Here is a 72,089-nt window from a genome sequence, read left to right as displayed (position 1 = left end):
TTAATTTTCTGCTTTGTTGCTTGTCTCAAATGAAACGTCCTCTATACATTTTAATTATTGGATCCACTATTTTTTCGCAAGAATAGTCATGAACCATCCTGCCATTGTTAGATTTTTTGGCTTTACACCATTGTCCCATGTCCCAACTGATAGTTAAGATTTATTTCGGTGCTTCATAGCCATCAAAGGTTTGTTTGATTTTTCTTTGGGCAATGCTACGCATCCGCCGGGTGATAAATCGATACGATCAGCCGCCTCGGCAACCGCCGGATGCCGCCCGAAACAACCGTACGATTTACCGTCCCAACCAACTGGGCGCCTCCGCAACATCTAGCTTGTTGCGCTCAACAAGTACCTTGTTGCAACGCTTCACTGAGACAACACCACTGCCCCGCCATGGCCTGGGTGCCTCGACCATGGAGCATCGGCGGCTGTCGGATTCGTCGCGCCTCCTCTGAACGAGCACCCCAAGTAGATGCCTCTACTTCAGCACGACAACGATGAACTCTCACGCCGGGCACTCCTCTGGCGATTTCTGCAACCAAAGCCATGTTTGTGAAACATGTGTCGTGTTGCAATGTTTGCCCTTGTACACTCTTAACGCGGGACGCTCATTCTGCACTTTCTTCAACCGGGACTATGTTTTTAAAACAATACCCTTGTTGTAGAAGAGAAAATATTCATCGCCGAACTATTTTTCTTCTTTCTGAAACAAAACCTCGGTTGTAGAACTTTTTGAAACTAGACCCTGTTGCCGAAAGAAAAACTTCACCACCAAACACTTTTTTTTCTTTCTGAAACAAGATCTCTGTTGCAGAAAGCTTTTGAAACAAGATCTCTGTTATAGAAAGCTTTTGAAACAAGACGCTTGTTGCAAAAAAAAAAACTAGCCGCACGGGACTTGTCGCCAGTGCAAGCGCCCGATCAAAATCAATCTGACGGCTACGTAGGCGGTGGATGTTGTGTGTGCATCAGCCGGATGAAGGTTAGCGTTTTCCTTTTTCTTTTGATTGGAGGGCTAGGGAAAATAAATAAATCTTTCACAAAAGAAGGAAGACATATAGATCAACCATTGCAGAATTTGTCTCAAGAATACAACCATTACAGTTTACTGATTGTTTCTGTATGAACTAAACCTAGGTGTGCATAGAAAATAAGTCTCCCTCACTACGCGAAATCGTTCCAGCACATAACAAAACATATCGACGGCTTATATTACTTTTCACAGCAGCAAATGCCACTCGCGCAATGGCTTTTATCCTCATCATAACCTTGGCGTCCGCAGTCAACCTTGCACACATAGTCGCCCTGAAGTCCTGCTGGGGTCTGGCAGGCTTTCTCGGGTACGCAGAACTTCGTCCACCCACCTAGAGAGCAATTAAGCAGGTTAGCACACAACTGTCGACCAGCAAGGTACTTTAAGGGATAAAGGATACGCTAGAGAGAAACTAATAGGAGGAATATATACCTGCTGCATCACAGGACAAGAAGGTGGTAGACATGACCAGGAGAGCCACCAGACACAAGACCCGAGCGTTGCTACTGGTAGGAGCCATGAGAAGCGGTTAGCTATATTCCTTTCCTTCCTGTGTCGATGGTAGTTGGTAGATGTTCCATGGATGTGCTGTTGTTTATATAGGGGAAAACAAAATCACAGAATTATTCTTATATTGACGAGAAAAATTTGGAGAGAATTATAAAGATCCTGTATTGATTTTCGTAGATACGGACATGACACAATCGCCCACAGCCTGAGTGATAGTTGATTTTCGTAGATCCTGTATTGATTTTCGTATATCCTATATTGATTTTTGTAGATCCTCTATTGATGTTTGGACCAGCTGCAATTCACACACCGGAAAATTGCAATGTAGGACGAGCTACATGGTGTTCATTATCTCAACCGTTCCTATTTTACGAGATGTTTGCGGCTAGCAGTGCTGGAGCAGAGGTTAGCAGTGCTATTACCAGAGTGTTTGACCCCACCCCAGCGAGTGTGATAGTTGATGCTTGAAGACAAAAACATGTCTTAAAATTTATAGGATGCGTTTGATCGCCTGCAACATTTTCATGTTTGTGGTGAGCTTGGCTGAGTTGGGCCTGGTTCTGAGAGCAACTCTAGCAGACCCCGCTTCCTTCCGGCCCGCAAAACGTGTTTGCAGTTCGCAGAAAAACGTCTTTGCGGGCTGGCACGGACGGCTGTAGTTGCAGACCTCACATAATGGATCCGTAAAAAGGATATTCTTAGAATATGCTTTTTACGGGTCGGTTTTGCGGTGTTTGATCTGGCGCAGCTTCTCCCGGCCCGTAAAAAATTAAATTTGCACCTTAATTTGGTCTAGCATATTGCATTTCTTTGCTTTTTCAACAACATTGGATACAAAAGACATCATCAAATCTTTGCTAGAATAGCAAGACCAAAGAAAACAAGAATCACAAGTATGCATTTTGGAAGATTCCCAACTTCCATAACTGCTCCCATTAGTTGGACAAATATCTTCTCCATGCATTCGTTGTTGATCTGTGGATTCTTGATTTTGCATTCTTCTTTCTTCATCTTTGGTTCGAAAGAAGTAGACGTTGCTTCCCCTCTAGTTGCACATGCAGCCGCATCATTGCCTTCGATTTTACTAAAGAGTGCACCAACATCTATTAAGTTTTTGTCTATCAATAAATCAATGTATTGGCCTTTCCAAAACCAAAATGAGCATCCATCGTCCTACACAAACGAATTACCATGTTCGAAATGAGGATCCGCAATTGAACTAATTGAAGAATGAGCTATCAAATGAGCTACCGCAAGTCCATGTACCCCGTCGTTTTCGCATTTGAAGAACACCCATTCAGGGTGCTTCGGTGTGCCCGAAGTTAGCCGCAGCACTGTCTGCGTGCAGTCGTCGCACTGGATGAGCATCATTGGCAAGCCGAGATGCTGTGCGAGCGCCGAGCCCGGTGGACGGCCAGACGAATCCATACCCGCAAACCGTCGACGGCGGTGGGCGGACGAATCCGAGCCTGCATGCGACGATGCGCCCTTGCCGGGGCTGCGGGAGAGGCTCCCCGACCACTCCATCGCTTGGCGCACCAAATAGGCGGCCGGGAAAGCCAAATCCGGCGGCCCGCGATGAAGTGCCGCAGATCCGCAAATCCGGCCGCCCACGGATGCAGGGGGAGGGAGAGGAGGTCTCGTGCGCGTGGCGGCCTTTCGATGTGCTCCTGCCGACGGTTTTCGCCAGAATCTTGGGCGGCGGCGCGAGGGGGGAGGAGAGGTGGTTGGTGGGGAAAGCGCGGGCTGAAATGTCCCCCACCAACCGCTTCCGCTTATATGCAGGGCACCGCAGCCGCGGGGGGGGGGGGGGGCGTATTCCCCGATTGGGGTCAGGATTTTGCCGCGCCCCCTAAATTTTTTTGCGGGCCGGGGCGGGATGCGGGGTCTAATCGGGCTGGTTTTTCCACCCAACACGCATTTTGGCGGTTATTTTATGGGTCAAGGCGGAATGCGGGGTCTGCTAGAGTTGCTCTGATACCACAAACCCCCTCCCCTATGGAAGCGTGTAGAACATTCATTATGAGTTATTTGGACTCTTTGGTTGGTATCAAAACTGAGCTATCTTCTGATCCGTCCAAAGGGAAAGTGGTAATTTCATATGGCAAACCGGTGCATCAATCACATGCGATAATGATGCAAGAGGTACAACCCAAGTGGTGTCCCCCTGTTAGTGGTTGGGTTAAATTAAATACTGATGGTTCATTTGCTGTGGATGGTACTGCCAGTGCGGGTATGGTTCTAAGAGATGTCAAGGGCAAGATTATTTTCTCATCCTGTAGGGTGCTATTTTCATGTCGTGAGGCGCTCGAAGCTACGTGCATGGAAGGTCTCTCTTTCGCCCTACAAAGAAGTGACTTACCTATCATAATTGAGATGGATTCTATAGTTGCTGTCAAGTTGATCCAAGACCGGGAAGAGGATAGATCAATCTACGCTTCTCTCATTAAGGAAATTAGGCACCTCTTGTCTCTTCGTGATTCTTGTATTACTCATGTTAATCGTACTCAGAATAATGTTAATGATAGTTTAGCTAAGTTTGCTAGAGGTGAGGGTAGAACTATGACTTGGTTAGGGTCTGGCCGAGAAGTTGCTTTGTCTTTAGCTTTTGATGATTGTAAGGATTTTGTGATTGAATAATACAAGTTTTCACCCGCAAAAAAAAAGTAGTTTGGTAGCATGCATCCTCCTCTACTGGGCTGAGAAGAAACACACACGATTATTTCTCTACGAGCATTTTCCTCTCAAATACAACATGTTGCTCTTTTGCTTCCGTACGCTCAGATCATTAATTTCACCTTTATCTATGTGAGGAACTTACCTCACGCGGAAACGGGGTGTTGAAGCAAGAAGAGAAGGACCGGATGAAGGTAGAAAAAGGTGTGGTATAGCCCTCGAATCCTCATCCAACGGTCACAAGACCTATTGGGCATGAATCGTTTTTCAGTTGACTAATGCCCATTTGTGACACGTTTGTACACTTAGTAGGGCGATGTAGATCTACCCGTCTCCAATAGTCGAAACGAAAAAATTGTACCACTAGAAAGTTGTGTGAAATGGCAAAATGAAGCTAGTGGTTAAAAAAAAATCGATCAAACGACTGGGTGTGAAGATTCTGCCAAAATTCTCTCGGTTTTCATAACATGCACACATGAAAATGTTTCTGTGGTATAATAAGAGATGTAGATCTACTCGTCTACGATGTTCAAAACAGAAAATGTGCAACAGAGAAGTCATGTGAAATGGTGCGATGAAGCTGGTGGTAAATTTTTTTTTCAAACGGCCGACTGGGTGCGGAGATTTTATTGAAATTCATCTAAAAGCCCTCCAAAAATTAGCACAAAATTTAAGATATAGAGTCCATGAAATTAGAAACTGATCGACTGAATGGAATCTCATAGTCAATGCACATCTTTTATGTGTAGAGCTTTTTTCGAATCGAAGCACTGTTGTGTAAATTACAATGGATCATGTGAACGTGATTAGGAAGGTGAGTGGAGCATGACACGTGCCACCACGAGAGCCACCACATAAGCTTGAGCTGCATCGCTTGGTCCCAAAGGTGCTTTAAGCACCGTACAGGCTCAATAATATTTACACACAACCAAACATTCCAAAACCAAAAAACTGCATCCAACAGGCCTGGTTGGAATTTAAGAAAAGAAAGAGGGAAAAAGACATTAAAAAAAGAAAGAGGAAAAAAGACAATGGGCCAGCCTGTTACTCGACCTATTGTACGGACGAGACTTGCCTGCTCCCCCGGCGTGTGCTCATCCGTGCTCCCGTGTACGTGGCTTGATTTGATTGGACAAATAAGGCCCGGCCCCACCCCCTTAAAATCAGGGGGGAGATGATTAGATTAGAAAGAAAGAGGAAAAAAGACAACCGTAGGATGAAGTGGGAGCACGGATGGGAGCATGGAGAAGGAGCAGGCAAGCCGGATCCCTATTGTACATGGGCGTGTGCGCTCTATACTATTCGAGAAAATTTCTTATTTGACACTGTCTTAAAATCTGGTTCCTTATTTGACACTGAAAAAGTTTTTCTTTCCTATTTGACACTAGTCCTAAATTTTATTCCCTATACAACACTTCCGTCCATTCTGAGCCTAAATGACACCTGAAAAGATGATTTTGCCCCTCATGCGGTATGTGTGTGCGCGTGTGTGTTGTTGCGTGTGTGGGTGCACGCGCACATGTGTGCTGCTGGTGCATGTGTGTGTGCATGTGTGCCGCTGCGTGTATGTTTGCTACTGCGTGTGTACGTGCGTGTGTGTGTGTTGTTGCGTGTGTATGTGCGCGTGTGTGTGCTGTTGCGTGCCTATGTGCTGCTGCTGCGTGTGTGTGTATGTGTGTGTGTGTGCTGCGTGTGTGCGCGCGTGCATGTGTGTTGCTGCGTGTGTGTGCACGTGCGCGTGCGTGTTGTTGTTGTTGTGTGTGTTGGTGCATGTGTATATGTTGCTGCGTGTGTGCTCCTGCCCTTGCACTGGTGATGCGTGTGTGCGCTATTGTCCCCCACACACATACCACATGGGTGGCAAAAAAGTTTTTTCAGGTGTCATTTAGGCTCAAAATGAACAGAAATATCATATAAGAAATAAAATTTAAAACTTGTGTTAAATAGGGAATTTTTTTCCAATATCAAATAAAAAAGCAAATTTTAAAATAGTGTCAAATAAGAAATTTTCTCATACTATTCGACCTGTAACGGGCACCATGATCGCTGTTTAGGAAATGCCGAATAGCAGTGAATCACCGAAATGTGCAATGATACATTTCAAAAAAAAAAGTGCAATGATAAGTGGCAAAACCAGCCCAATGGGCCCTTATATGTTGTGATATAAAGGCTATTGGGAAATCACAGGGTGGCCTAGACCCATCCTACCAACCATTTAGATTTGCCACCGGGTGTGCTGTGCCGGCCCCATATGCGTGTGCACGGGTTTTTTTGGTAGTGTGCTGTTATTTCCTTTTTTCAGTCCATTCTAAGTTATGTGCATCTTTTTTCCGTGCTATGAATCCAAGATTAGAAAAAGCTATGTACTACAAACGTTAAAATGAAATATATTTAAAAAATGACCATCTTATTTTTGAAAAAATTCATGTTTTACACAAAATGTTAATAAATGTACTAAAAGTTCATATATCCAGAGAGATATGTTGTGTATTTAGAGGAAAAACACGAGCTTAAAAAGTTCATGTGTTCAAAAAGTTTATGTTTTTAGGAAAAAAATCTTCATATGTTATTTTTTAACAAAATAAAACAAAGGAGTAAAAAAGGATAATGGAAACGAAGGGAAGAAAAGACATAAATAGAAAAAAATGAAGAAACCGACGTAACATAGAAAAATTGGCAGACCCCCCCCCCCCCCCCCCTAATGAATTCATTGAATCCCAAAGCTTGATAGATCATGTATTGGATCCCAGTTAGGCCAGTGTGGTCTTGTAAAGTGTCAGTTGTGAGCTGTGTGGCACTGGAGTCACTTGCATAAAAGGGGCTCCCTTCTCTCATGAGAAGAGAGATCTATTAGAGAACTTTTCTTCCTCTTCCTAAAACTTTGACTATCGATTAAATATGAGTAGTGTTGCCTTGCTAATCGGCAAAAAACAAGGCTAAAACACTATTACAACAATCCATAATTTAGACAAGCTAGTCGATCTCTAGTTTGGTCACTCAGCCTCCGCCACTGCATACTCATTCGAGGATCACATCACGGGGATGGCGAACGAGAAGTTAGGTTTGAGGAGGGCAACCATGAGGAAACATTGTCCACTCCCCCTTGTCTCCAGTCGTCAAGCTCCGAGTTCAGGGGGCTTTGGATCTTCCTAGGCGTATTCATAAGTTCAATTTGCATAATTATTATAGTTTTATAATAAAGGTCCTGGTGGACTGATGATGTTGTTGAGAGTAACAGTATTCTAGTGCTCCTGCTATGGAGGTGTCTTATCGGCACCATATGGAGCCAGTAAGTTTGTGTCTTTATAGGTTTGGTATGTTTGACCTGTTGGAAATATGCCCTAGAGGCAATAATAAAATGGTTATTATTATATTTCTTTGTTCATGATAATTGTCTATTGTTCATGCTATAATTGTGTTATCCGGAAATCGTAATACATGTGTGAATACATAGACCACAACACGTCCCTAGTGAGCCTCTAGTTGACTAGCTCGTTGATCAAAAGATAGTCATGGTTTCCTGACTATGGACATTGGATGTCATTGATAACGGGATCACATCATTAGGAGAATGACGTGATGGACAAGACCCAATCCTAAGCTTAGCTCAAAGATCGTGTAGTTCATTTGCTGTAGCTTTTCTTAATGTCAAGTATCATTTCCTTAGACCATGAGATTGTGCAACTCCCGGATACCGTAGGAGTGCCTTGGGTGTGCCAAACGTCACAACGAACTGGGTGACTATAAAGGTACATTACAGGTATCTCCGAAAGTGTCTGTTGGGTTGGCACGAATTGAGACTGGGATTTGTCACTCCGTATGACGGAGAGGTATCTCTGGGCCCACTCGGTAATGCATCATCATAATGAGCTCAATGTGATCAAGTGGTTGATCATGGGATCATGCATTATGGTATGAGTAAATTGACTTGCCGGTAACGAGACTGAACAAGGTATTGGGATACCGACGATCGAGTCTCGGGCAAGTAACGTACCGATTGACAAAGGGAATTGTATACGGATTGATTGAATCCTCGGCATCGTGGTTCATCCGATGAGATCATCGTGGAGCATGCGGGAGCAAACATGGGTATCCAGATCCCGCTGTTGGTTATTGACCGGAGAGTCATCTCGGTCATGTCTGCATGTCTCCCGAACCCGTAGGGTCTACACACTTAAGGTTCGGTGACGCTAGGGTTGTTAGGAAGACTTGTATGTGATTACCGAATGTTGTTCGGAGTCCCGGATGAGATCCCGGACGTCACGAGGAGTTCCGGAATGGTCCGGAGGTAAAGATTTATATATGGGAAGTTGTCATACGGTCGCCGGAAAGGTTTGGGGGCATATCGGTATTGTACCGGGGCCACCGGAGGGGTTCCGGGGGTCCACCGGGAGGGGCCACCTCTTCCGGAGGGCCTTATGGGCTGTATGGAGAAGCGAACCAGCCCAAGTGGGCTGGGGCGCCACACCCCCCTAGGGCCCATGCGCCTAGGGTTGGGAGAAACCCTAAGGGGGGCGCCCCCTTGCTTGGGGGGCAAGCCCCCCTCCCCTTGGCTGCCGCCCCCCTCTAGATCTCATCTAGAGGGGGCCGGCCCCCTTCCCCCTTCCCCTATAAATAGAGGGGTGAGGGGAGGGCTGCACACAACATCCAAGGCGCAGCCCCTCCCCTCCCCAACACCTCTCCTCCTCCATAAGAGCTTGGCGAAGCCCTGCCGGAGTACTGCAGCTTCATCACCACCACGCCGTCGTGCTGCTGTTGGAGCCCTCTTCCTCAACCTCTCCCTCCTCCTTGCTGGATCAAGGTGCGGGAGACGTCCTCGCTCCGTACGTGTGTTGAATGCGGAGGTGTCGTCCGTTACTATGCATAGTTGTGGGCGTCAAAAGTGGCATCATGAGCTAGGTCTATGCGTAGTTACTATGCACGAGTAGAACACAAAGTAGTTGTGGGCGTCGATATTGTCAATTATCTTGCCGTTACTAGTCTTATCTTGATTCGGCGGTATTGTGGGATGAAGCGGCCCGGGCCAACCTTATACGTACGCTTACGTGAGACCGGTTCCACCGACTGACATGCACAAGTTGCATAAGGTGGCTGGCGGGTGTCTCTCTCTCTCCCACTTTAGTCGGATCGGATTCGATGAACATGGTCGTTATGAAGGGTAAATAGAAATTGGCAATTCACGTTGTGGTTTTGGCGTAGGTAAGAAACGTTCTTGCTAGAAACCTATAGCAGCCACGTAAAAACTTGCAACAACAATTAGAGGACGTCTAACTTGTTTTTGCAGCAAGTGTTTTGTGATGTGATATGGCCAGAGGATGTGATGAATGATATATGTGATGTATGAGATGATCATGTTCTTGTAATAGGAATCACGACTTGCATGTCGATGAGTATGACAACCGGTAGGAGCCATAGGAGTTGTCTTTATTTATTTATGACCTGCGTGTCAACATAAACGTCATTACTTTACTTTATTGCTAAAGCGTTAGCCATAGTAGTAGAAGTAATAGATGACGAGACAACTTCAAGAAGACACGATGATGGAGATCATGGTGTCATGCCGGTGACAACGATGATAATGGAGCCCCGAAGATGGAGATCAAAAGGAGCAAATGATATTGGCCATACCATGTCACTGTTTGATTGCATGTGATGTTTATCATGTTTTACATGTTATTTGCTTAGAACGACGGTAGCTTAAATAAGATGATCCCTCGTAATAATTTCAAGAAAGTGTTCCCCCTAACTGTGCACCATTGCGAAGGTTCATTGTTTCGAAGCACCACGTGATGATCGGGTGTGATAGATTCTAACGTTCGAATACAACGGGTGTAAGCCAGATTTACACACGCAATACACTTAGGTTGACTTGATGAGCCTAGCATGTACAGACATGGCCTCGGAACACAGAAGACCGAAAGGTCGAGCATGAGTCGTATAGAAGATACGATCAACATGAAGATGTTCACCGATGTTGACTAGTCCGTCTCACGTGATGATCGGACATGGCCTAGTTAACTCGGATCATGTTATACTTAGATGACTGGAGGGATGTCTATCTGAGTGGGAGTTCATTGAATAATTTGATTAGATGAACTTAATTATCATGAACTTAGTCTAAAATCTTTACAATATGTCTTGTAGATCAAATGGCCAACGTTGTCCTCAACTTCAACGCGTTCCTAGAGAAAACCAAGCTGAAAGACGATGGCAACAACTATACGGTCTGGGTCCGGAACCTGAGGATCATCCTCATAGCTGCCAAGAAAGATTATGTCCTAGAAGCACCGCTAGGTGACGCACCCATCCCACAGAACCAAGACGTTATGAATGCTTGGCAGACATATGCTGATGATTACTCCCTCGTTCAGTGCGGCATGCTTTACAGCTTAGAACCGGGGCTCCAAAAGCGTTTTGAGAGACACGGAGCATATGAGATGTTCGAAGAGCTGAAAATGGTTTTTCAAGCTCATGCCCAGGTTGAGAGATATGAAGTCTCCGACAAGTTCTTTAGCTGTAAGATGGAGGAAAATAGTTCTGTCAGTGAGCACATACTCGAAATGTCTGGGTTGCATAACCGCTTGACTCAACTGGGAGTTAATCTCCCCGATGACGCGGTCATTGACATAATCCTTCAGTCGCTTCCACCGAGCTACAAGAGCTTTGTGATGAACTTCAATATGCAGGGGATGGAAAAGACCATTCCTGAGGTATATTCAATGCTGAAATCAGCAGAGGTAGAAGTCAAAAAGGAACATCAAGTGTTGATGGTGAATAAAACCACTAAGTTCAAGAAAGGCAAGGGTAAGAAGAACTTCAAGAAGGACGGCAAGGGAGTTGCCGCGCCCGGTAAGCAAGCTGCCGGGAAGAAGCCAAAGAATGGACGCAAGCCCGAGACTGGGTGATTTTATTGAAAGGAAAGTGGTCACTGGAAGCGGAACTGCCCCAAATACTTAGCGGACAAGAAGGCCGGCAACACTAAAGGTATATGTGATATACATGTAATTGATGTGTACCTTACCAGTACTCGTAGTAGCTCCTGGGTATTTGATACCGGTGCGGTTGCTCACATTTGTAACTCAAAGCAGGAGCTGCGGAATAAGCGGAGACTGGCAAAGGACGAGGTGACGATGCGCGTCGGGAATGGTTCCAAGGTCGATGTGATCGCCGTCGGCACGCTGCCTCTACATTTACCTACGGGATTAGTTTTAAACCTCAATAATTGTTATTTAGTGCCAGCTTTGAGCATGAACATTGTATCAGGATCTCGTTTAATTCGAGATGGCTACTCATTTAAATCCGAGAATAATGGTTGTTCTATTTATATGAGAGATATGTTTTATGGTCATGCTCCGATGGTGAATGGTTTATTCTTAATGAATCTCGAGCGTAATGCTACACATATTCATAGTGTGAATACCAAAAGATGTAAGGTTGATAATGATAGTCCCACATACTTGTGGCACTGCCGCCTTGGTCACATAGGTGTCAAACGCATGAAGAAGCTCCATGCAGATGGACTTTTAGAGTCTCTTGATTACGAATAATTTGACACGTGTGAACCATGCCTCATGGGTAAGATGACCAAGACTCTGTTCTCAGAAACAATGGAGCGAGCAACCAACTTATTGGAAATCATACATACTGATGTGTGCGGTCCAATGAGTGTTGAGGCTTGCGGTGGCTATCATTATGTTCTCACCCTCACTGGTGACTTGAGTAGATATGGGTATGTCTACTTAATGAAACACAAGTCTGAGACCTTTGAAAAGTTCAAGGAATTTCAGAGTGAGGTTGAGAATCAACGTGACCGGAAAATCAAGTTCTTGCGATCAGATCGTGGGGGAGAATACTTGAGTCATGAATTTGGCACACACTTAAGAAAATATGGAATAGTTTCACAACTCACGCCGCCTGGAACACCTCAGCGTAATGGTGTGTCCGAACGTCGTAATCACACTCTATTGGATATGGTGCGATCTATGATGTCTCTTACCGATTTACCGCTGTCATTTTGGGGCTATGCTTTAGAGACTGCCGCATTCACTTTAAATAGGGCCCCGTCGAAATCCGTTGAGACGACACCGTATGAATTATGGTTTGGGAAGAAACCTATAAGCTGTCATTTCTAAAAGTTTGGGGATGCGATGCTTATGTCAAGAAACTTCAACCTGAAAAGCTCGAACCCAAGTCGGAAAAATGCGTCTTCATAGGATACCCTAAAGAAACTGTTGGGTATACCTTCTACCTCAGATCCGAGGGCAAGATATTTGTTGCCAAGAATGGGTCCTTTCTAGAGAAAGAGTTTCTCTCGAAAGAAATAAGTGGGAGGAAAGTAGAACTTGATGAAGTATTACCTCTTGAACCAGTAAGTGGCGCAACTCAAGAAAATGTTCCTGAGGTGCCTACACCGACTAGAGAGGAAGTTGATGATGATGATCATGAAACTTCATATCAAGTTGCTACTGAACTTCGTAGGTCCACAAGGACACGTTTCGCACCAGAGTGGTACGACAACCCTGTCTTGGAAATCATGTTGTTAGACAACGGTGAACCTTTGAACTATGAAGAAGCGATGGCGGGCCCGGATTCCGACAAATGGCTGGAAGCCATGAAATCCGAGATAGGAGCCATGTACGAAAACGAAGTATGGACTTTGACTGACTTGCCCGATGATCGGCGAGCCATAGAAAATAAATGGATCTTTAAGAAGAAGACAGACACGGATGGTAATGTGACCATCTATAAAGCTCGGCTTGTCGCTAAGGGTTATCGACAAGTTCAAGGGGTTGACTACGATGAGACTTTCTCACCTGTAGCGAAGCTGAAGTCCGTTCGAATCATGTTAGCAATTGCCGCATTCTATGATTATGAGATATGGCAAATGGACGTCAAAACGACATTCCTTAATGGTTTCCTTAAGGAAGAATTGTATATGATGCAGCCGGAAGGTTTTGTCGATCCTAAGAATGCTGACAAGGTGTGCAAGCTCCAACGCTTGATTTATGGGCTGGTGCAAGCATCTCGGAGTTGGAACATTCGTTTTGATGAGATGATCAAAGCGTTTGGGTTTATGCAGACTTATGGAGAAGCCTGCATTTACAAGAAAGTGAGTGGGAGCTCTGTAGCATTTCTCATATTGTATGTGGATGACATACCGTTGATGGGAAATGATATAGAATTCTTGGAAAGCATAAAGGCCTACTTGAACAAGTGTTTTTCAATGAAGGACCTTGGAGAAGCTGCTTATATATTAGGCATCAAGATCTATAGAGATAGATGGAGATGCCTCATTGGTCTTTCACAGAGTACGTACCTTGACAAGATATTGAAGAAGTTCAAAATGGATCAGTCAAAGAAGGGGTTCTTGCCTGTATTGCAAGGTACGAGATTGAGCACGGCTCAATGCCCGACCACGGCAGAAGATAGAGAAAAGATGAGTGTCGTCCCCTATGCCTCGGCCATAGGGTCTATCATGTATGCTATGCTGTGTACCAGACCTGATGTAAACCTTGCCGTAAGTTTGGTAGGAAGGTACCAAAGTAATCCCGGCATGGAACACTGGACAGCGGTCAAGAATATCCTGAAGTACCTGAAAAGGACCAAGGAAATGTTTCTCGTTTATGGAGCTGACGAAGAGCTCGTCGTAAAGGGTTACATCGATGCTAGCTTCGACACAGATATGGATGACTCTAAGTCACAAACCGGATACGTGTATATTTTGAATGGTGGGGCAGTAAGCTGGTGCAGTTGCAAGCAAAGCGTTGTGGCGGGATCTACATGTGAAGCGGAGTACATGGCAACCTCGGAGGCAGCACAAGAAGCAGTCTGGGTGAAGGAGTTCATTACCGACCTAGGAGTCATACCCAATGCGTCGGGCCCGATGACTCTCTTCTGTGACAACACTGGAGCTATTGCCCTTGCCAAGGAGCCCAGGTTTCACAGGAAGACTAGGCATATCAAGCGTCGCTTCAACTCCATTCGTGAAAGTGTTCAAAATGGAGACATAGAGATTTGTAAAGTACATACGGACCTGAATGTAGCAGATCCGTTGACTAAACCTCTCCCTAGAGCAAAACATGATCAACACCAGAACTGCATGGGTGTTCGATTCATCACAATGTAACTAGAATATTGACTCTAGTGCAAGTGGGAGACTGTTGGAAATATGCCCTAGAGGTAATAATAAAATGGTTATTATTATATTTCTTTGTTCATGATAATTGTCTATTGTTCATGCTATAATTGTGTTATCCGGAAATCGTAATACATGTGTGAATACATAGACCACAACACGTCCCTAGTGAGCCTCTAGTTGTCTAGCTCGTTGATCAAAAGATAGTCATGGTTTCCTGACTATGGACATTGGATGTCATTGATAACGGGATCACATCATTAGGAGAATGATGTGATGGACAAGACCCAATCCTAAGCTTAGCTCAAAGATCGTGTAGTTCGTTTGCTGTAGCTTTTCTGAATGTCAAGTATCATTTCCTTAGACCATGAGATTGTGCAACTCCCGGATACCGTAGGAGTGCCTTGGGTGTGCCAAATGTCACAACGTAACTGGGTGACTATAAAGGTACATTACAGGTATCTCCGAAAGTGTCTGTTGGGTTGGCACGAATTGAGACTGGGATTTGTCACTCCGTATGACGGAGAGGTATCTCTGGGCCCACTCGGTAATGCATCATCATAATGAGCTCAATGTGATCAAGTGGTTGATCATGGGATCATGCATTATGGTATGAGTAAATTGACTTGCCGGTAACGAGACTGAACAAGGTATTGGGATACCGACGATCGAGTCTCGGGCAAGTAACGTACCGATTGACAAAGGGAATTGTATACGGATTGATTGAATCCTCGGCATCGTGGTTCATCCGATGAGGTCATCGTGGAGCATGCGGGAGCAAACATGGGTATCCAGATCCCGATGTTGGTTATTGACCGGAGAGTCATCTCGGTCATGTCTGCATGTCTCCCGAACCCGTAGGGTCTACACACTTAAGGTTCGGTGACGCTAGGGTTGTTAGGAAGACTTGTATGTGATTACCGAATGTTGTTCGGAGTCCCGGATGAGATCTCGGACGTCACGAGGAGTTCCGGAATGGTCCGGAGGTAAAGATTTATATATGGGAAGTTGTCATACGGTCGCCGGAAAGGTTTGGGGGCATATCGGTATTGTACCGGGGCCACCGGAGGGGTTCCGGGGGTCCACTGGGAGGGGCCACCTCTTCCGGAGGGCCTTATGGGCTGTATGGAGAAGCGAACCAGCCCAAGTGGGCTGGGGCGCCACACCCCCCTAGGGCCCATGCGCCTAGGGTTGGGAGAAACCCTAAGGGGGGCGCCCCCTTGCTTGGGGGGCAAGCCCCCCTCCCCTTGGCTGCCGCCCCCCTCTAGATCTCATCTAGAGGGGGCCGGCCCCCTTCCCCCTTCCCCTATAAATAGAGGGGTGAGGGGAGGGCTGCACACAACATCCAAGGCGCAGCCCCTCCCCTCCCCAACACCTCTCCTCCTCCATAAGAGCTTGGCGAAGCCCTGCCGGAGTACTGCAGCTTCATCACCACCACGCCGTCGTGCTGCTGTTGGAGCCCTCTTCCTCAACCTCTCCCTCCTCCTTGCTGGATCAAGGTGCGGGAGACGTCCTCGCTCCGTACGTGTGTTGAATGCGGAGGTGTCGTCCGTTACTATGCATAGTTGTGGGCGTCAAAAGTGGCATCATGAGCTAGGTCTATGCGTAGTTACTATGCACGAGTAGAACACAAAGTAGTTGTGGGCGTCGATATTGTCAATTATCTTGCCGTTACTAGTCTTATCTTGATTCGGCGGTATTGTGGGATGAAGCGGCCCGGGCCAACCTTATACGTACGCTTACGTGAGACCGGTTCCACCGACTGACATGCACAAGTTGCATAAGGTGGCTGGCGGGTGTCTCTCTCTCTCCCACTTTAGTCGGATCGGATTCGATGAACATGGTCGTTATGAAGGGTAAATAGAAATTGGCAATTCACGTTGTGGTTTTGGCGTAGGTAAGAAACGTTCTTGCTAGAAACCTATAGCAGCCACGTAAAAACTTGCAACAACAATTAGAGGACGTCTAACTTGTTTTTGCAGCAAGTGTTTTGTGATGTGATATGGCCAGAGGATGTGATGAATGATATATGTGATGTATGAGATGATCATGTTCTTGTAATAGGAATCACGACTTGCATGTCGATGAGTATGACAACCGGTAGGAGCCATAGGAGTTGTCTTTATTTATTTATGACCTGCGTGTCAACATAAACGTCATTACTTTACTTTATTGCTAAAGCGTTAGCCATAGTAGTAGAAGTAATAGATGACGAGACAACTTCAAGAAGACACGATGATGGAGATCATGGTGTCATGCCGGTGACAACGATGATAATGGAGCCCCGAAGATGGAGATCAAAAGGAGCAAATGATATTGGCCATACCATGTCACTGTTTGATTGCATGTGATGTTTATCATGTTTTACATGTTATTTGCTTAGAACGACGGTAGCTTAAATAAGATGATCCCTCGTAATAATTTCAAGAAAGTGTTCCCCCTAACTGTGCACCATTGCGAAGGTTCATTGTTTCGAAGCACCACGTGATGATCGGGTGTGATAGATTCTAACGTTCGAATACAACGGGTGTAAGCCAGATTTACACACGCAATACACTTAGGTTGACTTGATGAGCCTAGCATGTACAGACATGGCCTCGGAACACAGAAGACCGAAAGGTCGAGCATGAGTCGTATAGAAGATACGATCAACATGAAGATGTTCACCGATGTTGACTAGTCCGTCTCACGTGATGATCGGACATGGCCTAGTTAACTCGGATCATGTTATACTTAGATGACTGGAGGGATGTCTATCTGAGTGGGAGTTCATTGAATAATTTGATTAGATGAACTTAATTATCATGAACTTAGTCTAAAATCTTTACAATATGTCTTGTAGATCAAATGGCCAACGTTGTCCTCAACTTCAACGCGTTCCTAGAGAAAACCAAGCTGAAAGACGATGGCAACAACTATACGGTCTGGGTCCGGAACCTGAGGATCATCCTCATAGCTGCCAAGAAAGATTATGTCCTAGAAGCACCGCTAGGTGACGCACCCATCCCACAGAACCAAGACGTTATGAATGCTTGGCAGACATATGCTGATGATTACTCCCTCGTTCAGTGCGGCATGCTTTACAGCTTAGAACCGGGGCTCCAAAAGCGTTTTGAGAGACACGGAGCATATGAGATGTTCGAAGAGCTGAAAATGGTTTTTCAAGCTCATGCCCAGGTTGAGAGATATGAAGTCTCCGACAAGTTCTTTAGCTGTAAGATGGAGGAAAATAGTTCTGTCAGTGAGCACATACTCGAAATGTCTGGGTTGCATAACCGCTTGACTCAACTGGGAGTTAATCTCCCCGATGACGCGGTCATTGACATAATCCTTCAGTCGCTTCCACCGAGCTACAAGAGCTTTGTGATGAACTTCAATATGCAGGGGATGGAAAAGACCATTCCTGAGGTATATTCAATGCTGAAATCAGCAGAGGTAGAAGTCAAAAAGGAACATCAAGTGTTGATGGTGAATAAAACCACTAAGTTCAAGAAAGGCAAGGGTAAGAAGAACTTCAAGAAGGACGGCAAGGGAGTTGCCGCGCCCGGTAAGCAAGCTGCCGGGAAGAAGCCAAAGAATGGACGCAAGCCCAAGACTGGGTGATTTTATTGAAAGGAAAGTGGTCACTGGAAGCGGAACTGCCCCAAATACTTAGCGGACAAGAAGGCCGGCAACACTAAAGGTATATGTGATATACATGTAATTGATGTGTACCTTACCAGTACTCGTAGTAGCTCCTGGGTATTTGATACCGGTGCGGTTGCTCACATTTGTAACTCAAAGCAGGAGCTGCGGAATAAGCGGAGACTGGCAAAGGACGAGGTGACGATGCGCGTCGGGAATGGTTCCAAGGTCGATGTGATCGCCGTCGGCACGCTGCCTCTACATTTACCTACGGGATTAGTTTTAAACCTCAATAATTGTTATTTAGTGCCAGCTTTGAGCATGAACATTGTATCAGGATCTCGTTTAATTCGAGATGGCTACTCATTTAAATCCGAGAATAATGGTTGTTCTATTTATATGAGAGATATGTTTTATGGTCATGCTCCGATGGTGAATGGTTTATTCTTAATGAATCTCGAGCGTAATGCTACACATATTCATAGTGTGAATACCAAAAGATGTAAGGTTGATAATGATAGTCCCACATACTTATGGCACTGCCGCCTTGGTCACATAGGTGTCAAACGCATGAAGAAGCTCCATGCAGATGGACTTTTAGAGTCTCTTGATTACGAATAATTTGACACGTGCGAACCATGCCTCATGGGTAAGATGACCAAGACTCTGTTCTCAGAAACAATGGAGCGAGCAACCAACTTATTGGAAATCATACATACTGATGTGTGCGGTCCAATGAGTGTTGAGGCTCGCGGTGGCTATCATTATGTTCTCACCCTCACTGGTGACTTGAGTAGATATGGGTATGTCTACTTAATGAAACACAAGTCTGAGACCTTTGAAAAGTTCAAGGAATTTCAGAGTGAGGTTGAGAATCAACGTGACCGGAAAATCAAGTTCTTGCGATCAGATCGTGGGGGAGAATACTTGAGTCATGAATTTGGCACACACTTAAGAAAATATGGAATAGTTTCACAACTCACGCCGCCTGGAACACCTCAGCGTAATGGTGTGTCCGAACGTCGTAATCATACTCTATTGGATATGGTGCGATCTATGATGTCTCTTACCGATTTACCGCTGTCATTTTGGGGCTATGCTTTAGAGACTGCCGCATTCACTTTAAATAGGGCCCCGTCGAAATCCGTTGAGACGACACCGTATGAATTATGGTTTGGGAAGAAACCTATAAGCTGTCATTTCTAAAAGTTTGGGGATGCGATGCTTATGTCAAGAAACTTCAACCTGAAAAGCTCGAACCCAAGTCGGAAAAATGCGTCTTCATAGGATACCCTAAAGAAACTGTTGGGTATACCTTCTACCTCAGATCCGAGGGCAAGATATTTGTTGCCAAGAATGGGTCCTTTCTAGAGAAAGAGTTTCTCTCGAAAGAAATAAGTGGGAGGAAAGTAGAACTTGATGAAGTATTACCTCTTGAACCAGTAAGTGGCGCAACTCAAGAAAATGTTCCTGAGGTGCCTACACCGACTAGAGAGGAAGTTGATGATGATGATCATGAAACTTCATATCAAGTTGCTACTGAACTTCGTAGGTCCACAAGGACACGTTTCGCACCAGAGTGGTACGACAACCCTGTCTTGGAAATCATGTTGTTAGACAACGGTGAACCTTTGAACTATGAAGAAGCGATGGCGGGCCCGGATTCCGACAAATGGCTGGAAGCCATGAAATCCGAGATAGGAGCCATGTACGAAAACGAAGTATGGACTTTGACTGACTTGCCCGATGATCGGCGAGCCATAGAAAATAAATGGATCTTTAAGAAGAAGACAGACACGGATGGTAATGTGACCATCTATAAAGCTCGGCTTGTCGCTAAGGGTTATCGACAAGTTCAAGGGGTTGACTACGATGAGACTTTCTCACCCGTAGCGAAGCTGAAGTCCGTTCGAATCATGTTAGCAATTGCCGCATTCTATGATTATGAGATATGGCAAATGGACGTCAAAACGACATTCCTTAATGGTTTCCTTAAGGAAGAATTGTATATGATGCAGCCGGAAGGTTTTGTCGATCCTAAGAATGCTGACAAGGTGTGCAAGCTCCAACGCTTGATTTATGGGCTGGTGCAAGCATCTCGGAGTTGGAACATTCGTTTTGATGAGATGATCAAAGCGTTTGGGTTTATGCAGACTTATGGAGAAGCCTGCATTTACAAGAAAGTGAGTGGGAGCTCTGTAGCATTTCTCATATTGTATGTGGATGACATACCGTTGATGGGAAATGATATAGAATTCTTGGAAAGCATAAAGGCCTACTTGAACAAGTGTTTTTCAATGAAGGACCTTGGAGAAGCTGCTTATATATTAGGCATCAAGATCTATAGAGATAGATGGAGATGCCTCATTGGTCTTTCACAGAGTACGTACCTTGACAAGATATTGAAGAAGTTCAAAATGGATCAGTCAAAGAAGGGGTTCTTGCCTGTATTGCAAGGTACGAGATTGAGCACGGCTCAATGCCCGACCACGGCAGAAGATAGAGAAAAGATGAGTGTCGTCCCCTATGCCTCGGCCATAGGGTCTATCATGTATGCTATGCTGTGTACCAGACCTGATGTAAACCTTGCCGTAAGTTTGGTAGGAAGGTACCAAAGTAATCCCGGCATGGAACACTGGACAGCGGTCAAGAATATCCTGAAGTACCTGAAAAGGACCAAGGAAATGTTTCTCGTTTATGGAGCTGACGAAGAGCTCGTCGTAAAGGGTTACATCGATGCTAGCTTCGACACAGATATGGATGACTCTAAGTCACAAACCGGATACGTGTATATTTTGAATGGTGGGGCAGTAAGCTGGTGCAGTTGCAAGCAAAGCGTTGTGGCGGGATCTACATGTGAAGCGGAGTACATGGCAACCTCGGAGGCAGCACAAGAAGCAGTCTGGGTGAAGGAGTTCATTACCGACCTAGGAGTCATACCCAATGCGTCGGGCCCGATGACTCTCTTCTGTGACAACACTGGAGCTATTGCCCTTGCCAAGGAGCCCAGGTTTCACAGGAAGACTAGGCATATCAAGCGTCGCTTCAACTCCATTCGTGAAAGTGTTCAAAATGGAGACATAGAGATTTGTAAAGTACATACGGACCTGAATGTAGCAGATCCGTTGACTAAACCTCTCCCTAGAGCAAAACATGATCAACACCAGAACTGCATGGGTGTTCGATTCATCACAATGTAACTAGAATATTGACTCTAGTGCAAGTGGGAGACTGTTGGAAATATGCCCTAGAGGTAATAATAAAATGGTTATTATTATATTTCTTTGTTCATGATAATTGTCTATTGTTCATGCTATAATTGTGTTATCCGGAAATCGTAATACATGTGTGAATACATAGACCACAACACGTCCCTAGTGAGCCTCTAGTTGTCTAGCTCGTTGATCAAAAGATAGTCATGGTTTCCTGACTATGGACATTGGATGTCATTGATAACGGGATCACATCATTAGGAGAATGATGTGATGGACAAGACCCAATCCTAAGCTTAGCTCAAAGATCGTGTAGTTCGTTTGCTGTAGCTTTTCTGAATGTCAAGTATCATTTCCTTAGACCATGAGATTGTGCAACTCCCGGATACCGTAGGAGTGCCTTGGGTGTGCCAAATGTCACAACGTAACTGGGTGACTATAAAGGTACATTACAGGTATCTCCGAAAGTGTCTGTTGGGTTGGCACGAATTGAGACTGGGATTTGTCACTCCGTATGACGGAGAGGTATCTCTGGGCCCACTCGGTAATGCATCATCATAATGAGCTCAATGTGATCAAGTGGTTGATCATGGGATCATGCATTATGGTATGAGTAAATTGACTTGCCGGTAACGAGACTGAACAAGGTATTGGGATACCGACGATCGAGTCTCGGGCAAGTAACGTACCGATTGACAAAGGGAATTGTATACAGATTGATTGAATCCTCGGCATCGTGGTTCATCCGATGAGATCATCGTGGAGCATGTGGGAGCAAACATGGGTATCCAGATCCCGCTGTTGGTTATTGACCGGAGAGTCATCTCGGTCATGTCTGCATGTCTCCCGAACCCGTAGGGTCTACACACTTAAGGTTCGGTGACGCTAGGGTTGTTAGGAAGACTTGTATGTGATTACCGAATGTTGTTCGGAGTCCCGGATGAGATCCCGGACGTCACGAGGAGTTCCGGAATGGTCCGGAGGTAAAGATTTATATATGGGAAGTTGTCATACGGTCGCCGGAAAGGTTCGGGGGCATATCGGTATTGTACCGGGGCCACCGGAGGGGTTCCGGGGGTCCACCGGGAGGGGCCACCTCTTCCGGAGGGCCTTATGGGCTGTATGGAGAAGCGAACCAGCCCAAGTGGGCTGGGGCGCCACACCCCCCTAGGGCCCATGCGCCTAGGGTTGGGAGAAACCCTAAGGGGGGGCGCCCCCTTGCTTGGGGGGCAAGCCCCCCTCCCCTTGGCTGCCGCCCCCCTCTAGATCTCATCTAGAGGGGGCCGGCCCCCTTCCCCCTTCCCCTATAAATAGAGGGGTGAGGGGAGGGCTGCACACAACATCCAAGGCGCAGCCCCTCCCCTCCCCAACACCTCTCCTCCTCCATAAGAGCTTGGCGAAGCCCTGCTGGAGTACTGCAGCTTCATCACCACCACGCCGTCGTGCTGCTGTTGGAGCCCTCTTCCTCAACCTCTCCCTCCTCCTTGCTGGATCAAGGTGCGACCCAAGTAAGTTCAACTCTCATGACTTCCCATCCTTTTGTATGGGTGACTCAAGAGGGTTTATGAAAGCTATGAAGGTAGTCGTGTTCATGCAATTGTTCGAGTGGAGGTATTGCTACTCTGATATGATTGCGGTCTCTTTACGGAAGTCTTGGCAGAATCTCCCATTGCAAAGATTGATATCGCAGAGAATATGTTTATAAGAAAATTCATTCTATATTTTAGTTGCATGGGTTACTTTGTAGTTTCACTGATATGTGGCCTAAACCATTTTATCTGCAATGTTTGTCAAGTTTGAATAAAATTATAGATCATTCTCTAAAAAGTCTACCAAAGCTAGATCCAAGACACCATGAACCGATACAAGCATGAGAAAAACAACTTGATGCATCAATGGAGGGGATGTGAAGAGACCACTACATGTTTCTCTAGGTATTCACTCTTGGTAGCAAAGTTGCCCGCCCCCCAAGTGAAAGGGTTTGAAGCAAGTGGTAAGTTTCCCCCGGTTAAGAAACCACGGTTCTTAATCCCTAGAATCAACATTATCAGGTTAAATGACCAACCCTACAAAAAAATTTATAGCTTCCTCTGCTCCTAACAATTACAACGAGTTTGTCAATCTCACTAGTTTTCTAGTTGCAACAAGATATGAGCATATTATATGGTTGGAAGTGCCTTTGTATGTTTAGAATAATTAATTGCAGAAAATAAAAGTGCATGTAAAATTAAAATGGCGATTGTTTTTATGACGAAAATTGGATTGGGATCATAGGTTCACTAGTAGCATCTGTCAAAGTTGTAAGATCATACAAATATAAGTGTAGCTATGTGTAATGAATGAGAAATAAAAATATGAAACATCATATGATATGGTGCGATGATATTGCATAGGCAACACGTCCATGAATCTTAGACCGGTTAAATAACCAACTCATCTATAACTAATACTCCACCCAAAGACCGTACCAAAACATACATCGTGAGGTATTAAGTAATAAGATGGAGTATTGCATTAATTCAGATGCCATATAGTTGATAAATATATTTCTTTCACCTCCAACACATCACACAGACAACTATCCTTTTATCCTTCGTGCGCAAATACAATTATTTTACTTTCTCTTACTGTCACCAAAATACTTAAGTTATACATATTTACCCCATCTTGTGCACACCACTATCACAATTGACCTTTCTCTAAACTGGCCAATGATTGAACTACTACATTGGAAAAAAGATATGCATCTGTAAGCCATGCATGCAAAAACACTATATATAATCTGGTCATAAAAAGTGTCCGCACATTAAAAAATCATGTACTTCAAAAAAATCGCACATTTTTTAGAAAATATTCAAGTAGTTTAAAAAGTGTTCGTACATTCAAAATAAATCCACAATATTTAAAAAGTGTTCATGTACTTCAAAAAATATGTTCATGATTTTTTTAAAGAAACATATGTTTTTAAAAGGAATTTTTTCATCTTAAAAGTGTTCAAATAATATTAAAAACGGGTCATATATTTAAAATATGTAACTTTCAAAAAATTTCCATCCTTTCGCTTAAATCATTATAAAAATTTCACGCATTATAACTAGAAGTGAGTGTTGTGTATGTGTCGCAATAGGTAAGATATGCCGTGATGTTACTTTATTGACCCGTGAGCCACTTATAAGTACTCGGCTTATATATAAGAGATGATAACTAGAGGTGAGAGTTTGGTCCATGGCTCTCGGTTTATACCTTACAAGTCGGTCCTTAGTCAGCCGGAAGTTTTACTCAGCTTATATATAAACCGAGTTTTTTTCAGCATAAGTCGAGTGTATTGGGTACTCGCCTTTTTTCCCCGTAGTGTGGCTAGCTTGTTGCGCTTGAAAAGAACGACCGTTAGTTTTTCTATCAGATTGAAGTGCAATTTCCTTTTGTTTAATTAAGATATATTTCTTACTTTTGTTAGAAAACACCTAGTATAGTATAAATGCGCACACACATACACACCATCATGCCATGCGTATCCTCATATGTAGTCTATTAAAGATCGATGCTAACGAGCATCAAGATTGATGAGGCGCCTCGTCATCTATGGGAGCACCCGTCTCTCACTAAAGAATAATCTATCTTATAACAAGATAAAGAAATGCGCTAAACTTGGGGTTGTTTCTTTGGTAGGCTGGCATAATTCACCCTCCTATCCACCCAACAATTGGTTGGTTCTCCCTTGTTATTGGAGCGGGCAATGGCGTTGCACCTAGGTCATATGGTGTGAAACCTTCACTCTCCCCATTTTTGCATATGCACACATGCATTAGAAAAGTCTAAGCATGGCATTAGCAAAGACTTTCAATGTTTGAATTTTTAAAATGTTTATCTCTCATACTGGTAATCCAATTGATGATCTGTTTTCACCATTGGCATTGTTGAGATGAGATATTTGAAATAAGATCCCATGTTGTTATGTTTGGGCAACTTTTTCATCTATTTTACCATACTACTCCAGTAAATGTGTAGGTGCAACGCACGTTAATATTAGAAAGAGAAATAAATGCACATTTATATTAGGTAGGATATTAATTGTGTGTTAATTGCATATTTATATCAGGAATGAATTCATGTTTATATTAGGTATGACATCAATTACACGTAATTATGTGATTAGCACATGGATTGATATTTGCTATGATATTAATTTCATGTTAAACATATTTTGCGCTCACCATTGAAGCAATCGTTGGATTGGCATGGTTTAATGGTCAAGATTAATTGGATCCACCCCTTGTATCTTTTTATATTGGTATAGATATAGATTATTGTATTTACTTGTCAAGTTATTAACTATTACTCTCTTCGTTCCTAAATATAAGACCTTTTACAGATTTTAATATGGACTACGTACAGAGCAAAATGAGTGAATCTACACTCTAAAATATGTCTATATACATCCATATGTAGTCCATATTAAAATGTCTAAAGGGCTTATATTTAGAAACAGAGGGAGTGCTAGTCAAAAAGGTTATTAAGTACTTATTTGCTACATTATATTAACTTTGTTGCCAGGTTAGTGAACATCAATGTACACAAATGTAAGACTAACGTTATGATACATGTACGTGTTGATACCAGTTCTTGTTTTTAACACTTGAATACCACCTCTCTAGTTTTGTATACTCGTAACTATCACAACTACAATGACATCACCTAAAAGCTAGTGGCAACATTTTTTTTCTCATCAAATATATGAATTTCATGCCCACGCCAAGATGAACTCATGACCAAAAAAAACCTCTTATCAAATTAACGACTTGTGAGATAAGTCACCAAAAAAATATTAGATTTGACAATTAAGGTGATGATGTTAATTTGATAAGACGTTCATTTTGAGATGAAGTCATGACGAATTTCATGGGATGGAAGATTTTGTATCATGGAAAAGGGGCCATCTTACTCGCAAGCGATGGCAGGAACGGGTGAAAATGGATGAAAGTTTGGGGAACATAAACTTACAAAAAAAATTGAACATTTACTATTTTTTTAACTTTTGAGATTTTGCTTTTTAAAATTTAAATTTCAAAGCTTTAACTGGAATAGGGGAGAGTTGGGAGAGAGAAAATAACTCCCATCCCAATCGTCAGCAACACATGATGTCAGCAACCCTGCAGGCATCGACACTGAAGACACACCAGAGAGCACTGTAGCAGATCAAGGTGTTGCCGACAACAGGAAGCAAGATGCAGAGCCCGCTCTACGGCCCAAGTCTTCACGGCCCAAGAATCTTCCCTAGTGGCTTGCAGGCCCGAACTGGGCCCGTTGATCGGGTGTAACGTTAAATAGACGTCTCTCTCCCTCGAGAGGGGTTGGCTAAGATTTGGATGGCTGAGGCTGGTGGCTTGTATCGGATAGAGGTGCGGGAGGTTGGGTGGTTTCCTCTACCGAAATTCAAATTACTAGTTCGATTCATACAAATCCATGGCAAGCGTGAGCAATTCCGGCGAGTAGCTCACATCTGGTATCAGAGCCTCCGTCCCGGAGCTACCAATCCACCCCCACCGCACGCGCTACAGCGACCGACGGCGACGCCAGGCGATGGAGGAACTCAGCCCCGAGAGCCGCTCCGTCTACGAGCTGCTTCTTCACGAGTTCGCCGACGACCTGGATCGGAAGCTGAAGACTCAAGGTGAGACGCTCCTCCAGTCCATGAGAAAAATTATTGACGTGAACAACACCACCCTCGACAAGCTCATGACCGTGCGGGCGGACCGCATCCGGGACGAGATCGCCCTCGACCTGGAGCAATTGAGGACGGATCTGTACAAGCACGAGGAGATTGAGCCGGATCCGAAGGCCGACTCCAGCCAAGACTCGCGTGGTGGTGGGCGGGATCATGGATGCATGACCAACGCCCTTGGCTTCGACAACGAACACCGGGGGAAGGCACATAATGTTTATGTACCTCCTCCGGTCAGAGGTGCGCGTGATTCACTACAGTCCCCCCGAATTTTTTCGCCCCGTGAATTTCAGTCTGTGGATGCTTCTGATCATTCATCCTTTTCTTCTCAACTGGAAATGCCCAAATTCGATGGCTCCAATCCCCGTCTCTGGAAAAATCAGTGTGAGGACCAGTTTCGCCTATGTAACACACCACAACACCGATGGATTTCCCTGGCAACAGCTCAGTTTGAAGGCACGACAGCCAGATGGTTGGAGTCTGTTCAGCGACGCATGCCAAATTCATCCTGGACTGAATTTTGTAGTGCTTTGCAGAGCAGGTTTGGTCGCAACCAGCATCAGACGCTTCTTAGAAAACTGTTTCGCATCGCTCAGGACAGCACTGTGGAGGATTATGTTGAACGTTTTGCAGAGCTTTATGATCAGTTAACAGCATATGAGGACGCTCCAAACTCCCTCCATTACACTACCAGGTTCCTGGATGGGTTGAAACCCGGAGTTCGGATAGCTGTTGCATTACAGAAACCCAAAGACCTTGATGCAGCCTATGAACTGGCATTACTGCATGAGGAATTGGGGGAAAATCTCAGTAATTCATCAGGATCAGTGTCTAGGAGAAGTACTACTGTTCCTTCTTATGGCAACAGTAAGGGCAGGCCACCAGAGGAGAGGAAGGACGCTGCTAAAAGTACTCCAACTGAGGATAAATGGTTAGCTCTAAGAAACTATAGGAAATCTAAGGGTTTGTGTTTCGTGTGTGGAGAGAAGTGGGCAAAGGATCATGTCTGTAAGTCTACAGTTCAGTTGCATTTTGTGCAAGAAATGATTGAACAAATGCAGTCCAGTTACAGTGAAGAGTCTGAATCTAATAATGATCAACAGTCAGTTTCCTCAGTCCACACTATCAAGCTGTCTGCAGCAGCTTTGGGCGGGGAACCAGAGGCACCAGTGCTGCAACTGGAAGTTGTACTACAAGGCCAAGTACTGCAATTCCTAGTAGATTCTGGAAGTACACATTCCTTCTTGGATGCCAAGTATTCTTCTATTCAGGGTGTTTCTCCTATCAAACCTATCACAGTTACTGTTGCAGGTGGAACAACAATCCAGTGTCTACATCAGATAAATGACTGTAACTGGCAATGCAATGGCCATGGTTTTTCCTCTGATTTCAGATTATTGCATTATAGACCTATGATGGAATACTGGGATTGGATTGGCTTGCACAACATAGTCCAATGTATGTTGATTGGGTAGAAAGGTGGATGTCATTTACTAAGGAGGGCCAAACTGTCACTCTGCAAGGAATTTCTTCTGAAGAATCTAGTTGTACCTGTGTAGCTCTTTCTGCTCTTCAGATGGGAGAATCAGATCCAATACCTCCAGAGATGCAATTGCTTGTAGAGGAATTTGCTGATGTTTTTGCTACACCAACTGAGCTTCCTCCCAGAAGGCATTGTGATCATAAAATTCCTCTTATTCCAGGGGCAAGGCCCATATCCATGAGACCTTATAGAATTTTGCCACAACTCAAGGATGAGCTGGAGAAACAAATTAAAGAAATGCTCAAAGCTGGAATAATCAGGCCTAGCAACAGTCCATTTTCCTCTCCAATACTACTAGTTAAGAAAAAAGGTGGAGAGTGGAGGCTGGTGATTGATTACAGAATGTTAAATGCCATCACTCTTAAGGGCAAGTTTCCCCTGCCAGTTATTGATGAGTTGCTAGATGAGTTGTCAGGAGCTGCTTGGTTTACTAAACTGGATTTAAGAGCAGGTTATCATCAAATCCGACTAGCCCCAGGAGAAGAATATAAAACTGCTTTCCAAACCCATGATGGTCATTATGAATTCACTGTATTGGCCATGGGGCTTGCTGGAGGACCTGGCACTTTCTAGGGGGCTATGAATACTACACTCACTCCTACTAACAGGAAAATTACTCTCTGTTTCTTTGATGATATAATGGTTTTCAGCAAAACATATGCAGAGCACTTGAAACATGTCAAAGAGGTGCTCTGTCTTTTGAGAGCTGATCAATGGAAGGTTAAACTCACTAAATGTGCTTTTGCCCAACAAAAGGTCAATTATCTGGGTCACACCATTAGTGCTGAGGGAGTTTCAACAGATCCTACCAAGGTAGAGACAGTTTAGAACTGGCCTACTCCTAGCAATGTCAAGGAAGTCAGAGGATTCTTAGGGCTCAGTGGATATTATAGGAAGTTTATTAAACAATATGGTATTATTAGCAGGCCCCTGACAGATCTGTTAAAGAAGAGGGTTCCTTTTTTGTGGACTTCAATTACTGATGTAGCCTTCAATACACTCAAGCAGGCCCTAGTGGAAGCACCAGTACTGGCATTGCCACAATTTGATAAGCCCTTTGTGATTGAAACAGATGCATGTGACACTAGAATAGGAACTGTTTTAATGCAAGAAGGACATCCACTAGCTTATGTAAGCAAAGCTCTTGGCCCTAAAAATAGAGCACTGTCAGTGTATGAGAAGGAGTATATGGCTATTCTATTAGCTGTAGAACAATGGAGGTCTTATCTTCAAATGCAGCAGTTTACTATTAAAACTGATCAAAGAAGTTTGATACACTTGCAAAATCGGAAGTTGCACACTGTCTGGCAACAGAAAGCTCTCACAAAATTAATGGGAATGAACTATCAAATTGTTTACAAGAAAGGGATTGACAACACTGCAGCTGATGCACTTTCTAGGAAACCACACCCTCAAGTTTTTCACATATCCAGAGCTCAACCAGTGTGGCTAGAGGAAATTGTTAACAGTATGCTCATGATGACAAGATTACTAAAATTTTGCAGCAACTGTCCATGGACCCAGCTGCTAAACCTAACTATCAGCTTGTGCATGGTCTCTTGAGGTATAAAGGTTGTATTTGGATTGTTAAAAACCTGGAACTGCAGCATAAGATCTTTTCTGCATTCCATGACAGTCCTGTAGGAGGACATTCAGGGTTTCCAGTTACTTACAGCAGGATCCATTCCCTGTTTCGTTGGGCTGGCATGAAAGCTTTTATCAGGAACAAGGTGCAATCTTGCAGGTTTGTCAACAAGCTAAAGCTGAACGAGTACATTATCCAGGTCTTCTTTCTCCATTGCCTGTTCCTAAACGAGCTTGGGAAACTGTTACTATGGATTTCATTACTGGGTTGCTAGTTTCCTGCCAGTTTGATTGCATTCTGTTGGTTATTGACAAATTCACCAAATATGGTCATTTCATGGCTCTGCGACACCCGTTTACTTCTCAAAAGGTTGCAGAGATTTTCCTGGATAATGTTTACAAACTACATGGTATGCCTGAACTCATTGTCTCTAACAGGGATCCTGTTTTTACCAGTAAATTCTGGCAGACTCTTATTAACAGAACTGGAACTCACTTGAATATGAGCTCGGCTTATCATCCAACTACCGATGGACAGACTGAGTGAGTTAATCAGCAGGTGGTGTGCTATTTGCGGAGTTTCATCAGTTCTCACCCTACTAAATGGAGTAAATGGTTGTCGCTCTGTGAGTTTTGGTACAACACCAATTGGCATTCTGCTGTGGGGAAATCACCATTTGAAGTTTTGTATGGACAACCTCCCAGGTATTTTGGCATTTCTCCATCAGACACAATTCCTCCTTTGGACATTCAACAGTGGTTGCAAGATCGACATGTTGTAGTTGAGTCTGTCAGGCAACACTTGCTGCGAACTCAACAGAGAATGAAACAGTTAGCAGATAAACACATGACTGAGAGAGTTTTTGATGTGGGCGAGCTGGTTTTCCTTAAGTTGCAGCCTTATGTCCAGTCTTCAGTGGTGCATCGAGCAAATCATAAGTTGGCTTACAAATACTATGGTCCTTACAAGATAGTGGGCAGAATTGGGGAGGTGGCTTACAAGTTAGAACTTCCGGAGGGCAGCAGGATACACCCAGTCTTCCATGTCTCACAGCTGAAGAAAGTGGTTGCACCGACCTGTCCTATATCAAGCAGGTTACCCTCTGTTAACTCTCATTTGCAGATTCTTGTCCGGGTGCTTCAGAAGCGTGTGCGGCAGAAGGGCAAGCGCACCGTCGCACAAGGGTTGATCCTGTGGAGCGATTCTACTCCTGAAGCTGCGACATGGGAGGACCTGGAATCACTCAAGCAACAATTCCCCCGGGCTCCGGCTTGGGGTCAAGCCGTTCCTCAACGGAGGGGGGATGTCAGCAACCCTGCAGGCATCGACACTGAAGACACACCAGAGAGCACTGTAGCAGATCAAGGCGTTGCCGACAAACAGGAAGCAAGATGCAGAGCCCGCGCTACGACCCAAGTCTTCACGGCCCAAGAATCTTCCCCAGTGGCTTGCAGGCCCGAACTGGGCCCGTTGATCGGGTGTAACGTTAAATAGACATCTCTCTCCCTCGAGAGGGGTTGGCTAAGATTTGGACGGCTGAGGCCGGTGGCTTGTATCGGATAGAGGTGCGGGAGGTTGGGTGGTTTACTCTACCAAAATTCAAATTACTAGTTCGATTCATACAAATCCATGACGAGCGTGAGCAATTCCGGCGAGTAGATCACACATGCGGTTTGCATACAAAGCGACTGCATAGGCTCCTCTTCATATGGAAGAAGCCAACCGAGCGAAGTCTCTTTTACACCTTGAATTTATAGAGTTTATTTATATTTTTTATTTTCGCTTGCTATTTAACGACCATGTGCATTTGAGTTATTTTATTCTGCTAACTTTTTCAACTGTCTTGAATCATCCTACCACCACTCTTTATTTTTTTCCTCCTGATTTGCATCATTGTTCCAACTTAATGATTTATTCCGGAGCTTCATGGTGATCATATAAATCTACCATTACAATCTTTTTATTATAGGATATAACCATTATAGTTTACTGATTGTTTCTTCACGAAGTAGCCTCCCCCTCACTGCCCAATATTGCTCTAGCACATGACCGATTAAAAAAGGTAATCTCCATCTTCAAGAATGGATCCTTCCGATCGATCCACGGCGTAGAAAACCTGCAGGGTTACGTTACTTATCACAGCAGCAAAAGCCACTACCGTCTGGCGCGTAGTGGCTCTTATCCTCGTCAAAACTTCGGACTCGGCAGTAAACCTTGCAGACATAGTTGCCCCAGGGTTCTATGGACCACTTCGGCTTGCAGGCTTTCTGGGCTACACACAACTGCTGCGAACCATCTGCTATACCTATGAACAATGAAGCGTGTCAGCATGCAGCACATCCAAAATTGTGTGCATCAAAGGGAGAGTGGATCGGAGAGAAACTGAGAAGCATACCCGCTTGTCACGCCTGACATACCGACCCCACTAGCCGTGGTGGGCTCTGATGTAGTTGGGCCAGCTGGCCTCATGGAGTGATGGAGTGTGTGTGTGTAGTTGGGCCAAGCGTAGCCTGCATGCTCGCAATGGGTTAAGTAGGTGGCTGAGCCACGGATTCGGTATCGACTATTGGGACAACTGGCAAACGAGAGAGAGGCTGATCCTCCTCCAATTATTCCCCTTCCTCTCCTTCCTCTCCAGATCCCGATTTACTCCTCCTTCCTCCTAGATCTGATTGTAGTAGATAGCTGAGGTAGATCAGGCCTGTTACATCTGGTATCAGAGGTCAGACGATCTGGAGACGGCCTATCCCCGACCGCGCTACGCCACCAAGCAGGCGCTGAAGACGGCGGCGATGGAAAAGCAGCTCGCCGCACTCGTCAAGTCCGTCCACAAGAGCCGCGCGGCCAACGATGCCCGGCTGGATGCGATCCAGACCTCCCTCGAGCTCTGGCGTCCAGCGGTGATGAGCCTGCAGAACCAGCTCGATGAGCTCCGCACGCAAGTGGGGCCCATCGCCCTCCACCCCGCGCTGGCGGAATCAACGGGTCCCACGGTGGATCTCGCCGGAGCCGCGGCGGATGTGGGCCGTCGGAAGCCGATCTGGTGGGGCTCAAGACGGGCACGCCGAATACCAGCAACCTCGAGCACCACGGGCCAAGTGGCCATGGCGACGTCGAGAATTTCGGGGTTCGGTTTACGGGGTAGTCACCACCCAGTTGCCGCCTCCGGTCAACAATACGTCTCTAACTGACCCTGCCTCTAAATCTCTTGCCCTGGGTTCTGTAGGTCAGTATAGAGAGTACGATGCACGCGCACAGCATACTCCGGCGAGTTGCTCCCTGCCTAAAGTGGATTTTCCATCGTTTGATGGGGATAATCCATAGTTTTGGCGGACTCGCTGCGAAAAGTACTTTGATGTTTATGGGCTTCAACCAGAATTTTGGGTTCGGGTAGCTACCCTGCATTTTACGGGAAACGCTGCTCGCTGGCTGCAATTACAGGAGGCTAAGAGTAGCAATTTGACTTGGGAGAAATTGTGTACAGCTCTCTGTGGTTAATTTGGCAGAGAACAGTACCAAGTGTATCTGCGTCAGTTTCGAACTCTTAAACAAACTGGCACAGTTAGTGAGTACATGCATCAATTTGAGGAACTCATGCATCAGTTGTTAGCGCATAACCCTGCATTTGATCATGTTTTCTTCACTACACAATTTTTAGAAGGGCTCAGGTAACAGATTCGTATGGGCGTTGTTCTTCCCCAGCCAAAGGACTTGGACTCCGCTTTTTCCCTGGCTTCTTTGCAGGAAGATTTGATGGATGCCATGCCTCATCGGGATCAAAGGCGATACGAAGCTCCCCAGAATCAGCAAAAACCTCGTCCACTTCTGGCGGGCGGGGCACCACTGGGTCGCCCCATTCCCGTGGTGCAACCAGCAGCGGCAGAGGATCGTCGGGGAGTGGAAGCAGCGCACCCACCAGAGCGATTGGCACGGGGGGACGATCGTGTCGCAGCGTTGAGAAACTACAGACGTGCCCGGGGCTTGTGTTTCAAATGTGGAGAAAGGTGGGGGCAAGGGCATCAGTGTGGACCGACAGTGCAATTGCATGTTGTGGAGGAGCTGTTGGAGCTGTTGCAGGCTGATCAAAGGGGGCAACCAGTTCAGGATTCAGATTCAGATGATGATGTCCTCATGTGTATCTCCAAGGTGGCTACTACCGGCCAAACTACACCGCGCACGGTCCGGTTGTTGGGGAACATTTGTGGTCAGGAAGTCTTGATCCTGGTGGATTCAGGAAGCTCGCATAGCTTCCTCGGTGAGGATGTAGTGGAGCGGCTGCAGTTATCAGTACAGCCGATGGCCACTGTTCCAGTTAAGATTGCGGATGGAGGAACGCTCTCTTGTTCAGGCAGCATTCCAAGGTGCAAGTGGGCGACACAGGGGCATGAATTTGCGACTGACTTGCAGGTCTTGGCGTTGGGCTGCTATGATATGATAGTAGGCATTGATTGGCTTGAAGCTTGCGGTCCGATGTGGATTGATTGGGCAGAGAAACGATTGCAGTTTACGCACAAAGGGCAGCCTATTGAACTCAGAGGGGTGCAGAGTCAGCTTCAGGAAGTGCAACAGATTTCTTGTGCGCAGTTGGCTGATCTTGAGGCCAGTAATTCAGTGGCTCATATCGTATGCGTATATGCAGTGGAGGCAGAAGTGGTAATCGAGCACATCCCAGTTGAAGTGCAAGAGGTGTTGGAAGAATTTTAGTCAGTATTTCAGGAACCTACGGGGCTGCCTCCCCATAGCTCGTGGGATCACACGATTCCTATTCTGCCGGGAGCCAAGCCAGTTAACATAAGACCATACAGATACACACCTGAGCAAAAAGACGAGATCGAGAAACAAGTGAAGGAGATGCTCCAGGCGGGGCTAATAGTGCCTAGCACCAGCCCGTACTCGTCGCCAGTGTTGCTGGTGAAGAAGAAAGACATGACTTGGCGCATGTGTGTTGATTATCGCCACCTCAATGCGATAACGGTCAAGAACACTTACCCCTTGCCAGTGATTGATGAGCTGCTGGACGAATTGGCGGGTTCCTGCTGGTTTTCCAAATTGGACCTTCGTGCGGGCTACCACCAAATACGATTACGCGAAGAGGATGAATTTAAAACTGCCTTCAAGACTCACCAAGGCCAGTATCAATTCCGGGTCCTGCCCTATGGAGTCACGGGGGGGCCACCGACCTTCCAGGGAGGCATGAATTTGGTGTTTGAACCCTTGCTCCGCCACGGTGTGTTGGTGTTTATGGACGATATCTTAGTCCACTCGTCAACACTAGAGAAGCATGTCATGCTGCTGCGGCAGGTGCTGAAACTGCTGGAAGAGCATGGCCTGAAAGCGAAGCTATCAAAATGCTCTTTCGCGCAACAGCAAATCAACTATCTGGGACACCGAATCAGCAGCTCTGGTGTGGCCACATTGGAGGAGAAGATCCAGACAGTTCGTGATTGGCCGCGCCCGGAATCTGTTCGCAAGTTAAGGGAATTCTTGGGACTAGCAGGATATTATCGCAAGTTCGTTAGGAACTTTGGTATTATCTCCCGGCCACTGACAGACATGCTGAAGAAAGGGACATTATTTATTTGGACTCCCACGGCTGACACAACATTCCAGGAGTTGAAGAAAGCACTGATTCAAGCTCCAGTTCTAGCCTTGCCAGATTTTCGCAAGAAGTTTGTGGTGGAAACTGATGCAAGCGCTACAGGGGTTGGGGCTGTCCTAATGCAAGACTCACATCCGTTGGCATATCTGAGCAAAGCCTTGGGACCCCGTAACATTGGTCTCTCGGCTTATGAGAAAGAGTGCTTGGCACTAATGATGGCTGTCGATCATTGGAGGCCATACTTACAGCACGCTGAGTTCTTGGTGCGTACCGATCAGAAGAGCTTGTTGCATTTGACAGATCAGCGGTTGAACACGCCAATCCAACAAAGAGCCTTCACCAAATTGGTTGGGTTGCAGTTCCAGATACAATACAAAGTGGGTGTCACTAACAAAGCGGCTGATGCACTGTCGCGGAGAGATCAAGAAGAGGGGTCGGAATTGGCGGCAGTATCGGTCTGTCGACCGTCGTGGCTGGAAGCTGTAGCAGTTAGCTATCGTCAGGACAAAGCTGTGTAAACCAAACTGGAACAATTGGCCTTGGACCCATCTAGCGACGCAGACTACTCCTTACAAGATGGAGTGATCTGCTACAAAGGGCATATTTGGATCGGGGCTGATCTGGAAGTGCAACAGTGATTGATCAGAGCACTACATGACAGCGCTGTGGGGGGTCATTCTGGATTCTATGCCACGTATCATAGGGTGAAAAATCTGTTCTTCTGGAAAGGGATGATCAAACAGTTCGTCCGCGCCTGTGTAACCTGTCAGCAAGCTAAAACTGAGTGCGTCTCTCCAGCGGGGTTGTTGCAGCCCCTGCCGATACCTAAACGACCGCGGGCTGTCGTATCTCTGGATTTCATCGAAGGGCTGCCTAAATCGGGAGGATACGATGTGATTCTGGTGGTGGTGGACAAGTTCTCGAAATATTCTCACTTCGCGCCACTAAACCACCCCTTCACTGCGCTGACAGTGGCGACAACATTCATGAAGAATATCTTTCGATTGCACGGGCTTCCTCTGGCCATCATCTCGGACAGAGATCGTATCTTCACAAGTGCAGTCTGGCAGGAGCTGTTCAAGATCTCACAAACCCAGCTGCGCCTCAGTTCTTCGTACCACCCGCAGACTGACGGACAAACGGAACGAGTTAACCAGTGTTTGGAAGGATACCTGCGCTGTGCGGTTCACTCCTGCCCGGGAAATTGGAGCAAGTGGCTGTTTTTGGCAGAGTATTGGTACAATACCGCTTTCCACTCATCGTTGGGGCGCACTCCGTTTGAAGTGATTTATGGGCACTTACCGAGAGAGTTTGCAGTTACGCAAGTGGAAGAAAGTTCAGTTCCTGATCTGGCAGCTTGGTTGCATGAAAGAGAGGTAATGATGGAGCACCTACAGTAACAACTCAAGCACGCACAGGACCGCATGAAGAAGCAAGCCGATAAGCATCGCACAGACCGTTCGTTCGAGGTGGGAGACATGGTATTCCTCAAACTGCAGCCGTTTATCCAAACATCAGTGGCGCAACGACCTTACTAGAAGCTGGCATTCCGTTACTATGGACCTTATCGCATCCTGGCCAGAGTGGGAGCGGTAGCTTACAAGCCCCAATTGCCTGAAGACAGTAGAATACATCCAGTGGTGCATGTGTCTCAACTGAAACGGATGATCGGGCCAGATGCTCGGGTGAGTCCGTCGCTACCACCTGCTAACTCCATTTTGCAGGCAGAACACCATCCGGTGGCGATACATGATCAGAAGCTGGTGCGCGTCAAAGGTGAACTCCAGCCGCGGTTCCTGGTGCGGTGGTCGGAACTGCCTCCGTCGCTGGCTACCTGGAAGGACCCCGTCGAGCTTCGTCGTCGTTTTCCGTCAACAGCGGCCTGGGGACAAGCCGCCACTCAAGGAGGGGAGAATGTCACACCTGACATACCGACCCCACCAGCCGTGGTGGGCTCTGATGCAGTTGGGCCAGCTGGCCTTGTGGAGTGATGGAGTGTGTGTGTAGTTGGGCCAAGCGTAGCCTGCGTGCTCGCAATGGGTTAAGTAGGTGGCTGAGCCACGGATTTGGTATCGACTATTGGGACAACTGGCAAACGAGAGAGAGGCTGCTCCTCCTCCAATTATTCCCCTTCCTCTCCTTCCTCTCCAGATCCCGATTTACTCCTCCTTCCTCCTAGATCTGATTGTAGTAGATAGCTGAGGTAGATCAGGCCTGTTACACCGCTGCATGACAGGACGAGAGGGTGGTAGACATGAGCAGGAGAGCCACCAAACACAAGGCCTGGCGAGTGTTACTTCCGAGAGGAGCCATGGTGAGAAGCAGCTAAGCTATTCCTTTTCCTCTTCTGGTGTCAACGTCGGTGTTCATGTTTCAGGGCATGTCCTGGAGTTTATATAGAGAGAGGAATACGTCGATAGGGGAATTATTCATTCCTGGCAACTCCCTGCATCAACGCCCCATTCTGGGCGGAAGCCGATCATCCCTTTCCTTTCCGGCGAGATCCTAATTTCGCTGGGTTTCTGTCCAGGTACGAGCTCCGCAGCCCGACATGGGAGTGATCACGGTGACCACGCCTGCGATCTAGTACTTATTACTTCACAGACATAGCCGAAACCTCTTCTTCCGCGTCTTCCACAGATGGAATCTTCTTTCTCGAGTCCTCAATCATGGCCGGCACAGGAATGCCTTCCTTTTCTGCCTCATCTTCCGCACATGGAAGCTTCGTTCTCTCATCCAGCTGGTCATGCTCGACGCAGAGTTGCCTTCTCCCACATGCTCTTCTTCAGATCCGTCACTACCAGCACAGCACCAGGACACCATCGCCGGGTCGCACCATGCGGTGCTGGTTGAGCGTGGATTTTCTATGCTTTCCAGCTACACCTTCTGTATGGATCATCCTGCTTTACGTCAAGATCTGTGCTATTTTTATTTAGAATTTTCTCTCTCTCAAACAAGAGAATATTTGACCTCCAACTTTGCAGGTCAACGCCACACAAGTACCAGTCGGTGTATAAAATGTATTCAGCTTTTGCATGCAACATAAATTTGTCAAGTTATAAATCTAAAATATTTTTTATCATTCTATATATTTCTATTGTGCCCAAAAAAATCCAAAAGAAGAACTGCACATGGTAGTAATTTTGTGATGTTGACCTGCAAAGTTTCAGATTTAAATGTGTTTTTTGGTCTGCTTAGAATTAGCTGCTTCTTTGTCAATTTTATGAGCATGAATCAAAGAAATAGAAACCACTTTCTTTACTCTGTTTTTCTTTATTTTAAACAATAAAATCGGATAAAAAATTCGAAACAATATGCGTGTGAATCACGAACACAAAGAATACTCAAACATTGCGCTTATTCTAACCCAGCTTAATTTTGTCCTTCTTCACTAAATATTCAAAACGCCGGCCTCACGCTGCCCGTCGATCGGAGCAGCAACAGCGGCCGGCACGGTCGCGTAGACGTCCAGCTCCAGCACCATGTGATCGCGCGACTCCATCCTGGCCGTCCGCCACAGAACGTGCCCCGTCGCCTTCCGGAACGCGCCCGTGCCGCCGGCGACCGCGAGCTCCCTGACCGCCGCGGAGATGTCGTCCCGGCCCACCACAGCGATGGTGCTGCCGTTGTACGGGCCGCCCGTGAGCGCCACGGTCATGGACACCATCAGCACGGGCTCCTTGAGTCCCGCCAGCATGTACGACCCCTGCGCGCGACCGACGGCCCGCGATGCCCCGCTGGGGCCTTCCGTCAGCGCGTCGTCGATCACCGTCGTGTCGCCGAAGTGGGCGCCCGGCATGAACGGGTGCGCGGGGCCGGGCCCCTTCACGAGCTGCACCGCCGTCTGTCCCGGGCCGCCGGTGATGTCGTGCATGTAGAAGCGCAGGTGGATCTGCCGGCTCCGCGCGGCAGCCGTCGCGGTCGCCAAGGCGAGGGTCAAACCAACGAGGAAGAGGACGCGAGGCATTGATGCGATAATTGCGGACGTAATTGTAGGATGTATCATGTGGAACGATGAATGGACTTCATGGTACGAGCTGTATATATACATATAGCCGACGATGGTCGCCATGGGCAGCGGCTCAGCCTACCAACTATTCCTGTTGCACCTGGTACAGGCAGGGTGACCATTGTTTTGCCATGCGCAGCAGTCGAGCATACTTGCGTTACGCAAAGCCAGGTAGCCATGCGTACAAGATATGTATGACCAGGGGCTCTCTGAATCTCCTGCCACGTTGCTGCTAAGCCACTCAAAGCCAACAATCTAGTAGTAGCTACCAAGTGTGAGGAGAAGGCTTCCATTTCACCTTTTCCTTCTGTCTGTTGCTTTCACGTTTTCATCCCAGGCGAATTCCTCCCCCACTTTTTTGTATGGACTTGTCAATTTTAGAGAAGGTTTTTCGGCAAAAAGATGTTGGGGAAGTTTAACATATGTAATCTAGCTCGTGAAATCACCTAAAACAGTAAGCTCCCAGGAAATCCTGCGTTGAGGTGCGTCGAGAGTTTGGACAGGCCTGGTTTTTTTTTTCTTTGAGTAAAAGAGGGTTTCCCCTCCGATTTCCATTAGAGAAACCAACAGAAGTCCAGTACAAGAGGTCGATAACAGACTAACACAGCCAACACAGCTAGAGAAATATCCAGCCCCCGCTAGCAGCTACCCTCGCGCTAGATAGAGCACGTGCATGCAAGCAACCTATTACACATCTACCAAAAGGAGACCAAGCTCTAAGAGAGCAGACGACAAGAACTGAAACAGTTTTTCATCTTCCTGGAGGAGCATGCATCGTCACATCTGTAGCCTTAGCACGCCAAAACGCCACCCCTGTGAAGCCCTGTATATCTCACTTGCCACCTGTTCGATGAGTCTTGCTCCCAGCATCAACGTTTTTTGTGTCCTTTTTCTGCAAACAGCCCAGTCAGTGATCCAATTACACGTTTTTTTTGGTGATCTCAATTGGATCATTTATGTGTTTCTCGCCAAAGATAATATCATTTCTACAATTCCAGATCGCCCAGAGCAGGGCCGAAGTGCCAGTCAATACCAGCCTTTTTTCATTTTTATTGAATTTCTTAAGCCAACTTTCAAAACAATCATTCAAGTCCCTCGGGATCTGTTTTAAATCAAAAGCACACCCAACCAGGCTCCAAATGAGCCTAGCAACATAACAGGAAAAGAAGAGGTGATCAATGTTCTTCTGTTTTCCACATAACACACATTGCTTGTCCCCCTTTCAGCCCATCTTTAGCAGATTATCTCTAGTTAGAATACTTCTTTTAGTCAATAGCCACAGGAAAAATTTAATTTTCGCAGGTACTTTCACTTTCCACAGGAAATTTTGTGGGAATCCCACATCAGTTTTAATGAGATGTAAGTAAAGAGATTTTACAGAAAATTTCCTATTTGCAGATAGCAACCACATAGGCTTATCCCTTCCTCCATGCATCAAAATTTCCTCACACCTCTTTTTTAGATTGTCCCAAAGTTTTTCAAAATCCCCCCAAAGGGTTCTTCTGAAAGAGAACGCCCCCATCCTCTGTCCACTACCTCATTGACATATATGTTTCTATCATTACTAATGGAATAAAGAGAAGGGTAGGCCTCCTTCAAGGGTTTATCATCGATCCACCAATCTTCCAAAATCTGGTATTTCTACCATCACCAATTTTTTTTTGATATGAGGATAAACAAATTTCCTGATTTTAAGAAGACTTGACCAAAATTGTGAGTCTCCATTTTTATGTTTAATCCCAGATAGACATTTATCTTTAATATATTTGGATCTAATTATGTCTTGCCAAAGTCCATCTTCATCTTCCAGTTTCCATATCCACTTGGCAAGTAAACCAACATTAAAGATTTCAAGGTTGGTAACTCCCAAACCCCCTTGCTGTTTTGGAAGACAGCATGTTTTCCATTTGACTAAGTGATATTTCCTTTTTATCTTATTCAGCTTGCCACACCAACCTAGCTCTATAGAAATCAACTTTTTTCCTAACTCCAACAGGGAGTAGGTATAATGACATCATATGTATGGGTATGCTGGTAAGGCAAGATTGCACCAGTGTAACTCTACCAACTATATTGAGCAATCTGCCTTGCCAACAAGCACTTTTTTTCCTATTTTTTTGGTCACATTTTTCCACATGCTATTCCTAATTCTTTTATTATGGACAGGTAGGCCAAGATATTTCAGAGGCATTTCACCAAGAACACAAATCTCTTGATAAAGATCACTTTTGTTTTTTTCTTCCCCAAAGAGATATATGTCACTTTTGTGGATATTTATTGTCAGCCCAGACATTTGCTCAAAAGCAGTTAGTATAAATTTGAGATTTCTAGCTGATTTCTCATCATCCTATAACAGGAATATAGTGTCATCAACATATTGTAGCATATTCACCCCATTGTCATGAACCTCAGTGAGGACCCCTTTTTATATATCCTTCAATCCTAGCCTTATCCATGATCATGGCTAGGGTGTCTATTGCTAGATCGAATAGTAGAGGAGAAAGAGAGTCCCCCTGCTTAAGTCCTTTGAAAGTTTTGAAGAAATGTCCCACACTATCATTAACTTTCACCCCCATTTGACCTCCTCTCATGGTGTGCATCATCCAATCACACCATTTGTGAGAGAAGTATTTTAATCTAAACATTTTGTGGACAAAAGGTCATTTAATCTTATCATATGCTTTTTAAAGTCAACCTTGAATAGCATAGCATTTTGCTTTTTAGTATGGATAGAATTTAAGGCTTCATGTAAGATAACCACCCACTCCATAATGTACCTGGCTTTGACAAAGGCCGTTTGGATAGGAGAGATTATAGGATTAACCACTTTACTTAGTCTATTCATCAAGACTTTAGTAATGATTTTGAAACTAACATTCAGCAGATAAATGGGTCTGAATTTTTGAATCTGTTTAGCATCTTTCACCTTAGGGACCAAGGTAATGATTCCATAGTTGAGTCTAGCTAGGTCAACTTTTCCACTATGGAATCATCTAATATATTTTTCAGGTCATTTTTTACCATCTCCCAATTTTTTTTGATAGAATTCAATAGCAAATCCATCTGGCCCTGGACGTCTACTCTTTTCCATGGAGAAAACCACATTTTTAATTTCATCCATGGAAAAAGGTTTGATCAATTATTCTTGTGCCTGGGGAGAAATGCCCTCAGCCCCCTTAGTTTTTCTTGTGCCTGGTGGACCTTTTGGTAAGTTGTTGTTTCGCTGTATTTGGGTCTAGCATTGCCGCTGTGAGAAAAACCAACGCGGTATCTGTTTTCTCGAGGGAGAAGAGAGTCGAATCGAATAGAAAGTCACATAATCTAGCTCGACATGCCCTTCAGAATGTAATCGGCTGTCAAGCGCGCCTCCAATTGCTGCGATTGCTGTTGGAATGTTGACTATGTTGGTTCTAAGAAATAAGACATATTTCTTACTCCTTTTGTTAGAAACACCTAGCATAGCATAGATGTGAACGAAATATGCCCTAGAGGCAATAATAAAGTTATTATTTATTTCCTTATTTCATGATAAATGTTTATTATTCATGCTAGAATTGTATTAACCGGAAACATAATACATGTGTGAATACATAGACAAACAGAGTGTCACTAGTATGCCTCTACTTGACTAGCTCGTTGATCGAAGATGGTTATGTTTCCTAACCATAGACATGAGTTGTCATTTGATTAACGGGATCACATCATTAGGAGAATGATGTGATTGACTTGACCCATTCCGTTAGCTTAGCACTTGATTGTTTAGTTTGTTGCTATTGCTTTCTTCATAACTTATACATGTTCCTATGACTATGAGATTATGCAACTCCCGTTTACCGGAGGAACACTTTGTGTGCTACCAAACGTCACAACGTAACTGGGTGATTATAAAGGTGCTCTACAGGTGTCTCCAAAGGTACTTGTTGGGTTGGCGTATTTCGAGATTATGATTTGTCACTCCGATTGTCGGAGAGGTATCTCTGGGCCCTCTCGGTAATGCACATCACTTAAGCCTTGCAAGCATTGCAACTAAATGAGTTAGTTGTGGAATGATGTATTACGGAACGAGTAAAGAGACTTGCCGGTAACGAGATTGAACTAGGTATTGAGATACCGACGATCTAATTTCGGGCAAGTAACATACCGATGACAAAGGGAACAACGTATGTTGTTATACGGTCTGACCGATAAAGATCTTCGTAGAATATGTGGGAGCCAATATGAGCATCCAGGTTCCGCTATTGGTTATTGACCGGAGACATGTCTCGGTCATGTCTACATAGTTCTCGAACCCGTAGGGTCCGCACGCTTAACGTTTTGATAACGGTTATATTATGAGTTTAAGAGTTTTGAAGTACCGAAGGTTGTTCGGAGTCCCGGATGTGATCATGGACATGACGAGGAGTCTCGAAATGGTCGAGACATGAAGATTGATATATTGGACGACTATATTCGGATACCGGAATGGTTCCGGGGGTTATCGGATATATACCAGAGTACCGGGGGGTTACCGGAACCCCACCGGGGTTATTGGGCGTTATTGGGCCTCATGGGCCCAAAGTAGTGGAAGAGGAGAGGCAGCAGGAGGTGGCGCGCAACCCCCTTGCCCCAATCCGAATTGGGAAAGGGAAGGGGGCGCGGCCCCCCTTCTCCTTCCTTCTCTCCACCTCCTCCTTCCCCCTTCTCCTAGTTGGAATAGGAAAGGGGGGCAAAACCTACTTGGAGTAGGATTGCCCCCCCCTAGGCGCGCCTCCTCCTCTTGGCCGGCCCCCTCCTCCTCCACTCCTTTATATACGTGGCCAGGGGGCACCCCATAGACACAACAATTGATCTCTTGATCTCTTAGCCGTGTGCGGTGCCCCCTTCCACCATAATCCACCTCGATCATATCGTAGCGGTGCTTAGGCGAAGCCCTGCGACGGTAGAACATCATCATCGTCACCACGCCGTCGTGCTGACGGAACTCTCCCGTGAAGCTCTACTGGATTGGAGTTCGCGGGACGTCATCGAGCTGAACGTGTGCTGAACTCGGAGGTGCCGTGCGTTCGGTACTTGGATCGGTCAGATCATGAAGACGTACAACTACATCAACCGCGTTATGCTAACGCTTCCGCTTTCGGTCTACGAGGGTACGTAGACAACACTCTTCCCTCTCGTTCCTATGCATCACCATGATCTTGCGTGTGCGTAGGATTTTTTTTTTCAAAATTACTACGTTCCCCAACAATGGCATCCGAGCTAGGTTTTATGCGTCGATGTTATATGCACGAGTAGAACACAAGTGAGTTGTGGGCGATATAAGTCATACTGCTTACCAGCATGTCATACTTTGGTTCGGCGGTATTGTTGGATGAATCGTCCCGGACCGACATTACGCGCACGCTTACGCGAGACTGGTTCTACCGACGTGCTTTGCACACAGGTGGCTAGCGGGTGTCAGTTTCTCCAACTTTAGTTGAACCAAGTGTGGCTACGCCCGGTCCTTGCGAAGGTTAAAACAGCACCAACTTGACAAACTATCATTGTGTTTTTGATGCGTAGGTAAGAACGGTTCTTGCTAAGCCCGTAGCAGCCACGTAAAACTTGCAACAACAAAGTAGAGGACGTCTAACTTGTTTTTGCAGGGCATGTTGTGATGTGATATGGTCAAGACATGATGCTAAATTTTATTGTATGAGATGATCATGTTTCGTAACCGAGTTATCGGCAACTGGCAGGAGCCATATGGTTGTCACTTTATTGTATGCAATGCAATCGCCCTGTAATGCTTTACTTTATCACTAAGCGGTAGCGATAGTCGTGGTAGCATAAGATTGGCGAGACAACAACGATGCTACGATGGAGATCAAGGTGTCGCGCCGGTGACGATGGTGATCATGAAGGTGCTTCGGAGATGGAGATCACAAGCACAAGATGATGATGGCCATATCATATCACTTATATTGATTTCATGTGATGTTTATCTTTTATGCATCTTATCTTGCTTTGATTGACGGTAGCATTATAAGATGATCTCTCACTAAATTTCAAGATAAAAGTGTTCTCCCTGAGTATGCACCGTTGCCAAAGTTCGTCGTGCCCAGACACCACGTGATGATCGGGTGTGATAAGCTCTACGTCCATCTACAACGGGTGCAAGCCAATTTTGCACACGCAGAAATACTCGGCTTAAACTTGACGAGCCTAGCATATGCAGATATGGCCTCGGAACACTTGAGACTGAAAGGTCGAGCGTGAATCATATAGTAGATATGATCAACATAATGATGTTCACCATTGAAAACTACTCCATTTCACGTGATGATCGGTTATGGTTTAGTTGATATGGATCACGTGATCACTTAGATGATTAGAGGGATGTCTATCTAAGTGGGAGTTCTTAAGTAATATGATTAATTGAACTTTAATTTATCATGAACTTAGTCCTGGTAGTATTTGCATATCTATGTTGTAGATCAATAGCTCGCGTTATTGCTTCCCTATGTTTTATATGTGTTCCTAGAGAAAACTGAGTTGAAAGATGATAGTAGCAATGATGCGGACTGGGTCTGTGATCTGAGGTTTATCCTCATTGCTGCATAGAAGAATTATGTCCTTGATGCACCGCTAGGTGACTGAACTATTGCAGGAGCAGATGCAGACGTTATGAACGCTTGGCTAGCTCAATATGATGACTACTTGATAGTTTAGTGCACCATGCTTAACATCTTAGAATCGGGACTTCAAAGACGTTTTGAACGTCATGGATCATATAAGATGTTCCAGGAGTTGAAGTTAATATTTCAAGCAAGTACCCGAGTTGAGAGATATGAAGTCTCCAACAAGTTCTATAGCTAAAAGATGGAGGAGAATAGCTCAAGCAGTGAGCATGTGCTCAGATTGTCTGGGTACTACAATCGCTTGAATCAAGTGGGAGTTAATCTTCCAGATAAAATAGTGATTGATAGAATTCTCTAGTCACCATCATCAAGTTAGTAGAACTTCGTGATGAACTATAGTATGCAAGGGATGACGTAAATGTTTCCCGAGCTTTTCATGATGATGAAATCGATGAAGGTAGAAATCAAGAAAGAGCATCAAGTGTTGATGATTAACAAGACCACTAGTTTCAAGAAAAGGGCCAAGGGAATGAAAGGGAACTTCAAGAAGAATGGCAAGCAAGTTGCTTCTCAGGAGAAGAAACCCAAGTATGGACCTAAGCCTGAAACTGAGTGCTTCTACTGCAAGCAGACTGGTCACTGGAAGCGGAACTGCCCCAAGTATTTGGCGGATAAGAAGGATGGCAAGGTGAACAAAGGTATATGTGATATACATGTTATTGATGTGTACCTTACTAGAGCTCGCAGTAGCACCTGGGTATTTGATACTGGTTCTGTTGCTAATATTTGCAACTTGAAACAGGGACTACGGATTAAGCGAACACTAGCCAAGGACGAGGTGACGATGCGCGTGGGAAATGGTTCCAAAGTCGATGTGATCGCGGTCGGCACGCTACCTCTACATCTACCTTTGGGATTAGTTTTAGACCTAAATAATTGTTATTTGGTGCCAGCGTTGAGCATGAACATTATATCTGGATCTTGTTTGATGTGAGACGGTTATTCATTTAAATCAGAGAAGAATGGTTGTTCTATTTATATGAGTAATATCTTTTATGGACATGCACCCTTGAAGAGTGATCTATTTTTGATGAATCTCGATAGTAGTGATACACATATTCATAATATTGAAGCCAAAAGATGCAGAGTTGATAATGACAGTGCAACTTATGTGTGGCACTGCCGTTTCGGTCATATCGTTGTAAAGAGCATGAAGAAACTCCATACTGATGGACTTTTGGAACCACTTGATTATGAATCACTTGGTGCTTGCGAACCGTGCCTCATGGGCAAGATGACTAAAACGCCGTTCTCCGATACTATGGAGAGAGCAACAGATTTGTTGGAAATCATACATACAGATGTATGTGGTCCGATGAATGTTGAGGCTCGCTGCGGGTATCGTTATTTTTCTGACCTTCACAGATGATTTGAGCAGATATGGGTATATCTACTTGAAGAAACTTAAGTCTAAAACATTTGAAAAGTTCAAAGAATTTCAGAGTGAAGTGGAAAATCATCGTAATAAGAAAATAAAGTTTCCACGATCTGATCGCAGAGGCGAATATTTGAGTTACGAGTTTGGTCTTCAATTAAAACAATGTGGAATAGTTTTACAAACTCATGCCACCTGGAACACCACAGCGTAATGGTGTGTCCGAACGTCGTAATCGTACTTTACTAGATATGGTGCGATCTATGATGTATCTTACTGGTTTACCACTATCGTTTGGGGGTTATGCATTAGAGACAGCTGCATTCACATTAAAAGGGGCACCATCTAAATCTGTTGAGACGACACCGTATGAACTGTGGTTTATCAAGAAACCTAAGCTATCGTTTCTTAAAGTTTGGGGTTGCAATGCTTATGTGAAAAAGTTTCATCTTGATAAGCTCAAACCCAAGTCGGAGAAGTGCATCTTCATAGGATACCCTAAAGTAACTGTTGGGTACACCTTCTATCACAGATCCGAAGGCAAGATATTTGTTGCTGAGAATGGATCCTTTCTAGAGAAGGAGTTTCTCTCAAAAGAAGTGAGTGGGAGGAAAGTAGAACTTGATGAGGTAGCTATAGCTGCTCCCTTATTGGAAAGTAGTTCATCACAGAAATCTATTTCTGTGACTCCTACACCAATTAGTGAGGAAGCTAATGATGATGATCATGTAACTTCAGATCAAGTTACTACCGAACCTCGTAGGTCAACCAGAGTGAAATCCGCACCGGAGTGGTACGGTAATCCTGTTCTGGAGATCATGTTACTTGACCATGACGAACCTACGAACTATGAGGAAGCGAAGATGAGCCCAGATTCCACGAAATGGCTTGATGCCATGAAATCTGAGATGGGATCCATGTATGAGAAAAAAGTTTGGACTTTGGTTGACTTGCCCATTGATCGGTAAGCAATTGAGAATAAATGGATCTTCAAGAAGAAGACTGACGCTGACGGTAATGTTACTGTCTACAAAGCTCGACTTGTTGCGAAAGGGTTTCGACAAGTTCAAGGGATTGACTACGATGAGACCTTCTCACCCGTAGCAATGCTTAAGTCTGTCCGAATCATGTTAGCTATTGCCGCATTTTATGATTATGAAATTTGGCAGATGGATGTCAAAACTGCATTCCTGAATGGATTTCTGGAAGAAGAGTTGTATATGATGCAACCGGAAGGTTTTGTCGATCCAAAGGGAGCTAAAAAAGTGTGCAAGCTCTAGCGATTCATTTATGGACTGGTGCAAGCCTCTCGGAGTTGGAATAAATGGTTTGATAATGTGATCAAAGCATTTGGTTTTATACAGACTTTTGGAGAAGCCTGTATTTACAAGAAAGTGAGTGGGAGCTCGGTAGCATTTCTGATATTATATGTGGATGACATATTACTGATTGGAAATGATATAGAATTTCTGGATAGCATAAAGGGATACTTGAATAAGAGTTTTTCAATGAAAGACCTCAGTGAAGCTGCTTACATATTGAGCATCAAGATCTATAGAGATAGATCAAGACGCTTGATAAGTTTTTTCAATGAGTACATACCTTGACAAGATTTTGAAGTAGTTCAAAATGGAACAGTCAAAGAAAGAGTTCTTACCTGTGTTACAAGGTGTGAAATTGAGTAAGACTCAAAGCCCGACCACGGCAGAAGATAGAAAGAGAATGAAAGTCATTCCCTATGCCTCAGCCATAGTTTCTATAAAGTATGCCATGCTGTGTACCAGATCTATTGTATGCCCTACACTGGGTTTAGCAAGGAAGTACAATAGTGATCTAGGAGTAGATCACTGGACAGTGGTCAAAATTATCCTTAGTGGAATAAGGATATGTTTCTCGATTATGGAGGTGACAAAAGGTTCGTCATAAAGGGTTACGTCGATGCAAATTTTGACACTGATCTAGATGACTCTAAGTCTCAATCTGGATACATTTTGAAAGTGGGAGCAATTAGCTAGAGTAGCTCTGTGTAGAGCATTGTTGACATAGAAATTTGCAAAATACATACGGATCTGAATGTGGCAGACCCGTAGACTAAACTTCTCTCACAAGCAAAACATGATCACACCTTAGTACTCTTTGGGTGTTAATCACATAGCGATGTGAACTAGATTATTGACTCTAGTAAACCCTTTGGGTGTTGGTCACATCACGATGTGAACTATGGGTGTTAATCACATGGTGATGTGAACTATTGGTGTTAAATCACATGGCGATGTGAACTAGATTATTGACTCTAGTGCAAGTGGGAGACTGAAGGAAATATGCCCTAGAGGCAATAATAAAGTTATTATTTATTTCCTTATTTCATGATAAATGTTTATTATTCATGCTAGAATTGTATTAACCGGAAACATAATACATGTGTGAATACATAGACAAACAGAGTGTCACTAGTATGCCTCTACTTGACTAGCTCGTTGATCGAAGATGGTTATGTTTCCTAACCATAGACATGAGTTGTCATTTGATTAACGGGATCACATCATTAGGAGAATGATGTGATTGACTTGACCCATTCCGTTAGCTTAGCACTTGATCGTTTAGTTTGTTGCTATTGCTTTCTTCATAACTTATACATGTTCCTATGACTATGAGATTATGCAACTCCCGTTTATCGGAGGAACACTTTGTGTGCTACCAAACGTCACAACGTAACTGGGTGATTATAAAGGTGCTCTACAGGTGTCTCCAAAGGTACTTGTTGGGTTGGCGTATTTCGAGATTATGATTTGTCACTCCGATTGTCGGAGAGGTATCTCTGGGCCCTCTCGGTAATGCACATCACTTAAGCCTTGCAAGAATTACAACTAAATGAGTTAGTTGCGGAATGATGTATTACGGAACGAGTAAAGAGACTTGCCGGTAACGAGATTGAACTAGGTATTGAGATACCGACGATCGAATTTTGGGCAAGTAACATACCGATGACAAAGGGAACAACGTATGTTGTTATATGGTCTGACCGATAAAGATCTTCGTAGAATATGTGGGAGCCAAGATGAGCATCCAGGTTCCGCTATTGGTTATTGACCGGAGACATGTCTCGGTCATGTCTACATAGTTCTCGAACCCGTAGGGTCCGCACGCTTAATGTTTCGATGCCGGTTATATTATTTGTTTATGAGTTTTGATGTACCGAAGGTTGTTCGGAGTCTTGGATGTGATCACGGACATGACGAGGAGTCTCGAAATGGTCTAGACATGATGATTGATATATTGGACGACTATATTCGGACACCGGAATGGTTCCGGGGGTTATTGGATATATACCGGAGTACCGGGGGGTTACCGGAAACCCCCGGGGGTTATTGGGCCTCATGGGCCCAAAGTAGTGGAAGAGGAGAGGCAGCAGGAGGTGGCGCGCAACCCCCTTGCCCCAATCCTAATTGGGAAAAGGAAGGGGGCGCGGCCCCCCTTCTCCTTCCTTCTCCCCACCTTCTCCTTCCCCCTTCTCCTAGTTGGAATAGGAAAGGGGGCCAAAACCTACTTGGAGTAGGATTCCCCCCCCCTTGAGCGCGCCTCCTTCTCTTGGCTGGCCCCCTCCTCCTCCACTCCTTTATATACGTGGCCAGGGGGCACCCTATAGACACAACAATTGATCTCTTGATCTCTTAGCCGTGTGCGGTGCCCCCTTCCACCATAATCTACCTCGATCATATCGTAGCGGTGCTTAGGCGAAGCTCTGCAACGGTAGAACATCATCATCGTCACCACGCCGTCGTGCTGACGAAACTCTCCCGTGAAGCTCTACTGGATTGGAGTTCGCGGGACGTCATCGAGTTGAACGTGTGCTGAACTCGGAGGTGCCGTGCGTTCGGTACTTGGATCGGACGGATCGTGAAGACGTACGACTACATCAACCGCGTTATGCTAACGCTTGCGCTTTCGGTCTACGAGGGTACGTAGAGAACACTCTCCCCTCTCGTTGCTATGCATCACCATGATCTTACGTGTGCGTAGGAATTTTTTTAAAATTACTACGTTCCCCAACAAGATGTACATGCACACTCTGGCCATCTTCACATGCGTGTCTCATCTCATAACATGCCAACTAGTCCAAACCTGCAACAGGCGATCTACTTTCTGAGTTCTCGGCGAGATGAACTCATCAACGTAAAATGGATAGCTAACTGGATAACACTATGTAAGATAAATCATCAATAAAAAATATTTGACAATTTATACTATTCCAGCTTGACGTTAAAGATTTTGCATGCAAGTGATGTCCCTCTCTCTCGGCATAAAGATTTTGCATGCAAGTGCTCTCTCCCCACAAATGTTTTTTGCGCGTTAACGCTACCTATCGGCAAGAAACCCTGTAAGTGCATCTAGTGCCACCCCTAGTTGGTTTTGGAGTATTGACGACAAACCTAGTTGAGGGACTAATGTGTTTGTGAGAATTGTAGGATAACACAGGTAGAAGTCCCTCATTGATTCGGTTTTACTACCAGAGATGACCCCTAAAAATGTATGAAGACATTGAAGTCAAAGGTGGTATATGAAGATATTCACATTGAAGACTATGACAAAAGAAGACACGTTATGAAGCCTATGGAGCTCGAAGACTTAGATCCTTCATAGTTCTCTTTATTTTGTGTTGAGTCATAGGAACCACTGTACTGTTAAGTGGGGTCCAGGAGAACCAGTCAGAATGACTGAAGTGATGCCTAAACCAAAAACCTATGTCTTCGAGTGAAGATAATGAGAGCGAATCTTGTCCAGAGCCGGACAAGTCAGCTTTGCTTGTAGCCCAAGTAAAGTTGCCATGAGAGTTTGAAATCTGACCGTTGAGACACGTGTCAGTTCCTTAGTGACCCAGGGTCATTTCGGACAAATCAGGTCGGGTTGCCAAGTGGCTATAAATAGCCCACCCCCTACAACCATAAACGGTTGGCTGCTCAGATTGAGAGTACGGCTTTTGTCGTTTGAGAGCAACCCACCTCGAAGCCTTTGAGAGAGAATTCCTTGCGAAGATAAAGCCCTAACCACCCAGAGCCAGAGAACATTGGGCATCACTTAAGTCTTCTTGTCTGTGTGATCTGAAGACTTATTACACTTGAGGACTGTGCATCCCCAGACGGTTAGGCGTCGCGTTCAGAGCATCCAAGAGACATTGTGGATTGCCAGTGAATGAAGTCTGTGAAGGTTTGGGAGTCTACCTTGAAGACTTACCAGAGTGATTGGGCGAGGACTATGTGACCTTAGCTCAAGGAGAATACGGTGAGGACTTGGTGTCCTGAGCTGCGTGTTCAGGACTGGGTGTCCGGGACTGTGTGTCCTAAGGTTTAAATACCTAGCTGCTCCAACCAGACGTACAGTTGTCACAGCAACTGGAACTGGTCCAACACATCATTGTCTTCAACGAGTCACTGGTTTCATCTTCACTTCCTTTTACTTACTGATCCCTCATTGTGAAGTCATTGAGTGTCTGTTCTATCTTTTGTCTTCACAATGTGAGTGTATGATCTGTTTGGCTTCATAGTATCTTCCTACCTGATCGTAATTACACTACAGCTATTTGTCACTGTGCTTTCACTCTGTTGATACTTGACCATGGCTTGCCTAGTGTAGTCTAACTTCCACTGCATAGTAATAGGCATATCTCTACTGTTTGTCTTCATAACTTCCACGTTTTGAAGACTTTCATAAAAATCGCCTATTCACCCCCCCTTTAGTCGATATAATGCACTTTCAATTGGTATCAGAGCAAGGTGCTCCCTTGTTCTGTGTGATTCGGTTTAACCACCTGGAGTTTTAGCTATGTCGACTGCAGGGATAATCAAAGTCTCCGCTGCGTGCCCCGTCTTCGATGGAACTGAATATCCCTACTGGAAGAATAAGATGCGTATGCATCTTGAAGCCATTGACGTCGACCTATGGTATGTCGTCGAGAACGGCGTTCCCAAGGCTGGAGAAGGTGTCACTGCTGCTGATGTCAAGAAATTCGTTCAACTGGACTCTACTGCCAAGAACATCATCTGTGGTCATCTGACCAAAGGACAGTATGGCCATGTGAGTGCTTTGAAGATATCCAAGCTGGTCTGGGACTGGCTCTCCAAGGTCAATGAAGGCATCTCAACCCAGAGAGATCAGAGAATCAGTGTCCTTCACAATCTCTTCAACCGCTTCAAGCGAAATGACAATGAGAATGTCCAGCACACATTTGACCGACTCACTGACATCACAAATGAGCTTCAAGCTCTCGGCGCCACTGAGATTACCAAACACGAAGTTGTCAAGACGCTGCTGAGATCACTTGATAGTTCGTTTGACATCCTGGCCCTGATGATCCAAGAACGTCCTGATTTCAAGACACTCGATCCGTCTGACATACTTGAGAGGCTCAATACACATGAGTTTCAGCTTTCAGAGAAAAGAGATATCTACGGTCCAAACTATGGGCGAACTCGTGCCTTGAAGGCAAAAGCTGTCTCCTCATCTGAAGAAGAATCTGATAGCAGTTCTGATGATCCTGAAGACATTGGAAGGGAACTTGCTATGCTTGTCAAGAAGTTCCAAAAATTCACGAAGAAGAAAGGTTTCAGAAAGTCTTCCCAATCAAGTTCAAGGAATGATGAAGCTCCTGCTCATGACTACAAGAAGAAAACATGTCACAAGTGCAAGAAACTTGGCCACTTCATCTCTGAGTGTCCACAGTGGGACAATGAGAACAAAAAGAAGAAGAAGAGCAAGGAATATGACTCTGACGACAAGAAGAAGAAGAAGAAATACTCAAAGTCTTCTTCCAAGTCTTCCTCAAAGTCTTCATCACACAAGAAGAGCTCATCTGGCAAGGCACGTGCGTTTGTTGGCAAGGAAATGGATTCAGAGGAGGAGTCCGCTTCTGAGGAGGCAGAAGTGGAGTCTGAGGAGGAGTCTAATTCTGGCATTGCAAGTCTAGCTATAGCATACGTCCCCAAGTCCATCTTCAACACTGAAGACAATGACTTCATCACCGACACCGATGCAAATGACAAGGACTACTCCACTCCTACCTACTGCTTCATGGCACGCGGTGCCAAGGTAAACAAACGCACTACTCACTATCAAACATCTAGTGACGATGACTCTGATTGTGATTCAAAACCCAGTTACAAAACACTTGCTAAAATTGCAACTGAACAACAGAAAGCCATGGAACATATTCAAAAACTGTTAGACAGAAGCGATGATCTGTTGGGTGCTGAAATGACTCGATCTGAATCCTTAATTGAAGACATAAAAAATCTTCATGTTAAGTATCAGGAACTTGAAGATCATCATGATACTCTCTCAACAACTCATGAAAAGCTTTCCTATGATTATCTTCAAAGGAAGCAAGAACTTGAGAAATTGAGAGCGGCTCATGAAGATCTTCAAAAGGAAAACGAGTCACTTCGCGCCAAACAGATTAGTTCCGCTCAGGAAGGATTTGAACCACCATGTCTTAAGTGCATTGAGCGTGATAATGCTACTTCTGTTGCTGAATGTTCCACTGCTACTGCTGTTGCAATATCTTCAACTGTTGATGTGGTAACTAACCCCTCTGCTGAGGATACCACTGCTATTGCTGATGAGAATGCTAGGTTGAAGACATTGCTTGAAACAGGGATGTACAAAAGTCTTAAAGGACATCAGACATTATGTGATGTCCTCAAGAAGCAGATTCTGAACCGAAACCCTAGGAAAGAGGGTGTTGGGTTCGTAAGGAAAATAAATGCAGATGGCTCTTACTGGAAACCTGAGCAGTACCCCAAAACCAAGTGGGTTGCTGCAAAGGAACCTTCAGCAGATCCATCCAATTTATCTGGCTTCACTTGTGCTAACCCCATTATCATTGATGAATCCTTTGATGCAAACTATATACTATTTAAGAATCAGAATGGTGAAGTGTTTGCCAGGTACATTGGTACTAACTGCAGGAATGGACCGCCTATAAAGAAGATCTGGGTTCCAAAAAAGTGTCTGGAAAATCTTCCTATGAATGTCTTCATGACACCTCACTTGAAGAAGACAAACCTCAGACCAAAGGCTTCATACGGTCCAAAGGCTTCATACAAACAGAGGACTCACCTGAGTCACACTAACGCAAATGTTTTGCAGGGAAACCATACTCGGGCATATGAATATGAGAGCGGTTCATCAAACCGTCATGTTCATATGACCAAAAATTATTCTGCTTATTCTTATGAGTACTATTGTCCACCTGCAAGACTGTTTGCTAAGGCTTCAAAGCCAAAATTCTCAGATGCTGCACTTAGACTTATTGCTTCTAAGCCACCCTTGAAGATGTGGGTGGTTAAGAAGGCTTAACTCTCTTTTGCAGGGAAAGGTCTCCAGCAGAAAACCAAAATCTTCTGACGCTATTGCTGGGACCTTAAAAAACCTATAGGGCACAAGATAAAATGCCCGAATGGCATCATTATGTACTTCATTCCTGAATCGCATGCTACTCTCCCTATTAGTCCTAATCTGGATCTAAGTTTTCATAAACCACTGGTTCGTCAAATGTTTTTGCTTCAAAATTCTCTTCGTGAAGCCTATCCCCCTAACTGCACTGTAGGGTACGACACCAGCGTCTTCAAAGTCTTCAGAATGGATTATTGACAGTGGGTGTACAAATCACATGACTGGCAAAAGAAGTCTTCTTATGGACTCAACCTTACGTCCATCCGACAAGAGTCACATCACATTTGCTGACACTGGTAAAAGTAAGGTATTGGGTCTAGGTAGAGTTGCAATCTCAAGGGATCAACACATGGATAAAGTCATGCTTGTTGAATCTCTTGGCTTCAACTTAATGTCTGTCTCAATGCTTTGCGATTTGAACATGATCGTAATGTTTGGAAAATATTGTTGCCTTGTACTAATGGAATCTGACAAGTCTCTAGTGTTTGAAGGGTATCGAAAAGATGATCTGTACGTGGTAGATTTCTTAGCAGGGCCACAACTTGCAGTATGTCTTCTTGCAAAAGCTTCAGAATGCTGGCTTTGGCATCGGAGGCTTGGGCATGCTGGCATGAGGAACCTCCACACCCTTGCGAAGAAGAAGCATGTCATAGGCATCGAGGGCGTCAAGTTCAAGAAAGATCACTTATGCGGTGCCTGTGAAGCAGGGAAGATGACGAGGGCAAAACATCCCTCGAAGACAATCATGACCACTACTCGACCCTTCGAACTGCTTCACATGGATCTTTTTGGTCCCACTCACTACTCAACTTTTACCACTACTGCTTGCCTCTATGGCTTTGTCATTGTTGATGATTACTCTAGATATACTTGGGTGCACATAATCCTTTACAAGACTGAAGTGCAGGATGTCTTCAGACGCTTCGCCAATCGAGCTATGAACAATTACGACACCAAGATAAAGCACATCAGAAGTGACAATGGCACTGAATTCAAGAACACTGGCCTTGATACATATCTTGATACCTTGGGCATCACACATGAATTCTCAGCTCCGTACACGCCACAGCAGAATGGCGTCGTCGAACGCAAGAACAGAACACTCATTGAGATGGCCAGAACGATGCTAGATGAATACAAGACTCCAAGAAAATTCTGGACTGAAGCCATTGACACTGCATGCCATACAATCAATTGTGTTTATCTTCACAAGCTTCTGAACAAGACATCTTATGAGCTCCTTACTGGCAAAAAGCCAAATGTCAGTTACTTCAGAGTATTTGGCGCAAGGTGCTGGATCAAGGACCCACATCACACCTCAAAATTTGCACCAAAAGCACACGAAGGTTTTATGCTTGGATATGGAAAGGATTCGCACTCCTACAGAGTCTTCAATCTCTTTCATTACAAAGTGGTTGAAACAGTGGATGTGCGGTTCGATGAGACCAACGGATCACAAAGAGAGCAGCTGCCAAGTGTGCTAGATGAAGTTCCATCCAGTGAATCAATCAAGCTAATGGGAACTGGAGAGATTATACCTTCTGAAGCTCATCCTGAAGAAGAACTTATCATTTTAGCACCTGATCAACATGAAGACATTGCTCAGCTTGAAGACATTCCTTCCAACAACGACAGTGAATAGCAAGAGCAAAGTCTCCGCCCTGTACATCCTCGCGTTGCCAATGAAGTGCAGATTGAAAGAATAATTGATAGCATCAATGCACCTGGTCCACTCACTCCTTCAAGGGCAACTTAGCTAGCAAATTTCTGTGGGCACTTTGCATTCGTCTCAATATCAGAACCCAAGAAAATTGAAGAAGCCTTCATGGAACCTGAATGGATTCAAGCTATGCAAGAAGAGCTTCAACAGTTTGAGCTGAATGATGTATGGGAACTGGTCAAGCGTCCTGATCCACGGAAGCACAACATAATAGGCACCAAATGGATATACCGCAACAAGCAAGATGAGCATGGTCAAGTTGTCAGAAACAAAGCTCATCTCGTTGCTCAAGGATATACTCAAGTGGAAGGCATTGACTTCGATGAAACATTTGCTCCTGTGGCTAGGCTTGAAGCCATACGCATACTGCTGGCCTATGCAAATCATCATAACATACTTCTATATCAAATGGATGTGAAGAGTGCCTTTCTCAATGGCAAGATTGAAGAAGAAGTGTATGTTGCACAACCGCCTAGCTTTGAAAATCCAAAACATCCTGACATGGTATACAAGCTCAACAAGGCACTGTATGGCCTCAAACAAGCCCCTAGGGCCTGGTATGACACACTCAAATACTTCCTGAAGAGCAAAGGCTTCATACCTGGTTCCCTAGATCCCACTCTTTTCACGAAGACATATGATGGTGAACTGTTTGTGTGCCAAATATATGTGGATGACATTATCTTCGGCTGCAACAATCAGAAGTACAGTGAAGAGTTTGGATATATGATGCAAGAGCAATATCAGATGTCCATGATGGGGGAGCTGAAGTTCTTCCTTGGTCTTCAAATACGACAACAACGCAATGGCATCTTCATATCTCAAGAGAAGTATCTCAAAGATTGCCTGAAGAAGTTCGGTATGCAAGACTGCAAAGGCTTCACAACACCAATGCCAGCCAAACATCATCTGGGTCCTGACGACAATGGTAAAGAGTTCAATCAAAAGGTATACCGCTCCATGATTGGTTCTTTACTTTATCTATGTGCATCTAGGCCAGATATTATGCTTAGTGTTTGCATGTGTGCTCGATTTCAAGCGGCACCAAAGGAGTCGCATCACTTAGCTGTGAAGCGAATTCTTCGATATTTGGCTCACACCCCAACTCTAGGATTATGGTATCCAAAGGGCTCAGAGTTTGATTTGGTTGGATTCTCGGATGCTGATTATGCTGGTGACAAAGTTGATCGCAAGTCTACATCAGGCACATGTCACTTTCTGGGACGATCACTTGTATGTTGGTCTTCAAAGAAGCAGAACTGTGTATCTCTCTCCACTGCTGAATCTGAATACATTGCTGCTGGATCTTGCTGCGCTCAGCTTCTGTGGATGAAGCAAACACTCAAGGACTATGGTATTCATCTAAAGCAAGTGCCACTTTACTGCGACAACGAAAGCGCCATCAAGATTGCCAACAACCCAGTTCAGCACTCGAAGACAAAGCACATTGAAATTCGTCATCACTTTCTCAGAGATCATCTTGTGAAGGAAGACATTGATATCATACACGTCAACACTGAAGAGCAGTTGGCAGATATCTTCACCAAGCCCTTGGATGAGAAGAGGTTTTGCAAGTTACGGTGTGAGCTAAATATCCTGGAATCCTCAAATGTCCTGTGATCAGGCACACATCCTAACACTTATGCATATGATGACTTAGATGTGCAACACACAAAGTAAAGTATATCTTCAATCAATGAAGACATACATTCTAAGTGTGAATACATTAATGTGGAATTTGACTTCGGAGCGCCACGATAATTGTGCGCCGTGTCTGGGTCTAATACTTCCTATACGGTGGGTAACGCCACCACCAAACGTTCTATTTTGAAGTGTTTCACTCATGGCGTTACCTTGCAATGTCTTCACATTTGGTTTGGCTTCGAACTCAACATATTGTCATGATTATCTTCACTATGTTGATTATATATATATATGCTAGTATTCTATCCTCTACAGCATTCACTTATAGCTATATCTTCGTGTTGAATCTTTTGAACTAAGTGAATGTGATCGGACCCCAACTTCTCTATGCTTTCTATCTCAACCTCTATCTCTCCAAGTCATATGCATTCTATAGAAACTGTCGAATGTCTTCACTGCGTCCTTGTCAGCAGAAGATATAGAGACAACCATAAAGTCTGTTTTCAATGCTCATTCCTCCACATAAAATCCGGAGAAGCAGGAACGACCACCCGACAATCCAGGCGTGCGTGGGACGTGGAACAAACCCCAAACTTCCGCAAACTGGCCACGCGTTCCTCAGATGCGAATCACCAGGGGCACCTGTGTAATAGCACAGTGCCGCCCTTGTGCCTATAAATACTCACTCACAGCGGTAACTATCTCTTCTTCCACCCTCGCACGAACCCTAGCGCCACCGCTAGCTCTCGACGACGCCGACGACGAAGCGCTTTGCTGCCGCAACCTCTCCGACGCCGTCTTCACGCCGACCGCGGACATCGTCCTCTCCGCCGTCGCCGTAGGTCTCCTCCGTCGCCAAGTTAGGGCACGGACGAGTGAACTGCTCGGCCTCATCTCTCGCTCCGTCTAGCAGTTCTCAGTGTGGTAAATAAAGCTGCCTTTTTACAGCACCGTTGATCCTATTGATCTGTCACTTTCTACCACAAGCAGTTTCTGCTCACACAAACTAGATCTCTCTCAAACTTCATCTCATAACATGCCTAGAATATTCACTTGTGCTTCAAAAAGTAGTTAGATTCCTCACTTGTACTGATCTGTGGATTCGTACAAATCTGGAACCAACTTCTTATCTATGAGTGAATGTCTTCGCACGAGGAGGTCAATGTCTTCTAAACTGATTTATCTTCAAAATCTTCTGAGAATGCATATGACCTCTTCCCCTTCCCTCGCACCTTAATGCTGTCACAGGTACATGTCCGTGGGAGAATCCTTTGGTTCTCATAGTCTGCATTCATTTGCAGAATTCCTACAGCACCACATAAATTCTCCTGAAGCCAGTTCCTGTTGGTCCAGCAAAAGAAAGCCTTTGAAACCTTTGAACGTCTTGAAGCCTTCCAAGTTAAGATTTATGGCTTCAGAAACAGAAGCAAGGAAGGGGGCAGACAGCGACGTGGAGGAACATCCAAAGATCTGCCTGATGAACTGGCAGAAATGTATAAAACAGATCCTGAAGAGAATTATGGGCAGCGCAAGACCCGAATCCAATGGATTCGACGCTATTGGGCAGAACAATGGTTCAAATACCGCTTCACAACCCAAGAGTATGCTAAGAAAAGTGCCATCAAAAGACCGTGGGGAGACATCTTATACAAGAACCTTGTACCCAGGTCCAGAGATGAAGCTATTGCCCAAAGCTTCTATCCATGCATGGTCCGTGGGCCACAGCCTGATGATGCACATCCGTCGTCACTACTCTGGTGTCGTGACGACAATCTGTTCAAGCGCAACTTCCAGTTTTCCCAAAACTCAGCGAAGCAGAACAAGAAGAAATTTGGGTTAGACTTCAACCCTGGTCCCTCAGCACCAAGGGCAGATGGCACACGAGAAGCAGAACCCAATGTCATCGGTCCGTATGCCAACCTTGAAGGCCTCATCACCTACATCTTGGTTCAAGGGACTGCAGTGAATGAGCCTGCAGCTGACACGGAGTCTGATGAAGCGCCTGCAGTGCCTGCAGTGCCGAAGCCGAAGCAGTTGAAGAAGCCAAAAGCTTCAAAGCCAGCCCCTTCACTAAAAATCTCAAAGGCGAAGCCATTGGCGGCTGCACCTCCTGAAGACAGTGAGAAGTCTGAAGACTTATCACGCGTCTCAAGGCACCAGAAGGACAAGATGCCTCCGTCTCACATTGGCAAAGAGCTCACAGCTGCTGCCATCCTGCAGAGTGAAGCCATTGATCTGTCAAGTGATGAAGATCTTGGAGATGACGCTCTTGAGCAACTCATCAAGAGCAAAGAAGAAGCAGAAGTCTTCAACAATCTACCTCTCTTTGATGTCGCCATCATCCACAACTTCATTGACGAGTGGTTTGCCACACCAGACATCAGCTTTGAAGATCTACAGCTGCCCGTTGGCCTAAGTGTCGCCTTCCAAGGTGCTATTGCTTCAGAACTTGCCATTGCACAACGCATTGTTGAACTGAAGCAGAAAATTGATCATGAAAAGGCTCAGTTGAAGAAGAATATGGCCAAGCTCAGCGTGCAAGAAGTGAAGAGCTTCAAGATCATGTTGCATGAGCTAAAGGAAAACTTTCTGAAGAAGCATGCAGAAGCTCAGGGTTCACGTGAGCGGATGAAGTCTCTGGCGGACAGATGTGTGCAAGCCTACAATGAGGCTGAGAAGCGCAAGGCACTTGGGCGTCCTGGCATCGACCCCAAGAGGCCGCAAAGAAAAAGAAGAAGACTGTTCCAGCTGAACCAGAGGCACCAAGGCAGGAAGCAGTTCCGCTTGTCTTCCCAACTGCAACGACTGGCTCGAAGCCAAAGAGCCGGTCAACAGCTTCAGAGCTCAAGAAGACAAGAACTGCTGAGGCTGAAGCCAGGAAGAGGAAAAGCTCTGAAGCCTCTCCTACTGCCCCCAGCAAGAAAAAGAGAAAGATCAAGAAATCTCGGGCTGCTCTCACAGAGCCCTTGATAGTTGAACCTAGTTCTATGGTTCACCCTGACGCAGAACGTCAACTGACGGTTCATGAGCCTGCTTCCACAGAGGCTCCTGAAGCTGAAGACATTCCAGCAGCTGACCCCATCGCTGCTGAAGACATTGGTCATCGTGACAATGTAGAAGATGATGCAGCCCTTCCTCAGTTAGAACACAGCGAACACATCAGCATTGGTCGTCCACTGACGCCAATTGCACAGAATGCTTCATGGGCGGATCGCCCTCAAGAGGAAGAAGACTATGAGGCCCAGCCCACTCAAACCCCACAGGCGTCGTCTGCGTTCCGCAGGCTTCGCAAAGGTCCAAGGCCTCAAGTCTATGATGAAGACATTCCGGCTGCATCAGCCGCAGAAGAAGCACCACAAGAGCCCACTCCTCTGCTCCACCAAGAAGCACTTCTCCAGGAGAACGTGCTTGTGACCGACCCTCCAGCTAGTCAAGCGGAGGATGAAAATCTTGAGGCTGCCACAACCAACAACGAAGCTAATGTGGAGCCCTCCCCGGCAAAAGCTTCAGACGACAGCGAAGCCACTGAACCCACAACTTCTATTCCTGAGTCTGCTGCAGGTCCCCAATTCAACTATCATGTTGAGCACAGGCCTCAGGTCCAGAAGCCAATCCCCAGATTGCCAAGGTTTCCAGGTCCTGCATCAGCACCTGGCTCCTTCAACATCAATGGCTTCAGGGCAAATAATACTTTCTTCAATAGCTCCAAGAACCCCTATACAAAGGAAAGGATTTCATCAGATAGGTTCTGGAGCTATCCTCAGCGCAGCTACTACTCCTGCATACTGTACAACCAAGGTCGCATTTTCCCGCACAAGCGCCTTGATATTGAAGCTATTGCTGGTCTGCCCTGTCTAGAGGAAGCGTTGGATTGCTTCAAACAAGTGGGTCTGCTACAGTTCATTACTGATGAAGAGCATTGGAACGAAGAGCTCCTACTACAATTCTATGCCACACTGCACACCAAAGGATACAACAGAGATCCGAAGACTTGGGTCCTGGAGTGGATGACCGGCAACGTTCATCACGAAGCCAATGCATTTGATATCATTGAGCTCACTGGCCTGCCCACTCCAGGCGAATTCTTCGTGCAAGGCTGTCGGCTACACACTGAAGCTATTGAGAGCATATTTCAGAGGCCTGAACCGAATATGAGTCAGATGCTCCCCATGATGAAGCCATTGCCCCACGATGCTCCTTATCCCACAGAGTTCTTCGTTGAAGACCTTGAGTACCTGCCCAGGACCATCTATCACATCATCTGGCGGACTCTCTGGCCCATTAAAGGACACTCTCCAAATGCCAAATTCGAGGGTGCAATGAAGACTCTGATATTCTGTATCCTTCATGGCAAATGCTTCAACGCACAGGATTTCTTCATACGCCAACTAGCTGCATCAGGCTCAGATCTGTTTGGTCTAAAGTTCTATGCTCCTTGGGTAATGAGGCTGATCAAACTTCACTCTACCATCTCGTATCACCCCTCAGCCCGCAACCATCGGATCTTCTTGCCTGATGTGGATACCTCTGCTGAAGCCATCTATCCTGAACCTGCAAGCAACCTCTGAGTCTTCAGAATGCAGAACACCAGAGCTTCACTCAAAACGTTGAAGGTGTTGAAGCCATCTCCAGGGTGTATCCTTTGGCTGGCACTACACGTGCACCACACCCTGCTTCAACTGAAGCCACTGACAGTGCCACTGCTTCAAGACCCAAGAAGCGCACTCGTGTTCTCAACGACCGAGAGATTCTTGTGGCCCTTCATCAAAAGCAGGATAGGCATCATGACTGGTTGAAGAGACAGATGAAAAGCCTCTTGCTGGATGTAAATCGCATCCGAAATCTTGCCACCAAGAATGCTTTCGTTGCCCATGAAACCTGTCGCCGCACATGAAAAGGGCTAACGATGATGCTTTCTGAAGCTGATCTTCAAGAGGATGGCTTCACTGAGAGATTCAAGTTTGACTCCACACCTCCTCGAAGAGCTGTGCTGCTGGGGACTCCATCTCTTGAAGACTCTGAGTTTTCTTCCTCTGCTGCCACAGTCACTGCCAGAATCATTGAGGAAGAAGACGATGCTACCTCACCGCCACCTGCTTCAGCACCTCCAAGCTCTTCTGCACCGCCAAACAACGCCAACAACCCTGCTACTTCATCTACTCCTCATGGGAACGAGTAGAGGCTCTATGTCTTCAAACCTTTTTGGTCATTACTGACAAAAGGGGGAGAAGCATATGAGATTGATAGTCTTCAAGCGGGTTCATATGGGCGGGTGCCTTATATTTTGCTTCGTGCTTACAACTCTCGTTTTTTTGCTACATTTGGTTCTTATGAGTTGTAACACTTAAACCAGATGGTCGTCTGCTACTTGTTTGCCACCCTGTTTTGCGAAGATAAATTCCGCATGTGCGACGATAAGTTCCGCACTTGTCTCATTCTGCAGACGTCCATTTTCCATTATGCATTATCTTCATATACTTTCACATGCATAGTGGATTGTCATCATAAGCTAAAGTGGATCTCCACAAGCACAACCTGCCATGTGCATTTGCATTCCAAAAGCAAATTAACTTATATGCACATCTTCAGGGGGAGCCCTTGCAACTTATGAAGACAATTCCTTATCCTTTACAATTTCACAGACTATATTCCCCGTTGAAAACCTCAACTAGTTTGTCATCAATCACCAAAAAGGGGGAGATTGTAAGTGCATCTAGTGCCACCCCTAGTTGGTTTTAGAGTATTGACGACAAACCTAGTTGAGGGACTAATGTGTTTGTGAGAATTGCAGGATAACACAGGTAGAAGTCCCTCATTGATTCGGTTTTACTACCAGAGATGACCCCTAAAAATGTATGAAGACATTGAAGTCAAAGGTGGTATATGAAGATATTCACATTGAAGACTATGACAAAAGAAGACATGTTATGAAGCCTATGGAGCTCGAAGACTTAGATCCTTCGTAGTTCTCTTTCTTTTGTGTTGAGTCATAGGAACCACCGTACTGTTAAGTGGGGTTCAGGAGAACCAGTCAGAATGACTGAAGTGATGCCTAAACCAAAAACCTATGTCTTCGAGTGAAGACAATGAGAGCGAATCTTGTCCAGAGCCGGACAAGTCAGCTTTGCTTGTAGCCCAAGTAAAGTTGCCATGAGAGTTTGAAATCTGACCGTTGAGACACGTGTCAGATCCTTAGTGACCCAGGGTCATTTCGGACAAATCAGGTCGGGTTGCCAAGTGGCTATAAATAGCCCACCCCCTACAACCATAAACGGTTGGCTGCTCAGATTGAGAGTACGGCTTTTGTCGTTTGAGAGCAACCCACCTCGAAGCCTTTGAGAGAGAATTCCTTGCGAGGATAAAGCCCTAACCACCCAGAGCCAGAGAACATTGGGCATCACTTAAGTCTTCTTGTCTGTGTGATTTGAAGACTTATTACACTTGAGGACTGTGCATCCCCAGACGGTGAGGCGTCGCGTTCAGAGCATCCAAGAGACATTGTGGATTGCCAGTGAACGAAGTCTGTGAAGGTTTGGGAGTCTACCTTGAAGACTTACCAGAGTGATTGGGCGAGGACTATGTGACCTTAGCTCAAGGAGAATACGGTGAGGACTTGGTGTCCTGAGCGGCGTGTTCAGGACTGGGTGTCCGGGACTGTGTGTCCTAAGGTTTAAATACCTAGCCGCTCCAACCAGACGTACAGTTGTCACAGCAACTGGAACTGGTCCAACACATCATTGTCTTCAACGACTCACTGGTTTCATCTTCACTTCCTTTTACTTACTGATCCCTCATTGTGAAGTCATTGCGTGTCTGTTCTATCTTTTGTCTTCACAACGTGAGTGTATGATCTGTTTGGCTTCATAGTATCTTCCTACCTGATCCTAATTACACTACAGCTATTTGTCACTCTGCTTTCACTCTGTTGATACTTGACCATGGCTTGCCTAGTGTAGTCTAACTTCCGCTGCATAGTAATAGGCATATCTCTACTGTTTGTCTTCATAACTTCCACATTTTGAAGAATTTCATAAAAATCGCCTATTCACCCCCCTTTAGTCGATATAACGCACTTTCAAACCCGCCATCCGTTGTGCGTGTCAAGATGCGTGCGGCTGGAACCACTTTATTCTCATTTTATGCTATACAGTACGTATACAACACCGAATACAACTAGTGGTCCTCATAATTTGTCATCTGCACGCATGCATGCATGGCAGGAATGTAACAATTTGCTCTCTCTCTCTCTCTCTTAAACCTAACCATTTATTTTATCATTATTAAACTAAATTGTCCATATCTTTAAATTATAAGTTCCTATTTGATATATATATATATATATATATAGGACAAGGCTATTCTGTTACTAGTAACAGAATATTATTCTGTTACCCCTGGCCACTATAAGTGTGTGATCTGTAGTTTCCACTAAACCCACCAACCCTGTCGATGCCCCACCTCCACCTCATCTCTCTGGCTCCCGTCGGCGTTCAACTCCCACCTTCTCCCCCGTCTCCGGCCGCCCCCCATCCCCACCTTCTTCCCCTGTCTCAGGCCACCGCCCAACCCCCACCTTCTCCACCATCTCTGGCCGCCACCCCATCCCCACCTTCTTCCCTGTCTCAGGCCACCACCCAACCCCCACCTTCTCCACCATCTCCGGTCGCCGCCCCATCCCCACCTTCTTCCCCGAATCCGCCTGCCGCCCCGCCTCCACCATCTTCGGGCCTCAGGAAGCCGCATGTGCCTGCCCCCCGGACATGGCGCCCGCGGCCAACCTCCTGGATCTCGCCCATGGTTGCAGGGGCCCAGTGCGGCGGGGAAGCGTGGAGGCGCAAGATGCTCCACGACTGAGGTAGGCGCACCCCGGTGCTCGCCATGGCTGAAGACGGCCTCCAACCCCTGGGCCCAAAGCAGCCAATCTTGCCGCTTCACCTAGGTATGCGCCAAGACCCACCGCGGTCGATGCTCCCTACTCCCATAGTTTTCCTCAGTTCAACCCCATGGCGTCGAGATGGTCGAGTTAGTCGCGAGCAGCAGTCTACCGCCGCGCACCGCCCCTAGCACCACGCCGCTCGGGCGCCTGCTCAATTGAAGAAACCAGTCACTTTCAATCAAAGTGTCCCGTTTTGCTCCTGCAGTCCACCGTACCTAGAAAACTAGATTTTTATCTACAAAATCAGTTCATCGTACCTAGAACAATCAGTTCGGTGCATCTCCTGATTCTGAAAATGTGAATCTTGTTTACTACCAAATTGATGCTCTATAGTTCACCATGTATATATGCCATCAGTTCAAAAAAACATATAGAAAAAGTTCAATTGTATGTGTTAAAACCCAGTTTGGTTTTATACTATATGTCAGATTATTACAAAGTACGATAAAATATTTTGCTCATGTGGCTGTAAGCTCTAACTATATGGCAACAAAAAGAGAACAAGTAGGAAGTATTGTTGTTTCCATATTGTTAAGTTCACTATGTATTCTATTTTCAGTACGTAAACAAACACACATGATATTTATAAGAGCAAAACTTACAAATGGAAATCTATAAGTTCAACTACATATTTTACAAAAATTGAAATATAAAAATTACACCAGTTCAATGACAGAAAAAAATCAGTTCGAAAATATATATGCAAGAGGTTGGGAGCAAACAAAATTGTAATTTTGCTCAGTTCAAAGATTGGAAGAAAAAATGTAGCTAGTGGTTTCGAGGTGTCAAAAGATGAACATTTTTTGCTCAAATTAAGTTTGCATCAGAGATATAGCCATTGTTGTATGTTGGTGTCGTGCTTGTTTATGTGTTCACTAGCAGATCAATATATATATGCATGTTGTTTGCTTTTGACATGGTAAACATAAACTATTGGTACAAATTCAAGTTCCTATATCACAAAAGTTTATTGACAAAAAACATATCAGTTCAATGGATACGTTGTATCTGTTTATCACATATACTTGCGAAAGAGTTCAAAATTTTCTTCCCTCCTGGAAATTACATGTGATTTTTCATTTCTTTTTGGGCAATACAAACAACAATAACTCATTAGGCTTGTATGGCTGAATTTCTTTTCATTTGCTCGTATAACTGGAATGCATCTTTGCTTGTATTATCTCTTGTAACACTAAGATATATATTTTTATGTTGGCATGTCTTTAGGTGCGCCCTAGCCGATCACAGCCACTGCCGCAGGCCGTTCAACGCCACCTCTGCAGGCCATTCATCGCAAAAACAACAATCTGGATCCCGCTGGTTCCCACCAGCAACGCTCGTTCGAGCATGTTGCCGCTCTCCTGCTGCAGCGTGGCTCGGCTACTGCACTTGGTGGAGGTTAGAGCCTTTCCTCTAGTTTCCTATAGTTTTGAACTTCATGGATCCTTAGTGCCTGAAAACAATGAACTTGCTGATCCTTCCTTCCTCCATTCATAGTACATGAATTGGACTGGCGAGAAGATGGATTCTTGGTATATAAAAGCCCGCTGGAGGAGTCACGGGGTTGAGGACCTCCTGCTTAACAGTACAACTTCTTAAAATCTCAGCTTGTACTGATACATTCCAAAAAAGTGTTGTGTGTTTTCAGGAAAAAACAACTGATGTCGTCGGCTGTTCTTTGCCATCTACTAAAGGTCAACTTTCGTCATCTCATCCTCGTATCTTCGTATATGTTCAACTGCTTCTTGCTTGAGTGTTTGCAAAACAAGACAAATTATATCATCTTTTCTGTTTGTATGTATTTGGTTGAACTATTTAAATTTTTGAGTGAAGTTCAAACTTCTCGATGTGTGAAGGTTGAATTAGGTTCAGTTTTGTATGTAAGTGGTTCAGCCAATTTTTTCTGCTACTAAAACAAATCATTTGACAGGGAGTTCAAACTTGCTGTACAGGAAAGTGCACATCCTATTTCCCACTCTTTTTGTAGTTTTGATCGCACAAACATTTAAAATAAAATGTTCCATCGAGAAGTTCACACACTACCGTCTCAAACGTTCAGGCGTTCTTTTCCTTAAAGTTCATATATTTAAAAAAAACCCCACCACATTTGGAGTACTCTTTAGTTAAATTTTTTAAAAAGAAAAAACATCATGAACAGCAAGGACAGTTCAACAAGAAGACTTGTAGTAGTTCATCAGTATGTATCCATTAGAAAAAATCCAGTTATGATGTTAGTCTTGGTATTGATCTTTTCAGAATATCGAGTAAATAAGAAACTTTGGCATGCCAATGGGACCTTTTCAGTAAGTGCTTTAACTACAACTGATGGTAGTTGGTATTCTGTGACGTAGTGCTCAGCAGCAGGAGGGTGAGGATCTTCATCTCGTCAGTACAACTACACCATCCACCGCCGTTCACGAGAAGAGCTGCGTGCAGGCCACTCCGTGCTCTGCCTTGGATTTTTCAATGATCAGGTTGTCATCGTCCTGCCCCACAACAATCGTACTGGTTCATGCGCCATTGTCGTCGGTCTTTCTTCGGCTGGATATAGGGAGCGGCCCCAGGGAGCCCCTTCATCAGTGGTTCATTGGTCTCTCAAGTATGAAGGTGAGCTTCATAATAGAGTAGCTAGACCTATCTGCCTTCCATTTTACGAATTTTGCTAGGAGCTAGAAGTAACTATATGGAGAAAGTTGCCATCTCCGTTTACCTAAACATGCATAACACGTGTGATGATATTTATTGCATCCTTCATCACTGATCTTGAGGAGGAGATTCATTTGTGCATTTCTATATTTGTTGTGTAAATCTGTTGATTTTTAATGTTTTAGGGATTTCGGGAGAGTGGAGACCTGGAAGAGCACTTTCAGGCGTTATTTTCCATGACAATAAATGACCAAGAAGAGCACTTTCAATAGTCAAGGAAGACAACAACAACAACAACAACGAAAAATGCAACGATGCATCATGCTGACATTGATGAAAAGCTATGATTTTGTGCTCCTGTTTGTTATTATGTCAATGAGAAAGCAATACTTCTTTTCTTCAGGTTCCGTGTTTTAATTGGTGAGGGATAAACAAATTTTCCTATTCAAGTGGAAGCTCCCAGTATATGATGGATGTGGGAGTTATTTTTACATTCACTGTTCGGTGCTTCTTTTTTATGTAATGTTTTATGTTTTCAAGTGCTCGGTGAAAATTTATGTTCCTAGTAGTTCATGTATTATTGCCTGAGGAGTTCATGTGTTACTGGCTAGTAAGTAAACCTATTAATCACTCTCTCAAGTGTGATGAAAAAATGGGCAGTAAATTGATGAAAAAATATCATCGAGTTCAAAACACGCCAAGACACGCGACAGCCACCCCAGTTCGGGCATAGTAAGTACCTCAGTACGAGTTAAAAATGGTGGTCCGTTCGGAATAAAAGAAATGGCAGAAATTCAAATTGTAAAGTTATAGCAAAAAAAGAAACCGCATGAAAATCCTGCTTAGTAAGTACCTCAGTACAAGTCGTAAAATGAGAGAAGTTCAAAACAACGTTGTCAAAAAAATGTTGAGTTAAAAAAGGAAACAAAACAAACACATTTCTTTTTGAATAAAATATCATTCAGTTCGATGATACAAACCATACAAGTACAGGGGCGACGATACAGTAAACCGTTGAAAACTTACGAGAAAAATATTACCAAAAAAACAGAGCAAAGTCTAATTAGTGAAAACACGCTTAGCACACACCCATGCAAGCATCAGTACAAGTACCCTTTTTCGGAACCATTCAAAATTACTCTACAAAAAAATAGCTCAGTACAAACATACATATATATCAGTACGACTACTCTGTTTTTCACACTAGAAAACAGCAGGATCCATCATGCCGTATTCAAAATTACTCTTAAACGGTTGCGAAGTAGAGAAAATGTTCAACATGACTAAGTTTCGCATTTTCGATAGCTATCCAACGGTATATTATTTGCCATATTTCGACAAACTTTTTAAAAAAATCGCGTTCAAAATCAAATTTGACCGTATTCGAATTCGTTTTTAAACCATAAGGAATTAGAAAAACATTTCTATACGAAAAAGTTGCGCATTTTACATAGCTTTCCAACGCCATATCGTTTGCATCAATCCGACTAACCGTTTGCAAAAAAATCGCGAAAATACGTTTCGCCAAGAATTTCACCGTTTTTCAAATTACTTTTAAATCATATAGAATTAGAAAAAACAATACATATATGGAAGATGCGGATTTTCACCAGTTTTCCAACGCCATCTTATTTGCTCAATTCCAACAAACCGTTTGAAAATTGAGTCCAAAATACGATTCACGTTTTCGGTTTTGAAAAATGGTTTTTTTCAAAACTGCTCTTAAACCATAATGATTTTGCAAAAACGTTCAATATAATTGAAATATGGTTGTCAAGAGCTTTCCAACGATATATTACACGCCACGTTCCGACAAAAAAATTACAAAAAAGTTTTTGAACTAAAGAAGACGATCTGTTAAACACAACTGAAAGCATCAGTTTAACCGCTTCGAAAACATCAGTACAACCATCTGAAACCGTCAGTTCAAAAAGGGTAACAGAATAATATTCTGTTACTAGTAACAGAATAGCCTAGATGTATATATAGGGATTGTCCATTCATCACCCTGGG

The 72,089-nt window shown here is 44.8% G+C and overlaps 2 protein-coding genes and 1 long non-coding RNA gene across 3 annotated transcripts; 1 reads left to right on the top strand and 2 right to left on the bottom strand.

The window, feature by feature from the left end:
• Nucleotides 1-1,023: 1,023 nt before the first annotated feature.
• On the bottom strand, nucleotides 1,024-1,619 carry LOC125512103 (uncharacterized). The gene is made up of 2 exons (XR_007285213.2): nucleotides 1,469-1,619; nucleotides 1,024-1,367 (listed from the first exon to the last, which is right to left on the bottom strand). It is a non-coding gene; the product is annotated as an uncharacterized LOC125512103 (long non-coding RNA).
• A 25,265-nt stretch (nucleotides 1,620-26,884) lies between these two features.
• On the top strand, nucleotides 26,885-28,263 carry LOC147964121 (uncharacterized). The gene is made up of 3 exons (XM_087529842.1): nucleotides 26,885-27,155; nucleotides 27,447-28,170; nucleotides 28,227-28,263. Exons 1-3 carry the CDS (start codon nucleotides 26,885-26,887, stop codon nucleotides 28,261-28,263), a joined length of 1,032 nt encoding a protein of 343 aa, XP_087385968.1.
• Nucleotides 28,264-38,872: 10,609 nt separating this feature from the next.
• On the bottom strand, nucleotides 38,873-39,784 carry LOC125514580 (dirigent protein 1-like). The gene has a single exon (XM_048679915.2). The coding sequence runs from the start codon at nucleotides 39,712-39,714 to the stop codon at nucleotides 39,034-39,036; it is 681 nt and encodes a 226-aa protein (XP_048535872.1). The 5' UTR covers nucleotides 39,715-39,784; the 3' UTR covers nucleotides 38,873-39,033.
• Between the last annotated feature and the right edge of the window lie 32,305 nt (nucleotides 39,785-72,089).

This window comes from Triticum urartu, chromosome 6A, assembly GCF_056163025.1.
Source record: "Triticum urartu cultivar PI428250 chromosome 6A, HENAU_Tu73, whole genome shotgun sequence".
NCBI classification, from domain to species: Eukaryota; Viridiplantae; Streptophyta; class Magnoliopsida; order Poales; family Poaceae; genus Triticum; species Triticum urartu.
This window is presented reverse-complemented; position numbering and strand designations above follow the sequence as displayed.

Excerpts from the sequence above, each read along its gene's own strand:
- LOC147964121 (XM_087529842.1), top strand. The coding sequence starts at position 26,885 with ATGAGAAAAATTATTGACGTGAACAACACCACCCTCGACAAGCTCATG. Across the intron at positions 27,156-27,446 it reads TGTACCTCCTCCGGTCAGAG|TGCAGAGCAGGTTTGGTCGC; the intron begins GTGCGCGTGATT and ends TTTGTAGTGCTT. Across the intron at positions 28,171-28,226 it reads CATTCCTTCTTGGATGCCAA|GTGGAACAACAATCCAGTGT; the intron begins GTATTCTTCTAT and ends TTACTGTTGCAG.
- LOC125514580 (XM_048679915.2), bottom strand. The coding sequence starts at position 39,714 with ATGGCGACCATCGTCGGCTATATGTATATATACAGCTCGTACCATGAA.